We start from the raw sequence: 72,089 nt of genomic DNA, 5'->3' as shown, positions 1-72,089 counted from the left end.
TACATGTGCTTTCTCTAGATTTCAGCTACGGTAGTTGTTCAGTAACTCTATTCATGTATATTAATTTCTATTTCTGCTTTCCCAGATTCTCAAGATTTCTTGTGTCACCATCCTCTCCCTCCATCCAAGTGCTTATGAATCGGTTGGGTGGCTTTACTCACCTTTCACTGTGGATGTCAGGTATCATGCAAGTGCTGCCAGGAGAAAATGGTCCAAACAGTCCCTTCCTGCAAGTCACAGAGAGTCTAGGAGTCATGAAAATAGTTTTATAATTCAAAACGGTATCTGAATGAGTATATATTTAAGAAAAATGTGGAGAAGGAAAACCCAGCCAAACCTCCCAGAGATAATGTGTCCTCTGTTGTTGAGAGCCACGGCCAGGTCAAGATGGTGCCTGGCATTTTGCCAGAAGGGGCGGCTCCTGCTGCCTCGGGTGCCCACTACTGTTGAGTTCTCGCAGAGTTCCCGTTGAGTTCTCGCGGAGTTCGAGTTGAGTTCGCCTGGGTTCTGGAATAAAGTTCGTTCCTGCTTGAATCTACAAGTGGCTTGTGACCTCCTGGTTATTTGTGCCCAGCCAGACTATGGCACTCTGTGGGGGCAGAACTTCAGCAGAGTTGCAAAGCAGGTGACATTGATCTGCTTGCCTCTTTTCCAGGCTTTCTTTCTTTCTTTATTTTAGTTGTAGCTGGAAACAAAATCTTTATTTTATTTATTTATTTATTTACTTACTTTCTTACTTATTTATTTTTATGTGTGCTGAGGATTGAACCCAGTGCCTCCCACGCGCTAGGTGAGTGCTCTACTGCTGAGTCACAACCCCAACCTTTTTCCAGGCTTTTAAAGGGCAGAACAAGACAGGTCCAAGTTGTCATTAGTCTTCCAGGACCAGAACTATAAGGAGAAGGATTCAGTTCTATCACCAATACCAAAAAGAGTTCAGAGAAGAGAGCCCTGTGCTTTCAACTGTGCCGCAGACCAGAACTAAATGCCATGTGACCTCTACTGTTCACAGAGGCGTGGCAGGCTATTCCCAAAGCTACCAGTTTTCTGGTTGGAAGGCTTCCTCCTAATACGGCAAACCATAGAACATCTCTGTTTCCCCTGGACTAGAGGGACTTACCCAGGCATGGATGTCTTCCTCTCATTAACTTCCCACATACTGCCAACCTTACTTTCCTAACCAACCGTCTGTAAATGATGGCTTGCTACTGTACTCTCTTTTGCTGTGTTGCCTTGGAAATAGATTAATATCTAAGTTAGGTAAAAGCTCCATAAAAATTAACTTCTTTTAAACAAAAAAAAATAAATAGGTTGAAAAAATATGCCATATATAGAGGCATTCAAGAATTCTTGAACTTAAATGCCTTTACAGATGACATTTTTAATATATATAATTATATTACATATATTATATATTTACAAATATGATATACAAATGACATAATTATATACTAAATATTAACATTATATATATAAAACATATACATGTTATATATATAAATTATATATATATTATATATATATACACACATACATATAATTTTTAAAACTTTACTCAAAACTTGATGGAATGGGAGACCTGTAGAATGGGTGTCTTTGCTTTGTATATTCCATATCTGAAGCATCTAGATCTAGATCTATAGATATTCAACAATTTTTGTTAAGTGGATTTTCTACACCTTTGAATCTTCAAGAGTCTAGTTTGATCTTCTTCAGGGACATGACAAAATGCAACATGGATTTACAACTGAAATCAATCACACAGTGGAAAGTGATGACACCCTTCATATGTGTCCATCCCCCTGTCAATCCTATACCACTAAAAATGTCTCTGTGGGGAACTCACTGTGATTGCCCTTGCATAAACATGCAATAGGAAGATTTTTTTTCCTTCTATGAGATCCCCTTTTTTTCTCCTTCCTTGTAGAGGAAATATCCTTGTGCCTTCTCCAACCCACAACCCCTCACTTATCCCTGTTTCAGGAAGTTACAGTTCGATCGTGCATATCACAGTGTGAAATCAGGTGGAAAGGGAAAAGAAACAGGAACGTCTAACTACATCTAAAGAAGTATGTGTTCTTTAAGGCAAAATGTCTCCACTTTGGTACTACTGACCAAACTGACAGTTTCCACCAGATAATTCTGTCGTGAGCTGATCACCTCAGGCCTTTACCTACAAGATCCATGCATCTCCCTGTTCTCTCCAGTCCCTCTTATTCCGTTGTTAACAATCAAAAATGTCTCCAGACATTACAAATATGTTCTGAGGAGAGGGACAAAAATATCCTCTTGGTTGGTATTGTGTGGATTCCTCAAGTGTATTTGTCCTCATCAAGATGACTTTCCTGCTAAAGGAATTTCAGGAAATTTCTATAGCTTCAAAAGGTATAGAATTGAAAAGTATTTGTTAGGAAGTCTCTAGAAATGTTTTTAAGATGACAGTTATTTTTCTTTACCTTTTGGAACAGCTGTGGTTCAGAAACTATATGGGAATGGACCTTAACTCCATCTTAACCCCCATAAACCTTGGCCCATTTTTATGTTTGTGAGGTTATATCATGGTCCTACATGGTGTTAGTCAGTTTCATATTGCTGTGATGATACATCTGAGAAAAATCAGCATTTAGGAAGGAAAGACTTATTTTGATTTATGATTTTAGAGATTTCAGTCAATGGTCACTTGGTTTTGTTGCCTCTGGCCCTGTGGTGAGACAGCACATCGTGGTAGGAGAATATGGCAGGGGAGGCTGCTCACCTCATGGCAGCCAGAAAGCAAAAAGAGAAAGAGAAAGAAAAGTGGTCAGGGTCCCAATATCCCTTCCAAGGTCACACCCCCAATGACTTAACTTCCTTCCACTAAGCCCCACTCTTGAAGTTTTTATCACTTCCCATTAATGCCAAAGTCTGGGATCTGAGCCTTTAGCATGTGGCTTTTGGGAGACTGTACAATCCAAACCATAGCACATACTGGATGATAACATCATAATGATGATCTGATTATGGTATTTCATGATAATTATGAGAGCAGCATTAGCAGGTGATTTATATTTACTACCCACTGTGCTAAGTGCTTTATATGAACGAAGTCACTTAATTCTCTCAGCAATACCTTGTGATGGGTAGATGGCAACAACAACTGTACAGAAGATGAAGGACATTGTGTGCCTATTGTCACTATTACTAAAACTTGGCTTCAGAAAAAAATTCTTCCTGAACTGCTCATCTGGGTAGAATACTCTGGGAAATAAAAGGAAATATATCAAACCCTTGCTGTCTTACATCTTAAATATTTGGCTGTATCATTCATTGTTCTGTGTTGTAATTATTTGAGTATGAATCTGTCTTTCTTCACTAGACTCTTAAACCACTTGTGAGTGTCTGGCTGGCTGCTTTTGGTGTATGGAGTGTGTAAAGGAGTGGACAGGGGAAGAAGGAGACACCTCATTGAGGAGTTCAACACAAGGGAAAGAAGTTCTGCTGGCTTGTCATTTCCAGACAATGCATTCTAGACATCAGGACTCTTAAAAAGTACCCTCTTGCACACCTCTTGCAAGGATATGGGTCAGAATCAAAAAGGTGGTCGCCTTTCTGGATTGCCTGTATATGTTAAGCATATCCTTAGATGTTAGCTCATTTTATCTTTGCATGGACCAGATAGGTGAGTCTCATTTCCATCAGTAAGAAGATCAAACAACTAAAGCTCAAAGATGGTATGTAATGTCTTTTCTTTCAGACCAACCAATATTATTGCAGGGGTTTAAGATGCACATTGATCTGAGCTGCACCATTCCCCAGAAAGGTTTGTCCCCTGACCCGACCATGAATGCCCATGAATTGACTGAATATCATTCCTGCCTTTTCTCTGACTGGCTGTGGCATTCTGGTGTCTCATTTCTTCTCATCCTCACCACATGACAATTGCTCATTTGTGCCATGAGGCCCTTTCAGTAAGCATTTAGAAATTCTTAAATAAAAGACCCTACATGAAACAACAAATATGGCAACCCAGCAAACAATTCAAAGAAAGCAACTGGGGCCTCATGTGTCAAGTTTAATCCTTGGAATTCTTTTCTCTCTAGGCAGAGAAAGGGTGGTTACATCTTTCCCCAAACTTCCCAAGAACCACACTCTGAAGAGTTGGGAATTGTATTTAGTTCTACTAAAGGTAAAGGGTTAAGCAAATCACACCAGGACTCTGGCCCAGGGCTCCAAGAAGTCTAGGTACATCAAACCAGATGTTCAGGCCGCTGAGCGATGCCCTCCAGCTGTTCTAGGAAAACATTTTTTAGACGAAGAATGAACATCTTGCTTGTCATCATTGAGCTGCATGCAGCTTCCAACCCAGTGAAGGCTGGCACTACTTTTAATTTGTTTTGCTATTGTTCAACTCTATTCATTCTTGTGGTCGACTTTTATTTGTGTGTGAGGGAGGATTTTAAAAAAAGGGGGGGGGGACATGATTCACCCAGTCTCTCTTTTGGTATTTTCTTGGGGACAGTCTTGATTGAGGACAATTGGGGATTGTCCAATGGCCAGTAGAATCATGAGACTGTTATCTTATTTCCCAATAGGAGGACAAAGCTCATCATTTACTTCCTGTCCCTTTGAAATTGTGAAAGTGAACATTTCTAGCCCTGATTTGGGGGGTATTATCTTCAATTTTGTACAGAATATCATTTTGGTCTTTTATTGTTCCAGAACGCCCTCACCTTCTGCTACTTCATCCTTTATGCTATTTCAGATTTCAGCAGTATTAAGATGCAACAGCTGGAGCACAGTATTAATAAAAAGCAGAAAAAACATCTGAATTCACTTATCCTTTGGACATCTGCCTTTTGCCTTGTGTCTAATCCAGTATGCACGAGTTCTGGGTACCAGGTTGGAGAATAAAATGTCCTAGGACATTGGTGCGTAAAATATTTTCCTTCTTCATGATATCAGAAAAGATGAAATCATTTAACAAGCATCGTTCCCTCTGTCAGCTAGCAACTGTGCAACAGAAATTGGGATAGGCTCCAGACCAGAATGTTTGGTAAAGCCAATGCCCAATCAGATACACGGGGAAGGTGGCCCTCCCACCCTGTCCTCTTTGATGGTTGTTTTGACAATGGAAACATTGTTACCTTAGAAATATGCACCATTGCATAAAAAAGATTTTTTATCTTCGGACCAAAATAAATGCTTTTTGTGGTTATAAATACACTAAAAGAAACCTCAGGAAAACCTGGAGTAAATTAGTCAATTGATGTCAAAATGAGAGTCTGGTATATTTGCCTTCTGTCAGAGTGCGGCTGGGACCTTCTCTCTGCTTAACATGTCCATGTATTTTCATTTCTGGACGTAAGGCATCTTTAGTTTCATCCTTGCACACATGATCTGGTTATTGGTACAGAGAGGATTCTTGTCCCAAGATGATACACGGGGTTGAGGTGTAAGATTGCATTTTAAATCCCACAGTTCTCAGAAAGTGAACCTATGAGTTTCAATAGTGTTACCTTAAAAGAAGTCAGTATCTCTGCTCATAAAAATCTGTTTTATATCAACTTTGGATATTCCCTGTCTCATGTCAGTCCACAAAACCAGACTTGTTCTGGTTTTCAAGACCCAGGAAGCCACCCTTTGTTTAGAAATTGGGTGACATTGAAATTCTTTCCCCATGCCTGAAATTAAGGCTTTGGAAGTTCCTGATGGCCTGACTGGGCCCACGTGGGGCAATTAATAACAGAGGACAAATATATGTAAGGAATGTTTTCTCAAAACAACTTGACTTAAGCCAAAGTTTTCGAGAGACAGGATGGGTACTCGCGTGTCCCTGAGTCCCGCGTCACTTTTTCCTGGTTTGGTGCCCTTTTGCGTGTCTCAATCTGCCTCCCGCTGTTCTTATAGTCTTTATTTAGACCACACTGAAATGTTTGGCCTTTTGGTCAACCTTATGATTTAGACATGCTATAAATGCCCTAAATCTTAAAAGCAATTGATCACGCTATGGGCAATGGTAAATTTCAATAAAAACATAGATTTTTAATATACAAGTGTCCCAGATGAGAACCTGCCTTCTCTTCTTACTTCTTTTAATCTTTTTCTCCTTGAACATTTATGGCTCCACTTTTTCTTTTGTAAGTGGGCTGTCAATGATCACAAGAATCTGAGATATGCCACTCTTTGGCTATGAGTGCTCAGGATAAAAGGATTAAATGTAGTTGTTGGGGTTTCATTGATTGACATTAATATTTGCTAGGGGCTTGACGAAAGTTTACCCCTTTACTAAGCAATACTTTATATCTAGTCCAGTATTTATTATCTTCCCAAACTGGCAATTTACATTGAGGGTGCATTTCTAAAAATAAAAACAAAGATTAGCTCTCAGGGCACAAAAGTGATAAAAATCCCTGTTCTCATAGAGTTTAATCTTCTCATCAGGGAAGACAGGACAGGAAAATCGTCTGCCTGTAGTTTATGGACTAAGATGTACAGAAATGAAATGATTTCCTTGGGTTGTGCATGCTGTGGGGAAAATAGACTAGGCTATGAGGTAAGTTCTTTTATCTTTCTGATCCTCCGTTTTCTCATTTGTAAAAATAAAGGGGTTGATGTCCCCATTCTTTAAGCTCACTCTCAGCTATAGCAGCCCAACCCTGAGAGTCTACTGGAAACATGTGCTCATGGAATACACAAGTGTATACAATCCCAAAGAGATATGCAGTAGGCCCTGGCATACTGGGAGAAGTCAAAGGGGCCAAAGAGAGACGGTCACTAAAAAGTACTGGTGGAGAACTCAGTGCTGGTGATTAGCAGTTCTTCTTCATCCCAGGAAAGGGCTGGTTGGAAGAGAAGCAGGGGACTTGGAGATGGTTAGTACATGGCCAAGCTGACAGTTGGTAGGAGGAGAACAGGCCAAGTTGGTCTGAGAGGCAGGCGCTATGGACTGAGTCTCTGTGTCCTCAATTCAAATGCTGAAGTTCTGACCCACACCGAGAAGGCTCAGGAAACAGGGTCTTTGGGAAATGATTAGGGGGAGATGAGGTCACGAGAAGTAGCTCCCGTGGAAAGGTGGAGCTGTCTCTCCACAGGCACACTGTGAGGAAAAGCTATTTGAGCACACAGGGAGGAGGCAGCTGTGTCCACACCAGGAAGGGAGCCCTCATGAGGAGCTGGATCTGTGGGCATCTTGGCCTTGCACTTCCCAACCTCCAGAAGGGCTAAAGGTACTGTTAAACAGCTGAGCTGACTGATAAGGCAGGTGAAAGGGCTAGGGGCAGCACAGGTACAGAGGGTAAGGGTCAGACTCAGAAGACCTGAACTCAGCCCTGCCTTCCCAGGGCTGTATCTTTAGACTGCCACGGAATGCTCAGTTAACAGACATACTGGGATCTAATTTGGAACGTTGCTGTGGGGATTAGAGATCGTGTATAAATGAACTGAACATGAAATGCACATTTTTTGTTTTGTTTTCTTATGCAAGACATTTTGAAAGGCAAAGGGTTCTGAGAGTGCAACAGAAATCACTGGGACATGACACAGAGTGGTACGAGAGAGAGAAACCAGCCTCTGAATGAAACCTTGGGTAGAATTTATTTTTTCTTTTTCCCTAGCTCTCCATTTACTTGGGAAAAGCACTTCTCTGAAACTCAATTTCTTCTCATGGAAATAGCTCTTCTCCCTTTCTCCACTCTTTCCCCCCCTTCCCTTTTCCCTTCCAATGGCATACAGTGGACACTGCACTGATACCAGTCCCAGTACCACTTGTCCACACAGAAGACTTGATCTGTAAGTGAATAAACCAAACGTCCCCGAGGGGTTCAGCTTCCTGGAAACCAAGTGTAATGGTGTGGAGACGCAGAGTTGGAGTAGCTCATTCCGAAGGAGCATGTGGAGTGGGCAAAGGTGCTGGCCCGGGTGCAGGTCCCATGGAACCTAAGATAGATCCCTACCACCCTGGTGTAGGCTTCAGGGAGCATCAGCATTACTCAGAGGACCTGTGAAGAAAGATTTGCAAGGTGCATTCAGGCAGGATCTGTAGTAGGTCTGGAATGGGATCTGAAAACTGCATTTCTAGAATGTTCCAGTCACATTCATGTGCATCAGATCTGGGGATCTCACTATGCAGTTGATGACCTTAGGAGTCATTGTCATCTAACCCTGCATTTCCCAATTATGTTGAGATAACTGGGGTTGTGTCATGAAGCACTGTAGAGTTTATGAAGCATTAACAACTTTTGATAGGTTGAAACTACTTTGGGGTTTTCTCGACAACAACTTTGCTGCAAATTCTGCTAAGTGTGCTCAAGGGAAGTTATAGCCACATCCCAGGAAGGGTATAACCATAGGCAGAGTTTTAGGCAGGGGAAGGAATGTGCCCACCACATCCCTCAAAATGTCCCAGCCAGTTGTGACAAACAGGTACTGTTGTCTTGTGTTCACCTGATAGAACCAGAAACACAAAATTTATAAGAGATAATGGTTCCTGCCCTCAAGAAGTAAATGAGTCCAACAACAATGGCTGCAGTTTGCTAGAAAATATAAGCAGATGAAGTCACGTGGGTGATTAGAGGGCTCACGGGTGCAAACCCAACTGCAACAGTCAGCAGAGACCTCACAGAAGAAAGTCCACTTAAACTGGGCGTTAAAGACAACAGCTAGCCAATATGCATATTAATAAGACATGTGCAATAGGTTTTATTCTGATGTCAGAGAACTTTACAAAGTTCTGATATGCTTGTGACTATCTTCCAGACACAGTTCTAAGCATCTCACGTGGCCTGGTGGATCAGAGTCCTGCTGTTACCCCCAGGGTAAAGGAGAGACAACTGAAGCAATCAGAGCTTAGAAACATGTCCAGGGTCAGGCCAGCCATAGTGTTGAGCTGACTGGAGTTTCCATGGCCTGGCCCAGAGCCTGTGTGCTCCAACGCTTTAGCATATTGGCCTCTTTGAAAGGGCAAGGAGAGCATGGCTAAGCAGACAGGCTGCATGTGCAGAGTCAAAACTGGGGGGTAATTCTCAGTGTGTTCAGGGAACAGATGGGTAAAACGTGCAAAGGGGGCCTGGGAGGGGCTGGGGCCCGGAAGCTGGCCTGGAGACAGTTGCAGCAGCGTGCAGGTTATGATAAGGGGTTTTAATTTATCTGTAGACAACAAAAAGAAAAGGGAGCAAAGGCAAAGAAGGTGGGGTGGTTAGAGTCTAGAACGTTTTCTCTTCTGCACGGTTTCCGTGAGAGTGTACCCGACTGTGGCTCACAGAGTGAGGGGAAAAATTACAAATGATAGAGGTCAATGATACATTTTCTTTTCAACTTAATCAATTAAGCTTTGATAATATTGATTGTACAGATTAGGTGTAATGCATATGCATGATTTATAAATTAATAGACAGATATTGGTGTGTGCCCTCATTGTTCAGGTTGAGAGTTGTATGAAGATAAAGTCTGGAGACGGGCTGTTTTTAGAGAGGTGGCCTTTGGCTTGTCTGAGGTCACTGACCCATTTTAGAATCTGTTAAAATCTCTGGATCTTTTACCTGGACACTGCACATTTTATGAATTTTTATAAGTTTGAAATACAACAATAAGTTGAAAGAATACACATTTGAAAATAATGTTTGAACTACAGTTTTAGACATGGCACCAAATGCTTGAAGGCAAAATAATGAATGTTTGAATGGTGGTAGAGGAAATTGGGGGTGGTAAAAGAATATAGAAAAAATGAAAGAAATATTTATAAAGCCACCAGAGACGTATTGATAAATCAGGTTTTGTGAGTGGGAGAAGTAGCTATGGTCAACTTTCAAGTTTCTCTGGTTGGCGATGATACTACATCTGATAGGAAAGAGCAGTTGGTGTCTGGGAAGAGGATGACTTAGACTGGGAACATTTTGAGTCTAGGCTTTATTGCCGACCCCGAGAGAGAATGGAGAAAACCAGCAGGGACCCGAGGGTCTGTGATTCTGGGAAGACTGGGTTTGGAGATATGTGTTTGAAGCTATTTGCATGGATGTGATAAAACAATGGTCAGATTACATTATTATGATTATTAAAGCACAGTATTGTCAACAGTATGCACGCCGCAGCACAGCGTCGTTCTGGAATATTTTCGTTTTGCATGATTGTGAGCATACTTATTAAATAGCGGTTTTCCATCCCCCACTGTCCCCAAGCCCTAGCAACCACCATTCTATTTCCGGTTTTGGTGAATTCGACTACATTAGGTAACTCATAGGAGTGGAAATACACAGTGTTTACCTTTCTAACTAGTGTATTTCAGTTAGCATAATGTTCTAAAAGTTCATCCATGGTGTAGTATATAATAGTACACCATTTTCTTTTTCAGAGCTGAATAATATTCTGCCTTTCGGCAACTGTGAATAATGACACAATGAACATGGGAACAGAACTATCTATTTTAAATATTGTCTTGAATTCATTTGGATAAATCCCCAGAACTGAGATTTCTGCATGATAAGGCTAATCTATTTTTAATTTTGTTTGGGGGGTGGGCATCAATAATGTTTTCCATTGTAGCTGCACAATTGTACATTCAATTTTTCTACCACCATTTTTTTATATTGGTCATCCTAACAGGTGTGAGGTGCTATCTCATCATGGTTTTAAATTTGCATTTACCTGATGGTTTGTGATGTTGAGTATCTTTTCAAATACTCATTGGCTATTTTTATGTGGTTTTTTTTTTTTGAGAAGTGTTTATTCAAGTCCTTTGTTCATTTTTACTTGTGTTATTCTAGTTTTTGATCTGAAGTTGTAGGAAGTCTCTTGTATGTTTCAGATACCAAACTGTTATTGGGTATGTGATTGCAAATGTTCTCCTGTTCTGCAGACGGTCTTTTCACTCTGTTGACGGTGTCCTTCTGGGCAGAAGCTTTTCAGTTTGAGGAAGCCCCACTTGTTTGTCTTTGCTGTATTGTCCATGTTTTTGGTGTCATATCTAAGAAGTCGTTGCCAAGACCAATATTATGAACTTACTCCTCCCCATATTTTCTTCTAGAATTTCATAGTTTCTGGTTTCACATTTAAGTCAAGTTCAAGTCGAGTTTTGTGTATGGTGTTGCTTACGAAGTACATTTGCCTCTTTTGTATGTGGCTCTCCTGTTTTCCCAAAACCAGTTGTTGAAGAGACTGTCCTTTCCTCACTGGGCATTCTTAACAGCCTTGTCAGAGGTCTGCTGCCCTATAGCATTTCCAAACTCTGGTCTGGTCTTGTTCCATTGGTCTGCAGTCTCTGTTTACACCGGTGCCACACTGTTCTGATTATCGTAGCAATGCATGTGTTTTACAGTCAGGAAGTGTGTGGTCTCCAGTTTTGTCCTTCTTTTGGGAGATTGTTTGGGCTATTTGGGGTCCTATGTGATTCCATATGAATGTATTAATTTTTTTCTTTTCTTCATTGGTTCTTTTTAGTTATTCATGACAGTAGAATCCATTTGTCATTATTACAAAAGGATGGACTATATCTTGTTCTACTTCAGTCCCAGAACCTCTCCTTCCCCACCACTTCCCAAACCTTGCTCCCTTCCCACTCACTGCTTCCTTTCCTCTATTTTACTAATATCTCTTCCATTTATTCTTCTTTAGAGCTGAGTTATACTCCATTGTGTATATAGACTACATTTATTTATTCATTCACCTATGGAAGGGCACCTAGGTTGGTTCCATAGCTTAGCTATTGTGAATCAAGCTGTTGTAATAATTGATTCAATTGTGTCACTGTAGTATGCTTATTTTAAGTCCTTTAGATATATACCGGGGAGTGGGATAACTGGGTCAAAAGATGGCTCCATTCCTAGTATTTTGAGGAATCTCCATACTGCTTTCCAGAGTGGTTGCACCAATTTGCAGTCCCACCAGAGTGGTTGCACCAATATGAGTGCAACCTTTCCCCCATATTCTTGTCAGGAATGTTAGTCTTATGTTTTTTCTGTTTATGTAAAAAATGCCTCTGGGATTATAATGGACATTGCATTGAATCTGCATTGTGTTTTGGATGAAATCCACATTTTTATAATATTATGTCTTTTAACCAATGAACACAGCATGTCTTTCTACTTGTGTCTTTTTAAAAGTATCTTAACAATATTTTATACTTTTCAGTGTACAAGTCTCTCACCTCCTTAGTTAAGTTTATTCCTAAGGATTTTATTCTTTGTAATACTGTTATCAATGGGTTCATTTTCTTAATTTCCTTCCTAGATCATTCACTATTTGTGCATAGAGACACAAGTGATTATGTATGCTGGTTTTGTATTCTGCAAATTTGCTGAATTTATTTACTTCAGTTTTTTTTCTTTTTGTATATCATCTTTAGTATTTAGTATTTTTTCCAATGGGAAAAAAATCTCCATTTTCACACGACATAACTTTCTGTGTAGGAAATACTAAAGATGATAGACACACAGAAAGTTATGTCGTGTGAAAATGGAGATTTATTTTCCCACTGGAGCATGCTAGGGTAGGTTTTACTGTGGCATAATTGTATAGACATAGAAATGTAATCGGACTGATTTTACTTTCCAACACCCCAACCTTCCCTCTACCCTCCTGGCCCCCTTCCTTTGCCCCAATGGTCTCCCTTCTCCTTTCATGAAATCCCCCTTCCCTTTTCCCCCCTGTTTTTCTGTTTGTTTGTTGGTTTTTCCCCCTCTAGCTTTCACATAAGAAAGAAAACATATGACACTTTTATTTCTGAATCTGAGTATTTTACTCAAAATTTATGGTATTCAGTTCCATCCGTCTTCCTGAAAATGGCATGATTTCATTCTTGATGACTGGATGCTCCATGGTGTATATAGAGCACATTTTCTGTATTCACTCATCTGTTGATGAACACCTAGGATGATTCCATGATTTGACTTTCGTGAATTGTGCTAATAATAAACATGGATATGTATGTATCTAAAGTACACTGACTTCAATTCTTTCGGATAAACTCTAAGAAGTAGTATAGCTCAATCTTATGGTAGCTCTATTTTTAGCTTTTTAAGCATCCTGCATACTGCTTTCCATAGTGGTTGTATCAGTTTACATTCCCATGAACAGACGATAAGAGTTCCTTTTTCTCTGCATTCGAGCTAGCATTTGTTGTTAATTCTTGATTATTGCCATTCTAACTGGAATGAGGTGGAATCTTAGTTTTGATATGATTTGCATTTTGCTGATGGCTCATGATGTTTTACCTGTTTTCCATATGATTTTTGGTCATTCGTGTATCTTCTTTTGAGAAGCGTCTGCTCAGTTCATTTATCCACTTGTTGATTAGGTTATTTTTGTCTCAGTGTTGAGTGGGAAGTTTAGCTGAGGTGTCAGAAGAGTAGCTGATAAAGACTTTCTCTCATTCTCTCAATGGTCTTTCCGCTGTGTTGTTTCCTTTGCTGGGCAGAAGCTTTTTAATTTAGAAAAGACTGCCCATATTCATATGCAGAATAGCTAAAGGAATCCTAAACAAAAAGTGCAATTCTAGAAGTGCCATGATACCTGTTCTTAGGTTATTCTACAAAGCCACAGCAACAAAAACAGCATGGTTCTGACATAAAAATGACATACAGACCAATGGAACATGATGGAAGACACGAGACAAACCCACACAGCTACCGTCATCTGATTCTTGACAACGGTGCCAAAAAAAGAAAAAAAATAAATAACCTTGGAGAAGATAGCCTCTTTATAAATGGTGCTGGGAAAACTGGATATCCATATGGAAAAAGAATGAAACTGCAACCCTGTTTGTACTCTGTAAAAAGTGGACTCAAACAGATCAAAGGTCTATGTATGGGATCAGAAACTGCAACCCTTAGAAGAGGAAGTAAGAGAGATTGGTGCATGCAAAGACTTCCCGAATAGGACCTCCATAACTTGGGTAAAAAGAGCAAGAATCAATACATGGGATACCACATGCAGAGATCATTGTATCTCTTCCTTCCAGATTGGGGTGCCTGTTCTTCTCTTTCCTAAATTCTCTAGCTATGATGCTCAGGACCATGTCAAATGGCAGAGGCCAGAGTGATCTTTATTTTGTTTCTCATCTTTGATGGAAAATTCTGAGTTTGTTCCTCGTTGTGCATGTCATCTGTGAACTTTTCAAATTTGGCCTTTATTATGTTAATTTACTTCTATTTCTTCTTTTTTTTTGAGGTTTTAAAAGTGAAGGGTGTTAAATGTTTTACATGGCCTTTCTGCATCTATTGGGAGGATCATCCTTCGTTTTGCTAATATGGTTTATCATGTTGATTGTTTTCTGTTTGTTGAACCATCCTTGACCTCAAGGATGAATCCCACTTGGCCATGGTGTATGATTTCTTAGTATCCTGCTGAATTCAGTTTGCAGGTGTTTTGTTGGGAATTTTTCCATCTGTTTTCATGAAGGAAGATTGGCCTGTCATTTTCTTTTCTTGAAATATTTTGGAGTTGTTGTCTATCTTTCTTATCTAATCTCATAAATGAGCTTGAAAAGATGTTCCCTCCTCTTCAAATTTTTGGAAGAGCTTGAGAAATATTGGGATTAATTCTTCTTAAATGTTTGGTAGAATTCACCAGGTAATCTACATGGTCACAAAATTTTCTTTTGGGGAGGTTTTGAAATTTGGATTCATTTTCCTTACAAGTTTGTTCTAATTCTTTGATTCAGTCTTGGTGCCTTGTATGTTTCTAGGAATTTACCCATTTCTTCTCAGTTACACAATTTGTTGGTGTGTATTCTTCACAATACTTTCTAATGATCCTTTATGCTCCTGTGTCATCAGTTGTAACATCCCTCTTTCATTTGTAATTTTATCTATTTGAATATTTGCTATTTAGTCCCATATTAGTCTTAATATAGTTAAGGGGTTGTCAATTTTTTTCTTCAAAAAAAATAATTCTTAGTATTGATGATTACTTTTTCTATTATTTTCCATTCTCTGTTTCATTTATTTCTATTCCAATCTTTATTATTTCCTTCTTTGTTGACTTGATTGTAGTTCCTTCAGAGAAAATTTAGGATGTTTATTTGAAATTCTTTCTTCTTTTGTAATTTGTTTATCACTATAAGCACTGTTATTAATACTGTTTTTGCTGCATCCCATAAGCTTGGTGTATTGTGTTTTTATTTTCGTTTGTCTCAAGATATTTTCTAATTTCCTTTTTTGATTTCTCCTCTGATCTACTGGTTGTTCAAGTGTGTTGTTTAGTTTCCACATAGTTGAGACCTTTCCATTTTCCCCCTCTGCTATTGATTTCTAGCTTCATTCCATTGTGGCTGGAAAGATACTTGGTATTATTTCAATCCTAAATTTGTTAGGACTTGTTCTGTGGACTATTTTGTGACTTATCATGGAGAATATTCTGGGTGCCTTAAGAAGAGTTTGCCATTTTTCTGCTCTTCTATGGGATGTCCTGCATACATCTATTAAGATCAATTAGTCTTCAATGTTTCCTTATTGATCTTCTGTCTGGATGTTCCTTCTATTGTCAAAAGTAGAATATTGATATACACTCTTACTGCAGTGCTATTTCTATTAATGTTTTTTTTATATATTTAAGTTCTCTGATGTTGGGTGAATACACATTTATAAGTGCTGCATTTTAGTGAACCCTTATATGTTTAGTTGTCGCTTGTAACAGTTTTTGATTTTTCAGTGTGTTTTGTCTGATAAATGTGTCTATGGCTACTTCTACCCTCTTTTGGTAACTATTTGCATGGAACACTTTTTTCCCCATCTTTTAAACTAAGTCTATATGTGTCCTTAACTCTACAGGAGTTTCTTATAGACAGCACATAGTTGTGTCTCGTGTTTAATCTATTCAGCTACTCTATAACTTTTAACTGGAAATTGAATTCATTTGAATTTAAAATAATTACTGATACAAACAGACTTACTATTGATATTTTGTTAATTGCTTTATGTTGGTCTTGTAGCATTGTTGATGAATTCCTTTTTATTTCATTGATTTGTTGTAATGAGATGCTTTGATTGCTTTCTCCTTTACTTTTTTTGTATCTCCTATAGGTACTATCTTTACAGTTATTATGAGGCTTGCATAAAACATAACTATAATTATGCCATTTATTTCAAGCTGATAAATGTCAATTGCATATAAAACTCTTATGCTTTTACTTTTCCCCATCTGCCACATCCTATATTATTCAAGTCACAAGTCACATTTTTATATTGTATATCCATTTAACATATTGATAGTTATAGAATTTAAAAAATAAAAGTATAAAATACATTTATCAAAATTAAAACTAATTTATGTGTTATTACCACTATGCATTATTTTATTCTGTATTTATCTCTTTATTTACCAGCTAGCTTTATACTTTTATCCTGTGCATCCTTTTGTTTCAGCTTGAAAACCCCCTTTAAATATTTCCTGAAGGGTAGTTTTAGCAGTGTTAAATTTTCTTAGGTTTTTTTCCTCTGTCTTTTTATTTCCCCTTACTTTTGATGAATAGTATTGCGGGGTATAGCAATAACATTCTATTGAAAGAATACACTTTTTTTCAGCATTTTGTATTTATGACCTCAGTTCACTCTGGCCTGCATGTTTATTGATGATCAATATACTGATGTTTTTGTACAGGTCTCTTTTGTACATGATAAGTGATGTCATTTTGCTTCTTTCCCATTTCTCTTGGTTTGTCAATTTGATTAGAATATGTATTGTTGTGAACTCTTGCTTCCTCTTTGTTGGAGTCCTTTGAGCTTCTTGAATGTGGATGCCCATTTCCTTTCCCAGATTTGAGAAGTTTGGGACCATTATTTCTTTAAAAAAAAAAAATTTTGCCACTTTCTCTCTTTTCCAAGACCACCATGGTACATATATTTGTCCCCTTGATAGAGCCCTTTAATTCCCTTAGGCTTTCTTTACTTTTTAATTATTTTTTTTCTGATAGATAGATTTTAATGTGTTTTCAAGTTCACTGATCCTTCTGCTTAATTAAGTGTGCTGTTGAACTTGTGAATTTTTCATTTTGGTCACTGTGCTCTTTGGCTTCAAAATTTGCTTGCTTCTTTTTCATGTTCTCTACTCATGGTTTATATTCTCCTTTTGTTCATAGCATTATTTTTCTGAGCTTGTTAACCATCTTTACAGTGGTTAATTTGAATTCTTTTTCAAATAATTCAGACACCTGTTTTTTAAACATAATTTTATTAGTTCATAATAGTTACACATAATATCAGGATTTCTTTTGACATTTTGGAGATTTATTTTATTCATTTGAATGGGCTACGCTTCTTGTATCTTCACTTGCCTTGAAACTTCGAGTTGAGATCCACACAATTTGAAACCCAGCCACCTTTTTTGAGTCTTTATGAACTGTTGTTTATAGGAAAGGCTCTTCAGCAGTTAGCCTGGCATGAGAATATGGGTCTCTCTCTGTGAACCTCTTCTGTGAACATGAATATTCAGCATGAGAGATTTGCTAGTTCCTTCGTATAGGACCTCATATTCTCTGTTTTCCTCTTGTGTCTGTCTATAGAGGTGGGTAATCTAGGCTTCTACGAAGGAGCCCATCTCCCTTTGCTCCTAGTGACCCATGGGCTTGTGGAGTACACTGGTCTCATCAGTTCTCTAAGTTGGGTGAGACAGAAGTTAAGTCCTTTGGGTGGTGGCCATAAAATCTGGGTTGTTGAATATATATGTTCCATGCTCCCCCCCAAGAAAAAGGCTATCAACTTGTATCAATTTCTACCTGCTTTACCATGTCTCCTCTGGAACAGCAGCAAACCTCCCAGATCTCATTTATTCGTTGTAACCTTGGGCTATCTAGGATAGGATACATCGCTAGCACTCTTCAGACAGAAAAGACAATTTCTTAGTCCCCTTAAAAGTCTGGAACGTTAATACACAACTCCTGCCTATTTTATACTAACCTGGTAAGAGAAACCATGGATAGTGGTTGTGTATCAGCCTAGACTATTGCCTTTGCTCTTACCCTCCCCCAAACTGATACCCTTTGTTGTCATCACCTAGATTCAGGCAAGACAGAAGCTAAGCCCTTGGACAGTCTCCTCAAAAGTTTGAACACTGGATTATGGAGTCATGGGTAGGGACTATCACAAGTGAATGCCATGCATTTTTCTGTCAGTGCATATACCTGCCTGTGGTTCAGGAGTCTCTTCACTGGCTTCTGTAATTTTCCCAAGGAGAATTGATCCGTGTATTGTTCAATCTTTTTCTCTCTGACAGGAAGGAGGGGCCAGGGCTTCCTGTCTACCATCTTGCTGGTGTGTATCAGATGGTAATATAATATTGCTATTTATATTTAGCAAATTTTAGCAGTTATTTCTTAGTACGTATTTAATTAATATTTGATACCACTTATAAACCTAGTTGAAGGTTTTTAAGGTATTTTAAACTGTATTTTTTGTTTTACTGTATTTCACTTCTTAAAGTACTTTAGTTATCTAACAAATATTCTTAAGTGCTTAAGTAGGTCTTGTAACCTAATAAAAGAAACTAACTAAATATCTCCAAAACTTTTAATTTTTATATTAACTTCATGAGATTTTTAGAGCTTGAATCAATATTCAATTATACACTGAAAGTGTGGAATGATAAGACTGATCACCAAATTCTCTTTATATTACATCTAAATATTAAATACTCATCTTTAATATATTAAAGATGATGATAAACCATAAATCAGCCGGGCACAGTGGTGCATGCCTGTAATCCCAGCTGCTTGGGAGGCTGAGGCAGGAGGATCACAAATTCAAAGCCAGCCTCAACAACTTATTGAGACTGTGTCTCTAAATATAAAATTAAAAAGTCTGGACATGTGGATCAGTGATTTAGTGTCCCCGGGTTCAATCCCTGGTATCAAAAAAAAAATTTTTTTTTTTAACTATAAATCCATAGCTCGACTAACAATTGAAAACTGAAACCTACTGTCCCTTCAAGAATTTGAGAGCAGAGATTTATTTTAAATATCTTTCCCTTCCCTCACCAACAAATCTGTAGAATTCCGAGCTGAGCTCAACCTTGGTTAAGTGGGCAGAAGTCAAATATGCTCTTTCCTAGTGATCCGAAATTTGTTTCTGGAATCGTTAGATTGGGCTTTCCTTGAGCTGTGTTTTTCCACCTTTGGGGCTCTAAAAGCAAGCTCCTGTCATGCCAGATTCTCAGACTTCTCTTTTCAGCCCACCAGGGTGGCAGGGGTGGATCGTGTTCTTGTACCTGGCAGTGTGTGCGTGGTGGGAAGGTTCACTCACCTCTTCCACCCACTGTCAGTGGAATGCTTAGATGGTTTCATGTTTTCAAGGTCAGTATTCATCTGCCTGGCTTTTTTTTTTTTTTTTTTTTTTTGGCACTAAATGATGACAGAAGAGTGACCCAGCCTCCCTCTCCTGCCCCCAGTGACATGTGGACGTCTACTCCTCCACCAGATTGAGACAGGAAGAAAAATGCCTCCAGCACCCTTTCCGTCTTCCTCCCACATCCTTTAGATAATCTCACCTTACAGCAAAGCCCCCACTTCATTGTTTTTCTTATTATTTCCCTTTGTATTCCTTCTTCTCTTTAGATTTTTTCCTTCCCTGGTCACAAAGTCTTGGTTGACAGAATCACTATTCCTCAAAACTCAGTTCATCCTCAAATCATTAACCTCATATTCTTTGTTGATAGGAATTATGACAAGAGGAATATTTTAGTTTCATTTCCTTTTCCTTCTGATAGTTTGAACAGACTTTAAGGCAACTGGAAGTCTATCTGATAGACCTAACTTCAGCAGATTCAGACCTGGATCCCTCCTTCTCCTCATATTAATTTTTGTTTCTCCAGGAATTCCTATGGCATCATATATACAGCCTCCATATTTACAAAACTGGAGTCAAATATCCATTTTTATAACCTGTCTATATATCTTATCACATATGAGATTCTCTAAGTGCAGTCAATTTTAATCTCATTTTAAATGAACTTAATCTATCATTTTTCTTTTTAGGATACAAAATTCTAGCAACTAGTTATGGAAGCAATACAATATTTTAAACATGATTTAATTCAGGTTTAACTAATTTTCTAATATTTGTAAGATTGCAATAAAAAAAGATGTTACCAAGGAGTGTAGAAATCAGGTCCTACCTTACTAGAATAAGCACGAGGGGCAGTTAAAGGAGAAGGGGTGCTACCAGACTGTGGCTGACCTATATAGACTCAGGGAGAAAGTCAGAGGGAGGGGAGTGACATTCAGAAAAGCAGAATTACATGGTGTGGCACAGAGTAAGAACTTGAAGATTTAAAAGCGTAAGGAGAGATCTGGAGAAAACTGGCATGCTTGGCTAAATTGGAGTGTTTGAAAAGGATTGATGTAAGATATAGATCTGTATGAGTCTAAGTGGAAGAGGAACAGAATACCAGAGTCGTTGAGGGGCCGACGCCTGGAACACTGAGAGTGAACGTGACTGATGTCTGTGGAAGAGAGGTGTGGCGTGTTGGGGGAACACATGGGTAAAGTACAGCCTGGATTCTGGAGTGGAATATCACCTTGTGCTAAGCCTCCCTGTTTGAAATAGCTCACAAATTGGAGACAAGACTGATGGATGAAAGAGTCTGTTCGGGTTATCTGTGGATGTACTGCCCATAGGCATTTTTATAAACTCACTGTTGTCTTGCAAGCCTCCCCTTTGAAAAATCTGTTGATCTTTTTTTCTCATCCTCATTCTGCTTTCTTGCTGCTCACCTGGAATCTTATGGTGCTTGTACAAAAAAGCTTCTGTCCTGCTGGGCATCTCAAGAGCCAAAGATTAATCTCGCATTAAATCTGGGTTTGGCTTGCATGTAGAGATGAAGAGATGTTCTTGTCCAAGTTTGGCAGTCTCTTAGATGTTAAAGTCCCAATGTTTCAAACTCAGCTCAAAACCCTTTAGTGTGTTTTGAGTTTGACTTTTGGCAAGGCCTGATTTCCTGTTTCTAAGAAAAAAGACTCATGAGAGAGCCTTAGTAAAGCTTCTTGGACATCAAAATAACATTTTGATGAATTAATTATAAATGAATCAGAAACATATGGATTCATTCTCTTGAGACACACATGTTTAAAAAATGGTGTGTGTGTGTGTGTGTGTGTGTGTGTGTGTGTGTGTATGTGTGTGTTGCGGGGGCGGTGGTGCTTCTCAGGGCCAAATGTGTTTTAGGTTTTATCCAATGCAGAATGCTTAGGGGGAAAGAGTGAGAAGGAAGCACTGGGACTTCTGCTTTCTCTGTAAAGAGACCAGGTCATTGATAGCCTTATTTGCTGCCACCTATGGTTGGTCAAGAAGTAGTTCAGCAGGGATGCCTAACCACAATCAGCCAGGTTTTGCAGTTTACCTCCCTGAGTCAACTGTTAGGCTTAGTGGACTGACATTCTAGGCAAAGCAGGGAGATGGAGGGAAGAATTGGTGTTGCTTTCACGTTATTAACAGAGTTCAAATCAGACTAGATGATGAGGGGTGTCTTGTCTTAGGTATCACTTGTGAATCTTCCCATCTTTTATTAAGAATTCCTTTCTCCTCATCTTCTGAAATGCAAAAGAGCTTTCTGGAGATTCTATTTCTTAAAAAAAGTCACCTCACACTCATTAGGATGGCTGTTATCAAAACAAAGCAAAATCCAGAAAATAACAAGGAATTGGAGAGGATGTGGAAAAATTGGAAACCTCATGCACTGTTAATGGGAAGGAAAAATGGTGCAAACACTATGGAAAACAGGACCACATGACCCAGCAATTCCATTCTTTATATATACACAAAATAATTGAAAACAGGGCTTGAAGAGACATTTTTATGCTCTTGTTCATAGCTGTCTTATCCATAGTAGCCAAAAGGTAGAAGCCACCCACATGTACACTAACAGATGGATGGATAAATAAAATGTTTTATGCATACAATGGAATATTAATTAACCTTAAAGGGAAGGAAATTCTGACACATGCTATAACATGGATGAACTTTGAGGACTAACATTACGCTAAGTGAAATAAGCCAGTCACAAAAAGACCAATACCTGATACTACCATTTATACAAGGCATCTAGAGTTGTCAAAAGCATAGAAACAACTATTAAAATGGAAGTTACTCCGGGCTGGGCAAGAGGGAAATGAAGTAATTGTTTGATGGGTATAGTTTCAATTTCACACAATGAAAAGTGTTTTGGAGATTTAACTCACAATATGAATGTGCTTAATGCTACTGAACTATATACTAAAAATTGTTAAGATGGTAAAGTTTATTTAGTGATATTTAACTAGTGGACCTTTATCTGAATTCTGTTGGTAAGAGCTCTCCCAAGAATATATGACTTCTCTAATCCCAGGAATTTTTGTTCGACGTCTCTATGGAACCTAATACCCACACTGGAAGGATCTGGTTTTACCAACGAGTGGATGAATATGTGCACACACCCATGTGTATCTCCTGCCCCAACCCCTCATACTACTAGCTCTGTGACTTTTCCCAACACATTCTCCTGACTTCAAAGGCTGTGCTTGGCATTCATCTTAATGAGCTATCACCAGGAAATTAATTTTGTGCTACAAGGAAGGATCACATTTTGATTTGCCAAGTTCTGCTCGCTGGACAGTGGTTGCATTTATTTCTGCTTATTATCATTCAACTTATGTAAAGTTCTAATGGAATCATCTACATCTGGAGATTAAAGCAGAACAGTGTTTGTGGGTAAGTTTATGAATCACATTCTCACCATCACACAGTATAATTTCAACCTTGGCCTTTCTTTTCACCATGTGTCCAGAAACATGTTCTCTTTATTCAAGAAAAATGGCAAAGCATAGGGTTTATGGATGTGATTGATTTATTCTATACTTCATTCCCAAAAGGATTTGCAGTTGCAAAGAAGGAAGAATGAAAAGAGAAAAATATAAGTTGATATTAGGTTAAGATTAGTATTAAAAAGATATGTAATAGGCACTGTATTATTGCTACAGAGAGACTATAAATTTGGCTCTAAACTTAACTATTAAAGCAGGGAGGAAAATACACATTTAAAACATAAGTTTAAATAAACATACATAAAACATAACTTTTAAAGAAATGGAGTTTTCTCCACTTCACAAAATGGCCTCTTACAATAAGTAACACCTTACAATAGGTAACCTCAGGAAACACCAGAGGTCTTAGACTTTTTTTATTTTATCCTTCATTTTTATTCAACACACTTCTTAAAGAAAAACTCATTTGGTATTACAGAGTGGCTGGGAGGCTTCTGGTCCACCAAGTTGATGACAATGGAGTTGATCCAGTCTAGGCATTATTTAACTTTTTAAGTCACCTGTATCTTTGATTCTCTTTTTCCTCCTTTGTACTCTTTTGGCCCTCCATTTTTCATTCTTTTTCACCCAGAAAGGAAATCAAGGGGACATAAGAGGAAACAATTCAAGTTTTCTTTCTTTCTGTCTTTTTTTTTTTTTTTTAATGTTTGCTTCTCTGATTCATGGTGATTTAACCAGTATTTGATTCTTGCTGTTAACATGTTTCTCTTAAGGCCCCGAGAGCCAAGAGGCTTTGGGCATCTTTTCTCATCCTGATTCAGTGCTGGGTCAGTAGCTTGATAGGGTACAAAAGGCGTCAAATTAGGAGTCCGCTAGGGCCAGCTCTCAGGTGGGACAAGTGAGGGGCCTAGCTGTGCCTCTTTTACACAGGAAGGGTGAGCTAAGACAGACTGTTAGGCCCGTCTCTGTTCTACATTAGCTTGTCTAATCTTTCTGCTCCAAGATGACTCAAGTACATGGAAATATTATCTCTCAATAATCTCTATTTAGTTATCTCTAGTTAGAAAGTACTCGAAGTGAAAGAAGCTCTCTGTGCTTCTGAGTTCCTTGGGGCAGGAGTCCAAGAAGAAATGCCTTGTGCCATGAAGAGGACAGAGGCATTAGCAAGGCCCCAGGGGGAGAGGCTGGGATGTCATCCCAGGCTGAAAATGACTATTATATACACAATAGCATTTGGCAGTCTAGATTGTTTTAGCTTTATTTCCATTCGCTTAAAACAAGTGTGTGTGGGAAGGAGTTTGTGGGAAATGGGGATGGAGGAGATATGATTTATTTTGGGCATTGTGCATTAGTCATTTTTCAACTACGAAGTCACCACCTGAAACAAACATCAGACAGCCATCGACGTCATTCATAAGTAATACATTTTGTTTTAAGGGAGACTTTTATGGATGTGATTAAGCCCTGTTCAACATTCTTTGCCACTGGGGCCGGAAGCATTCTCATTGTGTATTCTCACTTGTGAAATGCCGCAACTCAGGAAACACATGAACTTCAAAAACGCTTCGGACTGGATCCATATATGCTTTGGGAACCGAGGAAGGGAAAGAGAATAATCTGATCACTGGAGCCCTGATTACATGAACATTGACTCATAATTGCCCTGATGATTTCCTTAATTTGCTGTGTCCTTTTTTTTTTTTTTTTTGGAAAGTAGACACTGTTGCTTTTGCATTCGAAAACAACTTATTTTTTTCATTTAACTCTAATATTTCAAATTCTGTCTATGGTAATTTGCTGGTACACTTGGAGCAATCATTATACACACATTTACAGTAATTCTCCACAATGTTGCCTTTGATGGTCTTAATCTAAAACTGGTGGGCAGGATTATTTTTAGTGCGACCTCAGTATTTTGCTCAAAGGAAAGCAGAAGTCTTCATGAAAAGAGCGGACAAATAGTTTTTTCTTAAAGTAAAGCCCTGGGTTAATATAGGCAGCCTTCCTGATCCGTGGGTTCTGTCTCCATGGGTCAACTGACCACAGATTGAAAATATTAAAAAAAAAAAACTTTTGGAGTGTATAGGCCACATATGCAGAGGCTTCCCTTGATCATTATTCCCTAAATGACACAGTATAGCAACTATGTGAACATTCTGTTAGGTATTATAAGTACTCTAGAGATGATCTGAAGTATACAGGAGGCTATGCACAGGTTCTACGCAAATGCTATTCCATTTTATAAAAGAGGCCCATAGATTTTGGTATCTAGGGGGCGGGGCTGGGGTGGGAGTGGGGGTTTCTAGACCCAATTTCCCAGAGACACTGAGGGATGGCTATGTGTACCCAGATCACTCCCTAAATAAGCAGATATCCCTGAGGACAATCTGATAGAATGTAAGCCCTGAGATGGGCTTTTCCTTTCCCCAAGATGGCCATATTGGTTAAATATACCGGACTACATTGACATCCCAAATAATCAAGCCCACATTTCATGTGAATTTGCAAACTAAAGAAAAAAAAAGGAAAGAAAGAAAGAAAAGAAAAAACACTTTAAAATATTTTGAGAAAGACACGGTGGTAAATATGCCATTTTTTTTCTTTTTAAATAAAGAATTAGGGTTGAATTGCCGTTTCATTTAGGCATAAACATTTCTCCTGTGTTCTGAAAGTATCTTTGAATCTGGACTCCACTAACATCTATGTGATGAATTCCCAATATCGCATTTTTGAGACTTTAAAACTGATTCCATTCACAACTTGTTTAATTAAGTCGAAAATACAAAACTTTTCAACATGACTCACCACTCTTGAGTCTGACAGTGCCTGTCATGCAACAAAAATACCAGACCAGAAATGATAGCAAAAACAGTCCTACGAGGTGACATGTATCTAAAAATCAAAAGAAGCCACTTAATATATTTTGTAAGTTTGATACTTTATAAATTTCTTACTGATTTGAAGAACAGCTCCGATTCATATGGAGGACCTGATGTCTTCAAGGTAGTCTTTGACACAGGAAAGGGATAAAATTGGCACCGAACTTTGAGAAGCTTCAGGATTCCTGGTGTTCGTCCTAGGCTTAGTTTTTCCAAGCTTTGTGCATTTACGAAATTAATTAGCTTCTGAATTTTAGAGTTTCAGGCTTTCTGACTGGTTCCTGATGGCAATTTCTCATTGCAGTTGAAGATATAAAAAATCTTGGACTGGTTCATACTTTGAGAATCATTCAAAGATCTTCTAAAAAAATAGTCTTTGACTCTCAACAATCTACTTTTGGGAGACTTTTATTTAATTAAAGTATATCTCATTTTTAAAAAAACTTAGTTTTGGTAAAATATATATACCATAAAATGTACCTTCTTAATCCTTTTTAAGTCTACGCTTCAGAAGCATTAAACATAGTCATTATGCAATCAATCTCCAAAATGCTTTTCATTTTGCAAAACTAAAACTCTGTACCATAAAGAATAACTCTCCATTCTCTCTCCCTCAAGCCCTTGGCAGTCACCAATCTTTCTATTTCTAGGAAGCTGACTACCCTAGTACCTTACATAAAAGGAATCATACAGCATGTGTCTTTTTGTGACTGGTTTATCCATGCTCTATCACATGTCAGAATGCCCTTCTTTGTAAGGTGGAATACTATTCCACATTGCATATGTACCACAATTGCCTATCCATTCATCGGTCAGTAGGCACTTACATTGTTTTCTTTCACCTTTAGGTTATTGTGAATTATCCTGCTGTGAAGATGTGTCATTTTCTAAATAGAAGTTTTATTCTCTACAAATTGGAGAAGAGACAGCTTCTGGGACAGTCAATCTCAAGTATATACGTATTTTTTCCTCATTAGATTATAATTCATAGATAAGCTATTCCTTTGAATGATCAGTATGCCTTCTATTACCTGGTAATAGTATTACTGTGTGACTCACATAAACTATATTGACTTGATACTGACCTTAATATAGTACTTACTTTCAAAGAATAATAATTATGGATAAAATAGATAAGATCCATTTAGATTCCTGATTTTTAAAGTTAAATCAAAACCTATACTTGATTCCCCTTTGGAGTCATGGCCCATTGGAATGATATCCTCCCCCACCTCCACTCATTATCATCTCAATAACTTAGCCATTCATTGTATGAATCTTTATGGAGTCCCTACTGTGTCAGGCAGTTTTCTAGGTGTTCAGCACGTAGTTATGAGCAATACACAATAACCTACATAATACTTATGTTAGACACAAACATACTAGTTTATTGCTATTTACAAAAAACAAGTAAATGATTCCTTCACCCTTAAATAATTTTCCAGTTACAAATAACTCTTACCAAAGAAATAGGTCTAGACAATATGATAGATTATATTTGCTTTGAAGGTACAATATGAAATTCCTGGATAGTTCTGAAAAGAAGAACAAGATGCTCTGGATTTCATGGGTATTGGAACGGAGGGCCAACTGAAGAGTAGACATTTAGGATATATTTTGGAGAAAGTTTTCACATGACTTATTACCACCTTACTCTGTTTCTGCTACCCCATAAGCACCCAGTCACACCACATATTACAAAAGTTTATCAATTAGGATACTTTCAAGTCATAAGGAACACATAGACCAAATCTTACAGGCGCAAACTACTATTTAATCATTCAAACCAGTGAGTATGAATATAATTAAATATGTTTTTTTTGGTCATTTGAATGTTGCTTTAATTTTTCAAATTAATCCCATGTCAGCAGTTTGTTCTCTTTCTTGGTTGTCTTTTTCCATTATCAATTCACAAAAACATTAATCTTTAGGATATTAAGCATTTTGAGTAATATATGATGAGAATGATTTATTTTTCACATTTTTGTGAATGCTTTTAGCTTTCAGATATCTCAAATTTTTACATGGTATAAAATATCATTTTGAATTGTTTCAATTCTTTCATAGAAAAAATAAGAAATATACAATAAACATATATAGGAGAGATTAAATATATGCATACATGCTTTTCTGTTAAAATGGACCATTTGTTTTATTATGATATTATAAAATATACATATAGATAAAAAGTAAACAAAATTATCTTTAATCAAATTATCCTTACTTTGGTATTTGCCATTCTAGGTTTTTAACAATGATATGCTCTACACTGTTTTTCAAATTGTTTGCACCAAGCCATACATGTTAAGCATTTTTATGTTATTTTACAATTTTTGTAAAATTATTTTATTTACTCCATGATTTACCTTTATCTGACTTAGTTTATCCAGACATTCTCTTTTTGATGGACCTCAATATTCTGCTATTGCAAACAATGCTGCTGGGAGGCATTTTTAATGGTATCTTTGTGGACATTCATGGTTATTTCTTTAGCATTCTATTTCTAGCAGAAGTTTGTATCGGGGTATATTTATTTTAGAACCTTCTGGCATGCTGTAGGAAAGTAATTTTGAACTTGGACTGTGGAGTCAGACTGCCTCAGAATTCTGATTCTGCCCTTGTCTAGCTATGAGACTCAAGTGTGCCACAGATTCTCAGTTTGCCATTTTTACTTGTATACCATGTAATGGAATCTGTCTCAAACCTGTTGTGAAGATTTAAATGAACTACTGTGTATACAACAATTTAAAATCATGGCACATAGTGAGAAATTAATCGTTTCTTTCTATTATAAACTGCAAATTGCCCTTCTAAATATTGTGCCTGTTTATGTTAAAATAGACAAAAATTCCTGTTTGCGGAGTTATTGTTTTATTTTTTAAAATCCCATTTGATAATTTAAAATGTATTATGGTTTTAATTTGGATATATTTAGCTTACTATTAAGAATGACTATTTTAAATTCATATATTAAGTGCTTATTTTTTATTCATTTCTTAATTGCTTGCTTAGACATTTTCCAAAGTTTTTCTTGGGGTGTTTGTCTCTTGTTTATGAGTAAGATTTTTTAAAAAGTCATTGAGATTAGCCCGTATACCTTATAGATTGCAAATGCTTTCACCTGTCAACAGTATTCCTTTGATTTTTATGTATTTTGACCGGATTTTTAGATAGTCAAATACAATACAAAAATTTGTGGGGAATGAAATCGTGGTCTAATACTCTTTTATAATAAGGCTTTATTCTATCACCAGTGTGTTCTCGAAATGATCTGAAACTTGTAGGCCTTATAGGAATTAATGTAAAGTCAAAAATAAGATAAAATCTTGAATTTAGAATTTAGTGTTGTTTTTAAAATTAAGGAATATCAATATACTTTAAATATGGCATGAGTGTGTGTGTGTGTGTGTGTGTGTGTGTGAGAGAGAGAGAGAGAGAGAGAGAGAGAGAGAGAGAGAGAGAGAATGTGAATTAGTTGAATCTCCTTGTCGATCTTGGTGAGATTTAGGGCCATACAGTTGGCCTCTGATAGAGCCTTCCAGATGGCAAACTCTGGAGCAGTTCATGAAACAAGATAGACACGTCACCAAAACCAGGGTTGTTTTCCTGTTAAGACCTGCAAGGAGAGTCCATTTCCTTCCCTAGGAAACCAAGACCCAGTTTCCCCAGGGACATACAGGCAGACAGAACAAAGTCCCACCTCTTCTCCACTATTGTGCAGAAGCTCAGCCTGGCAGTGTGAACAAGTCGATTGCTCTGACTCTCCTTGGCTACCGTTTCCTGCCATTTCATCACCCACAGCAAACGCTGGAGGGGAGGGGGGAGAAATTCAAACTTCCTTGTTTTCTATCTGGGTGAGTCTGTTTCCAGCAAAAAAATCTCACTCGTTTAGAGGGAAAAAAAATATGTCCTAGTTCCACCTTTGGAACTTAAAAAAAAGTTCTCTTTATTATACAATAAGGCAAAGGTTCTCCTTAAAGTTAAGGTTATAGAAAGTTTGACAAACTTCATTCATTTTATTTTATTTTTTGTTTGGGTACAGGGATTTAACTCAGGGGCACTTTACCACTGAGCCACATCCCCAAATCTTTTTATTTTTTATTTTGAGACAGGGCCTCTCTTGATTGCTTAGGGCCTCGCTCAGTTGCTGAGGATGACCTAAAACTGACAGTCATTCTGCCTCCGGAAGGAAGTGGAGTTGCTGGGATTGCAGACATGTGCCACCATACCTGGCTCCTTTCATTTTATTTTCAAAATAGTAGCTCCACTATTTACATGTTTGTCTTCAGCTCAAAGCAAAATAATATTCTTGCTTAAATTACTTGCAAACGATTGGTTCATTTTTCCAATTCTATTAATTTAAAATTCACCATTTTGGCATGTCTTTAAAGTATGATATTTATAATATTTAAATTCATACATAAAATTATCTGATTTTGTGTAATTGTGGATGGGAAGTTTTTATCTTCTCTTTCTGAGTCTTGTCCTTTAACATTTTATTGGCTTACTTTTCAATTTGTCTCAAAGAAATATTAAACTTCTTGAAGAAAAGGGAAAAAAAACCTTTTAGGCTTTTCAGAGGGACTTTTCCCCCTAATATTTAAAAATTATGAATAAATTTGATAGGGAACATTGTGTTTATGGTGTTTCCCATCTAGGAATATTATATATATAAAATTAAGGTTTTGTTTTATGTCTGTAAAAGGAAAATCACAAAACTTGTATACTTTTGTGTATTTAGATAATATATTGGTATAAAATTGCTATATATTCTTGGATATATAATATTTTAAAATTTGAATAATCATTGAGGTGTTGCTCCTCTCACACACTTACCCTATCAGGTGGCAGCTGATAAATCGTGACGCTACTGGTTGCTGTACATTTGCTTTTCATCTGGATATATTAACACATTATCCTGGCTAAGATAGCACAGCAGTCTCTAAATTTCAAAACAGGTGATCATATGATCTACAAGTAAGTGGTGCTCTTCTTTCCTTTTCCAATAGAAATTACTGGGTTTTCTAACTTAGCTTGCACTTAAGAAATAGTGTTAAATAACTGGAGTGAAGAGTACTTCATCTCAAAGTTTGCTGATTTATCTAGCTTAAGACATTTTTTCAATGTAAAAAGAAAAATATTTATTGAAGTCAAGAATGAGAATTCATTCTAATTATGAATAAAATGATTATTTAATAAATACTATGAACTTTACACTAAGTACTTAACATGTATAATCCCATGGAATTCAAAAAACCCTACAAATCAGGTACTAGTATAATCCCAGTTTTACCGGCTAGGATATAGTATTTCAGATGTAAAACAAAACTTTAAAAAAAAAAAGTGAGTTTAAAATCCTGTTATTACATAATATTCTATACTCTTTCCTTTGGGGGCATTTATAAACATGATTGTCTCCTTTGACTTGTAATGAATTATAGTAAATAAAATTTATTTAATAATTACCTTTGAATTTCTCCTATTGGTCTTGCTTACTGCTATCTATACAGCATTGGATTTAAGGGAGTTACATTTATTTATGATATATAAAAATTATATACTCATGTGCTAACCCTATATTTGTTTTTGGTTTGATTTTAGAAACAAGAGTTAAAGTACACTTATATTGTGTTCATTTTCCTACTTCCATTTTCTCTGTCTACACTCCAATCTGCACTTTCTACCACATCATTCAAATTTAACTCTACTCATTCTTATTATCAGCCATCTCCATGCTACCTGTCAAATTTGATGGCCAAGATGCTATTTTTCATCATTAATTTCTAGCACCCTTTCAGACAGTAATCAATGCTACTATTTTGATCTTCTGTTTCCATTTGGCTTCTGAATAAGTCTCAGGGTTTCTTTTTACCTTATAGGTTTTCAGTTACCTCTTCTGCCTTGTTTTCTTCTTCTCTTTGTCTGGATGTTAAACATTTCTAAGACTCAATTCTTGGACCTTTGTCATTTGACATTTGTCATTTGTCATTGTCACTTACCTCCTAAAGAATTTTCTTTAACATTTTGTGTAGCTCAGATGTTCTGGCAAAGAACTGTCTTAAGATTTTGCTTGTCTGAAAAGGTTTTGTTCCTTACCTTCATTTCCAAAGTATATTTTTGTTGGGTAGAGAATTTTGGATTGCTTTTAAATTTTTGTTGTAAAAATGTCACTCCTTCATCTTCTGAATTGTACAATTCTCTACTGTTGTATTTATTGTTGTTCCTCTAATATAATGTTTTTTTCACCTTCTGTTTTGCAAAGTTTGTACTTAACATTTGTTTTTTAGCACCTCAGCTATTTGATATCTATCTTGCTTGGGTTTTTCTGAGCTTCATGGATTTATTTTGATATCTTTTATTATTTTTGAAAAATTCTTGGTTATTCTATCTACAAATATATCTTCTGCCCTATTTTTTCCTCTCCTAGGATTTCAATGATATATTAGATCATCATATATTATCCAAGAGGTCTTGGTGGTTTCTTTTGTTCTATGAATCTTTTTCTCCTGTTATTTGAGTTTACATATTTTAAAAAATAGTTTATACTGGCTTACTTTCTAGGTCATAGGTACATTTATTGCTTGTGGCAAATTAAAAGAATTTTTATCTCTGATATTGTAAATATGTGTATTTGTAACATTTCCATTTGAGTCTTTCTCATTTCTTCACTAAAATTTCCCATATTTATATTTTCCATCTTTTATGTTAAAAATGTTGGCATAACAATCATAGTTTTGAAAAACCCCCTCAGTTGATAACCCCAGCGTTTGATTCATGTCTGAGTCTAGTTGTATAGTCCGCTTTAGCTCTTGACAATCAGTTGCTTCTTCCTTGCTCTGTTTGGAGTCTCATGATTTTTGAGTGGTGACTGAGGTAAACTGTGTCTGTGGCTGGAAATGGAAAAGCCTCTCTGGTGTGAAGCATGGACTGGAGCCAGGAGCTGAGCTATCGTGGTGCATTGTTGTTGCTATTATTACTTCTACTCTATCACAGTTCTCAAAATGATCTGCTTTGTCTATTGGTTAAAGTAGGGGCCGAAACACCAGGGTATTGGCAGGTGTTTCTTCTCTACCTCTCATTCCATTTTTAAACATCCCTGCATATCTCAACCACAGAGACGACGCCTCTTGTGCTCTTGCCCTCTCCCAGGAGTAGACTGCTCTTGCTTGTTACTTGGTATTAGGTTCATGGTAGGTGCAGGGGGTCTTCTGTTGTTCTTGTCCAGTCTCAATCTTAACCTTGTTCTCTGTGTTCAAGTCTCAGGTTCAGGGCTTTCTTGGTGCTCCTGTCCACTGTCCATGGCAGAAAGTTTCTGTTTGTATCTGTGGTCAGTTTCTGGAGAGAGATTTCACTGTCCTTTCCCTGTTGGCAGCAGACCTCTATTTAGCATGATGTAGGATCCTCAGCCAGGTCTGGTGTCCTGCCTTTCCTTCACAGGTGGACCACTTTTCCTATGTCTTTCTCCAAGCAGCAATGCCCGCTGCAAGCATCTTTATCTAAGGATGTCAACATGTTTTAGGTTTGGAAAGGTTTCCTGTTTCTTCCCCAAGAGCTACAGATATTTTTTCTTCTACCCATACCCTAAAATCATCCATTCATTCCCTGTCCCTGGAGTAAAAAAAAAAAAAAAAAAAAAAAAAAAAAAAAAAAAAAAAGTTGCTTTCCTCCTCCAGAAGCCCAGGGGTTTGCTTCTGATGAGAGTGTTAAATAAATCAAAGATGACTCCTTTATCTTGGCTCTGTGTCGTTTATTTCTTCACAGCACCATTAATAGCACCATTAGCACAGAGCCAAATTAAATTTTTTGCACACTCAATGGACCAAAAATGTAGTCCATATAAGCATATTTTTAGTTATTTAGAAACTGTTTTGCATACTCCACAACATTATACCCAACATCCATGAGCCCCAGATAAAAACAAGCCCTGGTAAAAGACTCCAGGACGCGGCTGCCCTTTGCAAATCTTTTCCCCCAAGACTGCATCTTGCTGCTTCCTGGCACTGTGTGGACAACTGACAACTGTGACCCTCGCCAATTCTTCTCTCTTGGCCTTGTCTTCTCCATCTAGGTGAGGGTTTTGTGCCATTGTTTCCAGCTAATTTTACGCTGTGCTGGATACCCTCCTACCACATACACATATTCAAACCTATCAAAGTGCCACTCAAATCTCCTTTTTCTGTGATCACCTTTTGCTTAGGTGATCATAGGGTCATGCTTTTCCTTGATCAACTCTGAAATTCCTAAACTCAGTACAAGTGACAATAAGAACTAGGTGATTTGGGTGATGATTACGGAGTTCATATGGAGTTCATTGTACCCAGTCAATAAAACAACCAGCCTTAAATGATTGGAATTCAAAACTTGGAATGCTGATATTTAGATTTAGCATGGCGTTGCTCTGCTATCTCACACTCTATGGTTTCTCCCTGAGCCTCAGCATCCTGACCATGGAGTCCCATGTAGTAGTACCTGACCATGTAGCATTAGTGCAAACTCTCACCATTAGAACTGACTTTGGGGGTCATAGGAACTGAACTGTTCAGCAAGAGGGGTCAGTGCGTTGGTCTGGTGCTCCCTGAGGAGGGTGCTGTATGTGGTATGGCATGTGATCCTGAACAGGAAGATCACTTATGGACCAATTATGGGCCACTTGTGATGACTCTGTAACAGGAGCTCCCTGCAGTCAGGCTAGTGATTTGGGTATTCCAAGAGAAGAGTCTTCACCCCTGGGGACTGCCATAACAGGTACATGAGCCACTGAGGCAGACATCAGATGGAGGCCAGTCTCCTAAGCCTCATTTCTCTTTGAAATACACTCTGGGCTTGACCACTTCTCACCACTTCCTCTGCCATTGCAAGTGGCCAGCACTCCTCCAGAGTAGTCAGTTACACTGTTATGATGCTGTCGTTATAGCCTCTCCCTGGAAGGAGAGCAAGACTCCAACCCTTGGCTGAGCTAGCCAAAGTATTCCTGAAAGTGAAGGAAAACAAGACAATTTATAACCCTGTCTCTTCCAGGGTTATAAACCCTGTCCCTTCTCTGAGGGAGCAGCTGTCCTGCGGAACCAATGCTCCAATCACAGGTCATGTGCTAGGCCCCCTTTATGGCAGTTTCCTACCAGAAGTCCCCTTGCAGAGGAGCTAGAGGCCCAAAGTCCTGGGGGGAGATGACCCAGGGAGAGGACCCTGGGGAGGAGGACTGGCACTCTCCAGATGAAAAGACAGCACCATCTCCCTAGGACAGTGACTGGGATAACTTATCCCTTGCTTAGCAGTAACCACCCACAGAATAATGAAGACAGAAAAGATAGAAGAGAGCCAAGAAGGAGGGAAGCTGATTGCTGGGATAGGAAACGTGCTCTCTCTACCCTGAGAGTCAGCCTAGGAAACAAATGAGAAGGGACTAGCCTGCCTGTCTAGAATGTACCTGGTGGAGGAACACTGACCGCCATGGTGGTGGGAGCAAAAATGACATTCCCAGCAGAGGATCCTACAGAATTTGTGCAGAGGGAGCCTGGGCCCTCTCACACAGACCTTGCTGATGTGAACTTTTATGGCTTGGGGAGCTGTTCAACCTACATTAAGCCACATAACAGCCTGGCAGACTGTCAATGGAAAATGTTAGCTGAGGCCAAGGATCTCCTCCACCAGTTGGGATGTTGGAGTGAGCTTATCAGGCAACAGATGGTGTGTAGTGTGATAACCTGGCAAGTCTCGAGGAATTTGAAATGAGTCCCGAGTCTATCCAGTTGTTTCTCTGGGGCTCTCCTGAAAAATAAAAGTTCTCTTTACTGGCAACGATGGCGAATTCTAAAATGATTCAAGAATCATAAATGCCCTGGATTTAAAAGCTCAGATAACTGTGTCCCATGAATTATCCACAAACATTTAGGAAATGGCCCAAGGACTGGGACTCACATCTGAACCTCACGCCTGGGATTGGCTGAAGGACCCAGGGCCTATGCACTCGCCCACACATCTTGCTGTAGAGGATGCTCCTCAGTTCTCCTTTGTCCTGAGTTTCCTTCCCCTCCTCCTTGCTCTGTCTCTGGCGGTTCCCAGGCTCTGGGGAATTCACCACCTTAGGCAAACTCATCCAAGTGCTGCCCAATGGAGCTGGTCATGAGCTACTACCCGGTGGTGGTCATAACTCTCCTCTATCAGCCCCTAAATCCCCAAACTCACTGCAGGAGAGACAGTATAGGGAGCAAAGCTTTCTGCCCTGCCTGCCCTGCCCAGCAGTCAGCTAGCAACTTCTTCATGCCCAGGTGCCAAGGCCCTAAAGTGGTAGAGGTCACAAAGGTGAATCGTGAGGCAGACCCTGGGAAAATCTCAGGAATGCCAAGGCTTCGTCTGTTTTAAATGATAGCAGGAGATAGAATGAAGTTGCTTTTATTACACACCATGCATTCAGCTTGTTTGATGGCCAGGTTCTCCTTGAAATACACTCTGGGTTTGACCACTTCTCATCATTTCCTCTGCTATTTCTCTAGATGTAAGCACCATGACCTTTTTATTTTTTAAATTACAATCTTAAAAATCTTTATTATTGATCTTGGAACTGGAATCTCCTTGGAATCTAAGGAGTTTGCAGTTGTTGACATCTTAATATTTTCTTTTTTTAATTTTTTTTTCAGTTATACATGACAGTAGAGTATATTTTGGCTTATTTATAAGAACATGGAGTACATTTATTCTAATTAGGATACCAGTCTTGTGGTTGTACATGATGTGGAGTTTAACTGTGTTATTTATATATGTACATAGGAAAATTAGGTTAGATTCATTCCACTGTCTTTCCTAATCCTGTCTCCCTTCCCTTCCCTTCATTCCCTTTTGTTTAATCCAATGAACTTCTATTCTTTAGCAAATGTCACAAGTAATTCTTTTTTGTGGCTAATATTCCATTGTGTATATATATCACATTTTATTGATCTGTACATCTGTTGAGGGCACCTGAGTTGATTCCATAGCTTAGCTATTGTGAATTGAGCTGCTATAATCTAAATGTGACTGCATTGCTGAAGTATGCTGATTTTAAGTCCTTTGGGTATATATTGAGGAATGCAATAACTGGGCCATATTGTGGTTCCATTCCTAGTTTTCTGAGAAATCATCATACTGCTTTCCAAAGTGGTTGCACCATTTTTCAGTCCCACCAAAAAAATATATATTAGTCTATCCCTTTCCCCACATCCTCAACAATATTTATTGTTACTCGAGTGAGATGAAATCTCCATGTATTTTTAATCTGCATTCTCTAATTGCTGGAGATATATATTGACCATTCATATTTCTTCTTCTTTAAAAGTGTCTGTTCAGTTCTTTTGCCCATTTATTTCTTGGGTTATTTGTTTTTTGGCATTGTGTTTTTTTAGTTCTTTATATGTCCTGGAGATCAATGCTGTATTTGAGGTACAGGTGGCAAAGATTTTCTCCCATTCTATAGGCTCTTTTAACTTTTTTTTCTTTCTTTTTTTTTTGGGGGGGGTAGGGTATACCAGGGATTGAACTCAGGGTCACTTGGCTACTGAGTCACATCCCCAGCCCTATTTTGTATTTTATTTAGAGACAGGGTCTCACTGAGCTGTTAGTGCCTTGCTAAGTTGCTGATCAAGAGTACAAACTCTTGATCCTCCTGCCTCAGCCTCCTGAGCTGCTGGGATTTCAGGCATGTGCCTCTGGGCCCAGCCTCTCTTCACGTTTTGATTGTTTCCTTTGCTGTGAAGAAGCTTTTTAATTTGATACAATCCTATTTAATGACTCTCTATTTACTTCTTGCCCTTTGAGAGTCTTGTTGAGGAAGTCAGTGCCTAAGTCTACATGCTGGAGATTTGGGCCTACATTTTCTTCTAGTAGGTATCATGATCTAGAACTAGATCACTAAGCCTTTATTATACTTGAGATGTTTTCTTAACCTGGGGCTATAATCTCATCTCCTTCAAATATCTACATACATACCTGATGAGGAAGTCCCCAAATCTCCTATGTCATACAGTTTATCTTTGGGTGAAAAAAATAAAAAAGTAAATGCCCCTGACATATTCTAAGGAAATAGATTTCTTCTCTGTTATGCTGTGCTATAATTTACTTCTGAATATTCAACTCCTGATGTTAGCTAAGCCATGTATGCTTGTGACTTAATTAATTAAAGCTTAAACCACATTTGTGTCCCTGTCAATGTCAACTGCATGACAGTGACAGTGGTTTAATACTTATTTTCATCCTATAAATATTTCTTCTATGAAATTCCCTCTACTGTTGGTTTTGTGGAATCCATCAATCACTCAGCAGCAAGCAAAACAGAGACATTGTGGAAATCTCCACTACTCCAGTGAGCTGTCAAAAGTTTGAAAATGCTTGAGTAGCTCCAACAGTCTTGTTGATAACTTTTTGTTAATTTTTCCTTTCCTAGAAGCAGACATGGAAAATCTTATTAAAACACTTCTGTAATATTTATTTCCTTGAAAATTGATTAAAGGAAATAATGGTGTTTGGGGTACTCCTTTTCTTCAAAGTTGTCTCTTCCTCATGCTATTTATATCGTATATTGCTCTGCATGAAAGTAATTTACATTGATTTTTATATATGTTTGAAAAACTTCCTTCTCATGAGATTTTAGATTGTAATCCATCCTCATAGAGGAGACATTCAATAAATAGGATATTTTAAAAGAATCTTGAGAGCCTAAGTGGAATTAAATAACTAAAAATATAATTATTATTTTACATAATATTAGGTGTGCTAGTTCTTTAAATTATTAGAATTAGGATAACAATTTGTCTCCATTTTTCAACCAATTACTATTATTTAGATTTTTAACTAAATATTTTTGCCCTCTGTTAACACCATAGTGTTTTCCATGAAGTTAGATACTTCTAGATAATCTACCTAGCATTCTCAAATTGACTATAAATACATTACTCTATTTATTCAACTACTTGAGGGTTTTAATAGTTGTTTTTATAATATAATTAACAGCTTTCACAGTTATTACAAAAGAATTTTCCTCCTACTTTAATATGTACACATATTTACATTTCTTCCAGATGACTGAATTTTTAAACATAAAGCATAATAAATGTTTCACTCTAAGTTATTTCTAGAATGTGACCTTCATCTGATTATGAATATTTTGTTACTAACTAAAAACCTGAATGGCATGCCCATTCATATTATTAAAGTTGTTACTCTGATTAAAAATAATGGTACTAATGCACCATGATCTTGTACAAATTCAGAGGTAATAATTCTTGAATAGAATTTCAACCTTCTACAGAGAAAGTCCTAAGTTATGTCCAGAGTTTGGCAGGATTCCATGGCCAAAGCTTGACTCCAATGCATCCCAACGACCAGATACAGAACTAAGAATGAGAAAACATGCACAACTTTCTTTTACATTAAATTCATAAAAATAGAAAAATTATGTGACATAATTTCAGTCTACACATTGGAAGAGAAGATGTTAGAAGAAGCATCTGGTCATTCTGCAAAGCTTTACTGAGCATCTTCCCTGTCTCAAGCATATTCTACTAAGCAAAGGACATAGAGTCCTGCAGAAAAGACACCAAGACCCCCATTCCAGTAGGACAGACAGTATACAAATAAACAATGTTTTCCATAATGTGTTAGTCATCTTTTTGTGGCCATGACCAAAACACCTGACAAGAACAACTAAGAATAGGAGAAGTTTAATTTGGGTTCATGGTTTCAGAGGTCTCAATCCATGGTTGGCCAACTCCATCACTGTGGGCCTGAGGTGAGGCAGGACATCATGGCGGAAGGGTGTGGTGGAGGAAAGCTGCTTGGTTCATGGCAGCTGAAAAGCAGAGAGGAAGAGCAAGGCTTGAGGGATAAAATATCACTTCCAATGGCATGAACCCAGTGACCCCTTCCTCCATCCATGCCCATCCGCCTACAGGTACCACCCAGAAATCCATTAATCAAATGGATTAATCCACTGATTATGTTATAACTGTCATGATCTGATCATTTCTTCTCTGAACCTTTATACATTGCCTAACAAGAGCTTTTGGGGGAGATACCTCATAGGCAAACCATAACACATCACATAATCAGTTTCTATGACAACAAATAGTGCAATATAAAGAAATAAAAAGTGATTTCAACTTCTATATTAGGTAGTTTTGTTAGAGAAGGTTTCTCAAAGGATCTTTGACAGTTGGTTGAGTCCTAAATAAAATGAGGACATAAATTTTGTGAATGTCGGAAGGAAAAATGTTCTAAGTGGCAAGAACTGAATAATGCCCAAAGTCCTGAGGCGTGAATGTGCTTGACATATTGAACAACTGGAGGGAGACATCTATTTGAATAACTGACGTTTTACAGGTTTCAGTTACAAGGCCTTTTAAAATGTACTGAGTCCCAGAAACCTGTTTTTAACCACCGCTAGGTCAACAAAACAAAGTGTATAAATAACTACCATTAAAAAAAAAAAAAAAGCTACAGCAGATATTTTTCCCATTTTACAGAGGAAGTTAACTCTGTGGGGATGCCAGAGGCAGAGTCATGTTTTGACAGCAAACCAACTGTGCTGGTAGAAGAGAGCAAATGAGTGACACCTTGACGTAAAACTCAGAGGTGGGGGTGAGGTGGGGGGAGGTTATGGCATTTACAGGGTAATTAGAAAATGGCCAAACTGCACCTAAGCGTTTTTGGGGTTTTGAACAAATATATTACTTTGTTGTAGTTTGTAAATTTCAGTAGAATTATAATTCAGTTAGTATATTGCAGTAAATTTCATATTTAATCATATTGTAATAATTTTGTATTTAATCAGCCATTACTTAGGTATGGCTTTCAGGGCCTTGTGAGCAAAGTACTTCCTATCAATGACAGCATATGTTCAAGTGCAAGATCGAACTAAACAAATGGAGTTTAAAAAAAAAAGCAAAAAGGCAACTGTCAGTCTGTCAACTAAAGCAGGGATCTAAGATCACAGGTAGGAGAGGACAGTGCCTCTCCCACCTGACCTTTTACTTCTGTCCATAAAGCTGCTGCTCTTGCTGTTCTTAATCCAGGTCAGGTTAATCAATACTACATCATCATTCTTTCGCCTTTTTCTAGTTTAAATATCTTTTTTCTAGATTTTTTTTTAAAACTGCTTGAAAGGAAAAAGAAGGTTTAAAATACCCTTGAGGTACTTCTCATTTCCTGGCCAGCACCTAAGGGAGCTCAGATGACACCAGTATATCCTAACAGCAAGTAAAAGGCAAAATAAGTTGAAAACTCAACGACTCCTCATAGATCTAGGAGACAACTCAGGACAGGGCAACCTGCAGCCTCTGGAATTGTAGACAAGCAGACAGACAGACACAGGGAATCACAGCTTACAGATGTAGAAACCCACAGCACACAGCACCTTGCAAACAATGCCAGGGTAGGAAAATGCAAATGGTAACTGACAAAGTGCCAAAGGCATAGTGTGGACAAACCTGGGAGTTAAAGACTCCAGGGAACCAGGACACAGAAAGGCACCCAGACTTGCGTGAGCTTCGCTGCAGGACCTCTACCAGCTTCTCATGGCGCACTGTGGGGAGAATTCCCTAGGGTTTCCAACAGGGGATGGGAAAGGGATCCTTCTGAAATGCCCCAGAGCTGTGCTTCACAAAGCCTGCCCTTAGGAGAAGTGAAGGGCACAACGTCTTCCTCAGCGTCTAACTGACCCACAGGAAGGGAAATGCCCCACTCCAGCCCTCTCTTCTCTCCCTGGACCACCCAACAGGGTGGAAAAACCATATTGAAAAGCACCGTGAAGCGCATAGTCCAGTGCCCTGGCTCACAAAAACCTAATCATCAATTTACAGGACACCCCTCACCCCACACTGCACCCCCTCCTAGAAGCCTGCTGACTACATTTCCTTTACCTACAACATTAGGCTCACCTGTTGGCCGAAAATCACAGGACACTCTAAAACTCAGAAACGCAGTTTAAACCACACAAGCATCAGAACCAGCATGGCAGGAGGATGGGGATCAGGAGCTTAAGGCAGGGCTGATTCATATGTGAAAGCGTTGAGGAAACAGGCAGCCAGAGTGGAAGGAGAGACAGGCAAAGTGAGAAGCAGATATCCTGAGAGAGTCAAAAAGAAGTAAAGTTCAACAATGGAAATGAAGAATGCTCATTAATGGATTAGGCATGGCTGAGAAGAGAACCTCCTAGCTTGAGGAGATGGCCATGGAAATCTCCATATTTGAAAAGTAAAGGGGGCAGGGCAGGGAACCAGGACAAAGTGGCACAGAATATCCAAGAACTGGGGATAACTACAAAAGGAGTGATATACACATGATGAATACTACCAGAAGAAAAATAGAGAAAGAACAGAAAGTAATATTTGAGTCAGGCAGAGAGGCACACACCTGTAACCCCGGCAACACGGGAGGCTGAGGCAGAAGGATCACAAGTTCAAAGCCAGCCTGGGCAACTTCAGGAGGCCCTCAAAAACTTAGTGAGACCCTTTCTCAAAATGAAAATAAAACAAAAACGGCTGGGAATGTAACTCAGGGGTAAAATGTCCCTGATCCCATCCCTAGTATTTCCCACAAAGTAACATTTGAAACAATGACTCTGAATATCCTCAAATTAATGTCAGACAAGGAGCCACAGATTCAGAAAGTTCAGAGAACATCTACCAAGATAAATATAAAATAAAACAGACAAAACCCCCAAAAACTCCTCACCTAAATACATCACATTCAAATTGTAGAAATTCAATGATATAGAAAAAGGTCTGAATGAAGCCAGATGAATAAAAAACACTTATAAAGGAGAAAAAATAATAATTACATCTAACTTTTCAAAAACCATGCCAAGTAAGAAGAGAATGACATACTTAAAACATTAAGACCCCCAAACCCCTCAAAGCTTAGAATTCTGTGTTCTGCAACATTATCCCTCAAAACTGAAGAAGTATCTTCTCAGACAAATAGTAAAAGTTCATTGCCAGAAGAATTACCTTTCAAAAAATGTTAAATATAGTTCTTCAGAAAGAAGGAAGATGGTATAGGTAGGAAACCTGGATCTATATAAAGAAAGGAAGGGTATCAGAAGATAAATAAATGAAGAATATGGCAAAGCTTTCTTTAATATACCAGAAAACAGTTATTCAAAATAATAATAGCAATAATGTATTTGATTATATGTTCTTCTCTGTGTCTCTCTGTGTGTTTATGCATGCTTATGTATAGGTGGAATGAATGGCAGCAAGATTTAAGGGATGGGAGAGAAGAGTTAGAAATTTTGTTATGTGCAAGTACTTGTAAAGTACATAAAGCATTATGGTATATTTGAAAGTGGATTTAAATTAGCTAAATGTGTATTGCAATTTCTAAGGCAACTAGTAAATGATGTTTTTAAAAAGGCATATAATTGATATGCTAAGAAATAAAACAAAGTGAAATCCTATAAAATGTTCAAAGTCATAAATGGTAGAAAAAAAAGTCAAAGACAAAAATAAAAAACGGCAACAAATTGAAAACATTAACAAATATGATAAACATGAATCCTACTTTATTGATAATTACATTGAGTGTCAATGGTCTAAATGTACCAATTAAAAGAAGAAATTGAATGAAAAAAAGAAGACCCAATTATATATCGTCTACAAGAAATCCACTTTTCAAAGGACAAATATAGATGAAAAGTAAAATAATAAAGTTGTACTGTGCTAATCAAAAGAAAATTAAAATAAACATGACATTTTTAGAACCAGATTCAGAGCAAGGAAGGATATCAAGGATAAAGAGGGTCACTACCAAAGAACAAAGCTGTCAGTTCTCCAGAAGACATATCAGCTCCTAAAGTGTCTAACAACAGAATGTCAAAATGATGAGCCCAAAACTAATAAAACTGAAGGGAAAAATGGATGAATCCACTTTTATATTTGGAGATGTCATCATTTTTCTATAAGAAATAGATAAGATTCATCAAGCAGAAAATCAGTAAGACACAGTGAAATTTAACAATACTATCAATCACCGGTCTATAATTGACATGAATAATCCACTGCATTCGACAACAGTAGAATTTACTTTCTTCTCAAGGTCACATGGAACATTCAGCAAGACAGACCACATTCTGGGCCCCAAAATATACTTTATAAAGTAATAGAAAGATAACTGGGAAAAATCTCAAAATACTTAGAGGTTAAATACACTTCTAAATAACACATTCCAGTTAATAAATCTCAAGAAAATTTTAAAAATATTTTGAACAAAATGAAAATTAAAAACATCAAAATTTGTATGATGTAGCCAAAACAGTTCCTAAGGGCAAATTTGTAGAATGAAATATACAGAAAAGAAGGTCTAAAATCAATAATGTAAGCTTCCATTTTAGGAGATGAAAAAAAAAAAGAGGAGCAATTAAATTCAAAGGAAGGAGAAGAAAAAATAATAAATATTAGAAGAGAAATCTATGCAATTAAAATAGGATACTAACAGAAAAAAAATCAATAAAACCAAAATCTGTCTCTCCAGAAATAAATTAGATCATACACCTCTAAACAACAAATAAAAAAGAGATGGTGCATTAACTAATGATATCAGATGTGTAAAAGAGGACATCTTTATAGATCTCATAGACATCAAAGAATAATCAACTCTATACCCACAAATTTGATAATCATATGAAATGGACCAATTCTTTGAGAGATAATATTCTAAAACTCACACAGGAAGAAATAAAAAATATCAATAGCCCTATATCTGTCAAAGACATTGAACCAATGATGAGTAACCTTCCAAAACAGAAAGTACTAGACCCAGGTGGTTTTAACCGGTTAATTCTACCAAAACAGTTAATGTAAAATTATCTCGATACTCTACAATCTCTTTGAGAAGATAGAAAGAACACTTCCTAAATTATTCTGTAGGCCCAGGGTTATCTTAATACCAAAATGCAAGAAAAGAAAACAGCAGACTATTCTCGTTCATGGGAATAGTATAAAAATCACCACAAAGTATCAGTGAATCAAATCCAGCAATGTGTTAAAAAAAAAAATCATGCGCCATGATGAAGCGGAATTTATCTGAGGTATGCAGACCTGGATCAATAAATGTAAATCATCATATTAATGAGCGAAAGAATAAAAAAATCACAATTATATCAAAGGCATATAGAAGTATTTGAAAAGATCCAACACCCATTTATAATAATGACTCTCACCAAACTAAAAATAATGGGGAACTTCTACAACTTGATAAAGACCATATACAAAAAAACCCTACATTTAACATCACACTTGTGAGGAATGTGCAGCTTTCCAGTAACATCAACAGCCAGGCAAGGATGTCTCTTTTCACCTTGTAATTGCTTTTCATCATTGAACTGGAAGTCCTCATCAATACAATAAGCCAAGAATAAAAGGCATAGAAATCAGAGAAGAAGAAATAAAATTCTTTGCTTCCTGATGATTTGATTCTATATAAAAGTCCAAAGAACCACAGCTACCACCCCAAAACAATGAAAAGTCATCTCCTGAACTTAATAAGTGATTGAATCCAGATTGCAGGTTACAAGGTTAACATATAAAGGTCAGTTACTTTCCTATATGCCAACAACCAACAACTAGAACTTTAAATTAAAAACACATTATCCAGGCTGGGGTGGTAGCTCAGTGGTACACATGCATGAGGCCCTGGGTTCGGTCCTCAGCACCACATAAAAAAAAAATAAATAAATAAAATTAAGATATTTTAAAAGCACATTATCCTTTAAATTACCATCTAAAAAATAAATACTTAGGTATAAAACTAAAAAATATAGATTAAAACCATATACGAAGAAAACTACAAAAGTATAATGAAAGACATCAAAGAGCTAAGTAAAGAGCCTATCATGTTATTGGCTAGGAAGATTCAATATTGTAAAAGAAGTTCATTGTTCCCAACTTGATCTGTAGATTAAGGGAAATCTAAATCAAAATCTTAGCAAGTTATTTTGTGGACATTAGCAAACTGATTCTAAAGTTTATATGAAGAGGCAAAAGACTGAGAATGACCAGCTCCATATTAAAAGAGGAGAACAAAGTTGGCAACTCATACTATACAACTGTGAGTCTTAGTGTAAAGTGACAGTGGTGAAGACAGTGTAGTGGTGAAATAACAAACCAGTCCAATGGAACAGAAGACTCAGAAAGAGACTAAGATAGAGATTATCAGGTCATCTTTGACAGAAAAGCAAAAGCAATACAATAGAGATAAGACAGTCTTTTCGGTTAATGGTGCTAAAACAACTAGACATACTCATGCAAACAAGTGTATCTAGACAGAGAACTCACACCTGTCACAGAAATTAACTACAATGAATCATAGATGTAAATGTAAAAAGCACAGCTATAAAAGTCCTAGGAGATAGGGTTAGGGAAAATATAGATTCCATCGGGTACTCAGTGACAAAATTTTAAGATATAACACCAAAGGTACAATCTGTGGAAAACTATAAGTGATAATTTGGATTTCATTGAAATTAAAAACCTTTATGCCTTGCAGAAGTTTGAAAATAAAAGTTATAGACTGGAAGAAAATATTTGGGAAAGATACATATAATAAAGGAACTCTATCCAAAATATACATGGAACTCTTAAAATTAAACAATAAGAATTAAAAAAATAATTAAACAAGAATTTAAAAAAAACTTATTTTAAAATGGGCAAAAGACCTGAACAGAAACCTTATTAAAGAATTTATACAAATGGCAAAAGTACATATGAAAAGATGTGCAACATTATATTAAATTAAGGAATTAAATCAAAATAAACAATGTGAAACCTCTACACACCTATCAGAATGGCCCAAGTCCCAGATACTCCAACTGCCAATAAGCAGATGGCATCAAAGGAACTCTCATTCATTGGTAGTTGGAATGTGAAATGATTGGTCACTTTAAATGACATTTTGACAATTTATTAGAAAAGTGAACATACTGTTATCATATGATCCAGTAATCTCCCTCCTTAGTATTTACCCAAAGGAATGGAAACATTATGTCCATATATAAACTGCATACACATATTTATAGTGGCTTTATTTATAATCGCAAAATGTGGATGCAAGCAGAATGTCCTTCGCTTGGTAAATGGATAAACAAACTGTGGGGCTTCTCCCAAATGGAATATTATTCAGTACTAAGTTGAAAAGGGCTACCATCTATGAAACGACATAGGGGAAGCTGAAGGTGTATTGCCAGGTGGAAGAAGCCAAACTGAAAAGGCTATGTAATGTATAATTCCAACGATGTGACATTCTAGAAAAGGCAAAGCGATGACGATAATAGAGATATCAGTGGTTGCCAGTGGGCAGTGAGGAGGAAGAGCTGAACAGGCAGGGCACAGAAGATCTGCAGGGCAAAGAGACTCTTTCTTCTGTGTGATGCCACCATGGTAGACCCATGTCCTCATGCACTTATCAGGATCCAGAGAAGGTATACCACTCAGAGAGGGTAAACTCTGCACTTTGGGGTGATTGATGTTCCAGTGTAGGTTTGACAATGGTGACAAAGGTGCCACTGTGACCAGGAAGTTGTAAGAACGTATTCAGGGGCTACATGAAGACTCTTCCTCTCTTCCTACTTTCTGCTCAGTTTTGCTATGAATCTAAAATTGCTCTTAGAAATGAAGTTTATTTAAAAATAATTGAACAGTAAATTCTCAAAATACTTTTTCAAAACACTTTCTGATGTTTTTGTTGTTGTTGCTGCTGTGATTAATTGCTTTCTATGTCAGCTGCAGACCATACAGGCTGTGTACACTGGGGAAGACCACTGAGTTTTCAGTGAAGGCTCTATGGCTTTCATCTTACTTCCTCCTCTCCACTCCTATCCCAATTCTTAGTGGACTAGAGGTTTTTGTGTATTTGTTTGTTTTGTTTTGTTTTACTGGTAGGCTATCGAATCTAGTCCCAGCCCTTTTGGAGTGTCCAGGTGACTGGCTGCTCAAACCCAAGCTCCACTGCTTGTTTATTGCGTGGCTTTTGTAAATTTACTTACCTACTCTAAGGCTCATTCTTTCCAGATAGAGGATTTCAGGAAAAAGTACATAACATTTTTTTTTTTTTTTTTTTGCTGTTGTGAAACACCAAGCTAATTTTCAGTTCATATTTTAATACGGGCATTGCCACTGAAGGGTAAATTGGTCTTGTTCTGAAAAGTCTATGTAAATCCCTGATCCACGTTCATTGCTTGAACATATTTATATAATATATTATAAAATATATTTTATATATATAATGCATGTTTTATTTTTTAGTTAGATTCATTTACTGATTGCTAAATATTTACTTATTGCACAAAAATTATACTTCTTTTGTGACCCCATAAGATAGAACAAGAAAAAATTTTGCACTTCACAATAGGAAACTCTTTTGTGAGAGTAAGGGTACCCTCTGTGTTCTGAACTTCAGCTTCTTCATTTATCAAACCAGAAAGATGAGACCAATATCAAAGCATGGTGGCAAAGATTAAATGTGATTCAGAATGCCCAGCACTAACTAGAAATCCCTGCTCTTCTCTTTCCTTTCTCTTATCCCAGTGTATTTAGAGAAGAAAGGTCCTATTTTCCTATTTTCACCTTCTGCTTTAATGGATATCTATTCTGGAAAAGCTAAGGCCAATACAAAAATAAAGCACGTAATTGAGAACAGAATTTTGTCAGAAAATTATAAATATTCCACCACCATCCTAATACCTTTCTGTGGGTGGGGGGAGATGGAAGGTGAAAGAGAAAGAGTTAGGAGAGTGGAAAGAAATATAGAGAGACACAACCCTCCCCATCGAGGAAGGAGCAACATTACCTCCTTCAAGTAGGCGTGCATGGGGGTGAATGGCTAAGCAGTCAGAAACAGTGAATGGAGATGTGAAATGGAAAATAGAATTCCCGTGCCAGCTTCCCGAGTCTGCCCCAGAATGAGAGTATTTCCTCCTGTCGAGGGTGAACATGAGTATGTGAAACAACTATCAGGAAGGAATCAGCCTGCCTTGCAGCCAATAAGCCTGAGTTGGAATTATTACATTGTCACTTACCAGATATGTGGCTATCAGCAATCCTACACTTGTGAATCTCAATTTCTTTATCAGTGAAATCAAGAGTCATAGCTGCTTCACAGTGTTACTGAGAGGGGTGAGACAGCGGACATGCATGAAAAGATAAATGCTGACTGCCAATCAGGAGGCTCATGCAAGCCTGTCAGAACACACCAGGGTCTCAGCGGGAGAACATTTCCTTTCCTTGCTACTCTATGCTGCTGCAATGGAAAACCCAATTTTTAGATCAGCACCAATTAGAATAGGATAAATTCACTTATACGAATAGTTGATTGCAAAATATCTATTGTTTTTTGTTTATAATTTCCATGTTAAGAAAAACCTTTTTTTTTTTTTAAGTACAGGAAATTGACCTAGGAGAGCTTTATTACTGGGCCACATCCTCAGCCCTTTTTATTTTTTGAGGCAGGATCTTAAACTTGCAGTGTTCCTGCCTCAGCCTCCTGAGTAAGCTGGGATTACAGGTGTGTGTTACCATGCCTGTCAATAGAAGGTTTATAAGTGCAAACTGATTTGCACGTTTAATCAGGTTTCTAAAGACGAAGTGAATATTAGAAAAGTGCATTCGATCCTAAATTTCCAGGGAATATTATAAAGGCTTAGTTCTATATTCTGTTTCCAATCAGGGATGTTAGGAAGAGCATGTGGTTATCTTCTTGATGTCTATTCTATAGAGTTCCTTGCTCTTAATTTTGTCATTTTAGTATGGCTCTAAAATTGATTTATTTATCATATCCCTTTAAAATATTATTTTCCTTAAAGAGAAGCAGAACAGTTCAAAGTGAAGTGGCATGTTTGTGGTGTACATAACACAGTGTCCCCCTTCTCTGTCTTGGAAGACATGACTAATCAACAAACGGAATCTTGGCCCCAGAATCCTTCACAACCCAGTATTTCAAGCAGACATTACCAATCTACCTCCATTTGGCAAGTAAAATGAAACCTAAATGTCGCCCTGTTTGTAGGGAGATAAATGCATGGGGGAGTTAATAGGATTATTTTACTCTCAACTGTTTAATAAGAGTTCCTAGACAGATCCCACAACCTGTCCAAGATTTACTTTTCACATCTGAAAAGTAGTTAATAGTGGTGGCTTTGTGGTATTCTTTCCCAGAATTTCCTTTCCTGTATGTTCCTAGTTGGCATTGGCCAGAAGAGAGGCTCCTGTGGGAGGTGAGGAGGGAGCAGTGAGGCAGCAGCCACTGTGTAGGTCACACAAGTTGTCACTGTTCTGCTGCTTCACCTGGCTGGCAGGAGGCAGTGGAGGGCCTGCAGTAGCTGACCTTGTCACAGATGCTCTCTCGGCTTCCCCACACCCTGGACCAGGTAGGAGTGTTTAGTTCTGTGACAAGAGCCTGGCTCCTGTGAGATATCCTCATCAACAAGACCAGAGGCAACAAAAATTGATGTGGGTTTCAAGCTGTCCTTCAGCTTCTGTGTCTGGGCTCCCATTCCATCTTCCTCTCACCCGCCCCACATCCACCTTGCCTTCCCAACTGCCCAGCATCAGATGCAAAAGCAAAAACCTGACAGAGACTAGGCCCCGGTCACATAAGATAAAGTCCCTTTACAAAATGCACATCTACCTAGTGATTCTGCTTCTGTGAATGAAAAATCACCTGTCCTAAAATCGTTTCATTTCTCCTTACGTATGGGAGGCCCAATTTAGAATGGCTGGTTGCCCAGATTTTGTAGTTTAGGCAAACCTAGGTTCAGATTTTAGCTCTGAGAGTTGCTATTCATGTGTCTATAGATAAGTCTCAAGCCCCTTTGAGCTGCAGATTTCTTATCTGTAACACAAAGACAATAATATTTACCCCTATTTAAGGTAACTATGAGGCTAAATGAAATTATAGAACACAGCATAATGCCTAAAGCTTAACAGTTTTAACAAAACACTGAATACAGTATTTTAGTCTTATTTCATTTTTAATTAGCAGAGGATGCTAAAATAACAAATCTAAACATCTCTTTGATTAGGTTTGCTGTAAATAAACCACCTGAGGAAAAAATCTAAGTAATGTCATTTACAAAATGTATGTTGCTTTCATATCCATTTTGATTTTTTTCCTTTAAGCTATAATTTAATATTCTGATTTATAGTTTATTATTTAAAACAAATTAGCTGCTTTGCAGTTGGAAGCACAATACTTACTTCTTGATGCCTCTTCCTTCTTATGCTGCCCTAAGTCTGTGTCTGTGTTGTACAATAGAAAGTGCACCCAGAGAACTGCAAGGTCCTGAATTTGCTGTTCCTGCCAGGTGACTTGCAAACAATGTAGCATTACCAGAAACGGCTTCCTTCTCTGTGAAATGAGGATGATACTTCCTGTGGCCACCTGTCTTGAAGGTATACTGCAGGGGTGAAGTGTGAAGAAACACTGGGAACTTCAAATGCTATGCAAATATAATGAGGTCACTATTATGAGAAGTGTTCTCATTAAAGTTCAATCTGAACTGTCCTCGTGCCTCTGTTCAGTTGGGTGATAGCACTATTTATTTTCCATGTCATGACAATGGCTAGGGAAGCCTAAGGTCCAGAGGAAGTCAAGGCTTGCTCCTACTACCCAAAATGATAGCAACAGAGCATAGTATGTACATTGATTCGTCCACCTCTTGGAACATGCAGAGAGAAAGACAGAATCCCCATACGTCCCACCATATTTATTTTATATTGTAGGTGTTCATTTTGCATGAATGTGTAATTGAATGTTAGCACTAAAAACTGTTAACGCACATTTATTTGATACCTGGAATGATCAAAGTACTTGACGAGGTGTGGTAAGATTTCCAAAGATGAATTCAACAACATCTCTGTCCTGAAAGAGTAGTAGACATGGGAGGGGGAGCAGGAATGGATCATGCTGCCCATTCAAAAGCTTTATAATTCACAATGGAGAGCAAATGTCAGCATCCACAGGAAACCCCAGTTTAGATAATCTCTATCTCCTTCTCGCAAAAAGAGTTTTTATATGACTTTTAATTTCCACTACCACATTTATTGAAATTGAAGTAGGTCATTTTTTAACTCAACCCCAACTTAGGCAGTTAAGCCAAGGTTGGATATTTGATCAAAATGACTACAAACAGAACATGAAGGACAAGATGGCTCAGAGGAGGGAGGCTGCTCAGAGGCTGACGAGAGAGGGTAAGTCCTAACACATCTGTTTCTTGATCATATTTGTGTAGAGAAAAATGGCATTCTTGATCAACCTAGGCCATTTAGACAACGACACAAGATAATGTGAGGAAAAGTGACTTTCTTAGAGGAGTTAGCAATATTTTAGAGAGGAAGTCTAGTCTCAGTATTGGGAAATGCCAAGTTTTAGTGGGGACTGTTTCAGATAATTTCTGATTATTCTCAGTTCAAACAACATTTTTGAAGACTTGTCTTCCAGCTTTCAGATCAATATGTGCTTTGCTTCAACTAAACCTAGAGGGCATACAAGTCTCCAGCCGACTGTCTTGCTACGTAGGAAGATCCATTCCAGATCTCTCCAATGTCCCCTTCCCAATCCCTGGGACAGTTTCTTATAAGTGAAGATTCACTTTATCTTCTTTAATTATGGCTTCCGATTTGTTATTGCTCTCTAGAGGAACATTATTGATTGCAGTTTATTGATTTTTTGAAATATTTTATTTCTAATAGTTCACATTCAAAAAGTGAATAAAGAATAAGTGCCCCGTACAGTGGATAACTAAAGTAACTATGTAATCAACCCCCATTTAAAAAAAAAAAGAAACAAAAGAATAAAATATTGTATCACAGAAACTCTTCATACATGATTCTCTTGGATTTTCTATGTAGAAAATCAAATTTCTCACTAGAAAAAATTCATTTCTTGCTATCTTATTATTTGTCATTCTAATTTTGTCAAACTCTATAGGACCTAGATTATTACATGGACTAAAGATTTGGATGTATGTATTTATTTATTTTAATATTTTAAATTTAATAGATAAGAAGCCTAAGTAGGAATTTTGACATACTAGATCTCTCCAGATAGAAACTGGCAGGTGGCATCTCTCCTATGATTACAAAATCCCTTTTAGTACTGTGGATTAGTAGTGACCTGCTTCTAATTTATTTTGGCGTCATTACTCTTCATTAACAATGATAACATTTCTATTCTTTTATACAATAAACATCAATTCAGCAATTAAAAAACAGACTCCCTTATCAAAAATGATAGAACTGGAAAAATAAAACATACACACATGGCTTAAAAATTTACTAATTTTTTTGATAATGGTATAGTAATTAAATAATGATAAGGGCAATAAATGCTTGCAGTTTTCTTGTTAGATGGTATGTAGAGAGAAAGATGATTTATAGCTGGACTGCAAATGCTAGATCTTTATCCGTGGAGCTCCTGGATATCTGGTTTTAGTTTTGGCAAAGATAATGGCAGTGGTATTTATGATGTGCTGCTTAGGATCCAGAACCTCTCTGGTGACTCCAGGGTCAGTTGCTTGCTGATGGTTTGCAACTGGCCTAACCAGTTCCATAACCTGCATTGATTATCTAAAGAGCCACAGAGAGCTTTGGGGGGAATTTCTCCCTGAGTTTCCCTGACCAGATCTTCTGGTTTAAACCAGAGGCTCAGTCAGTCCCTGGTACAGAGATAAGGCCCTGGGAGTTTGTGCTGGGGTTTATGCTGGGGGAATGTGTCTCCAATATACAATGCCTGTGAGGATTTTCTTTCTCCTCCTATCCTATATCCTTTGCCTTTTAATAAAACCTCACAGGAGGAAAATCTATTGGGCCTAGTAAATACTTTTCAAAATACCCTAACCTTTGCTGGGGATGTCGTTTGTTGGTAGAGCACTTGCCCCGCATACATGAAGCTCTAGGTTCAATCCCCAGTACTGCAGGAAAAAAGACCAAAAATAACAACAAAATGCCCCCACTGAGGAGTACCATAGTTAGTGGCCCTGACAGGAGATTTGATAAGACCCTGTTCCCTGTGTAATTTAGATAATGGCAGCTAAGGTACTGTTTAGGAGAAAGGAAGGGGGTGGGGGAAGGAAGTGCTGTTTTCAACTGGCTTCTGACCATCCACTGCTAGGCTGAGGTCACAAAATCATTCCCTTGGCTGATGGGCAGAAAATCAGAGGAGGTAACTGAATAGGCAACAAAAGAAGTCTAAACTGAAGGGAAGACAGCTGGGAGCAGGTGCTTTGGCTGTTCCCTTCTATTCTAGGCTGAGTGAAGATCACAGAGAAGCAGAGTGAAGCTCCTAGAGCCAATATGTTGGGGCCTGTGTCCTCCCCAAGAGGAGGAGGGAGTGACCACAGGGAACTGGGCAGGTGTTTTCCTGGGCTTGAATCTGGCTCTTTACTACTTTTTGAATCCATTTTTTTTTTTAAAGAGAGAGTGAGAGAGAGAGAGGGGGACAGAGAGAGAGAGAATTTTAACATTTATTTATTTTTTCCTTAGTTCTCGGCGGACACAACATCTTTGTTGGTATGTGGTGCTGAGGATCGAACCTGGGCCGCACGCATGCCAGGCGAGCGCGCTACCGCTTGAGCCACATCCCCAGCCCATTTTTGAATCCATTTTGCAGCTCCATTTGCAATTGCTCTTGAAATGGCAACTGAGTTTTGGGGGGTTAAGGGTGACTTCATATTGGTCTTATTCAGAATCCTAAACTGGTTTGCCGCTTTCCCAGAATTGTGGTTGGAGAGTGAACTTCCACTCTTGATGAGTTGTATAAAAATCAAAACTACATGGTTCATGAACTGAAAGAGGGTATTACTCCACTCTCTGAGATTTAAGTGGGAGAGTTCTAGGGCTCCTGAAATGCTGAGTAGCTGGTACTGTCACATGGGTTTGAGCACGATGGACACCCAATATGTCAGGTGATGACTGCCCTTGTGACTTGTAAGGGAGGGATTTCCAAGTCTGTGGGCTCCTGAGTCACCTTCCTACTCGGAGGACAACCTGTTGTAAGAGAAGCCATCTCCTTGCACAGCTCCTCCAAGTGGGGTTTAATGATAGGAAAGGGATTCGAGTTTTCAAAAGAAATGAGACAATCAGCATACAAGGGATGAAATAAACCTGTGGCAATTGAACCAGGCAAAATTTTTATATTTCATGGTTGATTAAGAATGGTATGAAAAAGGAGTAAGTACATGGAGTGGGTACTAAAATGTTAATGAACCGCTATAAAAGATTATGAAAACTCCAACATCGACTCCTCAGAGTATGAAATGACCAAGATGGATTCACTCAATTTGTCCTAGATGTGATGGATTAAAAATGTAAGTACTACACAAGAAAAGTGTCTCAAATGTCTTCAGAGCCTACTCCAGTGGAATAAGTGTAAAGACAGGATTATGATGGAGGAATGGGAAAACTGAATCCCTTGGAAACCCTTCCCAACCTTCCCCAGCCAAAATGGGAAGCCATTTGCATTGGTGTGGATCAAGTGATCTGCAAGTGGTAGAGACACTCTAAACCTGCTAATGAAGTGTTAATGGGCAACACAATTAAATTAGAGGACTCAAGGTGTTGTGAATTGTAAGTATGCTTCAAAGTGGAGATTTGTGAAAGCAAATTGTGCATGGTTGTAGGCCATTTTCTTACTTTTATTGAAACCTACCATTGTAAAGACTGTGAAGTCTGAATGGGGACGGGTCCCTTATCCAAATCACTGGGAAAGGGATTTTCTGGTCTCCTCCTCCTCCTGTTTGAATTAGGCATGCTGGATAGGAAACCTTTAGAATTTCCTGAGCCTATCCAAATTGGTTAATTTAAAACAATATAGGATATCCTAGAAAGCATACAGAAATTGTGGCCTTAATTACAGATCAAATGTGCATTCATATTAGTGTTCACACACTCCTTGTATCATAGGCCAGTATGACCTACAAGCAAAGCCCACAGATCCTGGAGGTCACTGTGGATGGTAGGAACTAAATGATATGATGATGGTCTGGGAAGTTTTTGTGCTGACTGGAGCGCCTGGTGTAAAGGTCTGCTACTGCCACCCAGCGGCAACAGCTAGGATTTTGAACTCAGAGCCATTGGGCTGTCAATGTGATTTGGAGAATGGTCCTTCAATGACCAAAAGACAAAAGGAACATTGGGTTGGGTACCTTGTTATGAAAAATCTTAAGGACCTGAAGGGAGAATTTAAGTGGGAAACGTTGATGTCCATGAAAAACTCTCCTGGTTTCTGAGTGGACTTAGACAAAAGAGTAAAAGTCCTCATCTATACTTGAAGGTCTACAAAACAGCAATCAGCAGCCACAGAGGCATTCAATCAGTGCAGCAAGGGGAAAGATAGATATCCAACTATCTCCCTCAGAGGCTTGAACAGTGAGTGAAAATTTCTGTTTGTCAACAGGAACGTTAGAGATTAAGTACGGCCATGAACCCACTTTAAAGCGATCTGGGCCCACCTATTGCTGGCAGGTTTTGCTGCTTTGTGGGGGACACCAGTGGGTCTTCATGGGGCTAGGTACTCATTTTGAATTCGGACTTGCTTATCTAACAGCAAAGAAAACTCTTCTAATACCACATAAGCCTAAAGAAGAAAATACTACTTGGGAGTTCCTGCTTATCTATTATCTAATAGGCAAAATTTTTATATTTATAATCAAAGAATCAATTTTGTACTCTTCAACCTGTGCTAAAAAGCATCCTGTACTAGGAAGTTTAGTACCTACCCAGAATGGACGAACAACTGGAATGGGCAATCATTTAAGCAGTTGCTTACTAAATTAGAGATGATAATAGACTGAAAGGATATCTCCCAGGATGGACCAAAGGTGTGTGAAAATGTGTGGAAGGAAAGCAGTTTGCCTCTGAGTAGACTGTTTAGATATTGTGGAGAAGATAGAGAAGGGGGCATCTAGCAACTTCTGTCACCTTTTCCTTTTCTAGAATTTTTTTCTCTGCCTGATCCTGCCATGCTAGGGCTTGGGTTGCACTTAAGTGTTTCAGAATATGAATCAATTTCAAAATGACAGTGTCCCTAGATGTCATTAGAGGACGTACCACTTCCTAAGGGAATGAGGAGTTGTTGTTTCTCCTCCCTTGTCTAAGATGGGAGAATTTAAGTGGGAAATGTTGATGCTTTCCTATCGAGTGGAAAAGACTGTCCTAGGAGCTTGCATCTGACCAGTCCTGTTCCATCTGACTGAAATGGACAAAGGGGAAGGCATTGGAAAGACTCACGTTGTTACCACCTCTCTGGGCCAAGTCCTCTGCTGAAATTTGTTGTCCTCCAGGCGTAAAAGGAGAATGTGGGTGAAAATCAATAATGGCTTCAAGGAGAGGAAATTGCCTGGTAACCTAACAGGAGTTAGTAAGTGGATAGTGCTCTGGAGGAAAATCTAGACAAAAAAGGATTCTTCCTTAGATGCACATAAGGGTCCTTGAATCTGAAGGTTTAGGACGGGCTCCAGAAAACTGAAGAGTCATCAACCTGGGTTCATCTGTATGAAGTGTCTCAATGGCATTAGCACCACCCTGTGGAGACATGTTTTGGGTTGTAATATGCAGGGAAGAGTCACAGATCACTGTAATTATTAAACCAGCCTGTTGGGGAAGATGCATAGACATGATGAATAAATGTGTGGCATGTCAATTTATCATAGTATCCAGTGCATATAATCCATGTTTTTGTAACAGAAATCATCAAAATAAAGAATATTTGTCAAACATATACCAATGTCAGATACCAATGTCAGCTAGGAGTGACTTGGTGGACTTATATACCAACTTATGACAGTCTCAGTATCTACAAAGGGAATCTTGGGGAATCTCTTTGGCATATTCAAACTAAAATAAATTAGGAGATGACTATTTTTTTTTTTTTTTCTTTTTTTTTTTTTTATTGGTCGTTCATAACATTACATAGTTCTTAATACATCATATTACACGGTTTGATTCAAGTGGATTATGAACTCCCGCTTTTACCCCGTATACAAATTGCTGTATCACATCAGTTAGGAGATGACTATTGATCATTTGCTATTATCCTCAGGAATCTATCATTTTGCATCCAAAGTATGTACTTAAATTGTTCTCAATAAGTACTTTACAGCAAGAGCCTATTTGGTGGCTAATTTAACATTGGCCAAAACACTTTAAAAGAGACCTGAGTGAAACTTGCAAAGGACAAGGACTCTTAGGACAAGTCAAATTTGTTTTTACTACTGTGTGTGTGTGTGTGTGTGTGTGTGTGTGTGTGTGTGTCTGATAGTGAAGTCAGTTGAACTGAGAGCCTATTACACTCAACCAAATTTTTACCACTGGGAGAAAGACGGACATTACTAAAAATTAGATTCATTGGTAAACCTTGTAGTGTCAAACGCAGTAGACAGCTAGGTTTACAAAGAATCTAGAACAATGGAGATTGGCCTTTATGCACCAGTCCCTGCAACTAAGGGTATGTGGACAAGGTCACTTTATCTGGGAAGGCTGGGGAAGTACTATTGTAATTTTAACTGACTTGTTTTGTAATATTAATATAACTCATAATTGAATTGCTATTTGGTATATTACTTGTATAATTTGTAAAGTTAATTCAATGATTTTTACTAAACCAATGATAATATTGGTATTAATGATCAAACATATTGAGAGACTGAATCTGAAACTCTACAAATGTTCTTCCAGTGGAAGCTGACTGGGCAGAGGAGGAGCCAGGATTTAGTTAATAATGGATTAATAAGTGGTCTGGTTGAATCAATCCATTAATGACTTTCACGAAATTCACATTTCAGTGGCATAAAGAGGTAAATGATTGTTAGGCTTGTGCATGCTTATGAAAAAGTTTGTGCTGGAGTCTTCTGAGATCATTGGTTAACTCAAAAGTTCCTTTATAATGATGGATGCCTACCCCTCTTTGATGATACAGGTAATTAATATGTTGGCAGTTGTTCTCTCCTTTATTCTGAAGGGACATGAAAGACATAAGAGAAGGAACATTCAGAAGCAATTTATACCTACCATGCCTTGACCAAGAGAGAGGGCGGGCTGTGGGGAGAGAGCTACTTGACAGCTGATCTGTAAGTTCTCTTTGTATTTACCTTTGCATATAGATGGATGTCTGGATAGTTTTGACTCTTAACCAAGATAAGATAATGACATCTGTCTGCACTGTTTAGAATCTGAAACATCCCTGGCCAACCCCAAGGTTAGCCTCTTTACTAATGGGTAGGCAACTGGCCTAATAGGTTTGATAAGCCTGGTCTGACTGAAAGAGCCTCTGGGATTTTTACCAGTATTCATCTGAAACCAAGATGCCTAGTACAGATTTTAGTGATTCAAATCGTGGCCTCAGCCTGGTCCTGCTGGGCAGAGAGACTGGTGGGGAGTTTGAGCTACATGATCTCCCTCTGACCTCTGATGCTTACTTACTTGAGTTCTCTTTCTTTGGCTGTGACGTATCATTTGTCTTAATAGTAAAAGCTTCAATTGAGTACACTCTGTGGACTGTGCAAGGAATTACAAATATCCAAATTATATATATATATATAGACACATTTACATGTTTTGTTTGGAAAAGGGTGGATTTATCAAAGCAGTTCTTGTAAAACACATATGATTTGGGTTAATTACTTTTAACAGTAGGTGGACACTAGGGTCACCAGTCAGAGCCAGTAATGCACAGCACCATATGGGTTTGAGATAGGATGAACTCTAGCAACCCCATAAAGCAGGGAAGTAGACTGGCCAAGCAAGGAAAATAAAAATCAACCCCAGGGAAAGCCAAATTATCCTTTAAGTCCTGAGGTCTTTTTTGACTTTTTAAAAATCCACTTTTGAGCCTTCTAATAGTTGCTTTTAAATTTTGTTCAAGGTTTTACGTTTTTAATTAACAGAAGAAAAAAGGCAGATGGTGTCTAATCCATCCTGTGAATCACGGGAAGGCCCACTGAGATCTTTAAAGCATAATTCCAAATGTGTGACTCTACTTACCCCCCAGTGGGTTGCTGTCACCAACCTCCTCATGAGGTCAAGCCTCTCTTCCTGCTCTTGACTGCTCTCTCCTTTGCTCTGTCCTCCTGGACCACAGTGAATTATTCCTGTTCCTGGAAGAGGCCGAGTCCGGCTCCACTGAAGGCTTTTCTCCTTCCAGTCCTTCTCCCTGAAGCACTGTTTGTCCAGGTAGAGTACCACACACCTGGCTTATTCTGACTACTGTAGAGGAACAGAGCTGATGAGATCTTGCCCAACCATGTATAGGATCAAGAAGCCGATGACCAAAGAAACCAAAAGAGGTATTGGGAGATAATCTACAATATATTTCTTATTGGAACTTGTACGCAACCTCTTGAATAAGAATCACAAGTACAAAAAGAATAAAACCAAAACAACACATTTTATTCCATAAAAGTAAGGATTTATGTTAAGTAGATAGAAGATTATAGAAAATATAGACCAAGGGAAGGTGTTTACAATATCTAAAACTGACAAGGGCATCCTATGTAGAAGTCATGAGAAACACTTGTAAATAACAAGAAGAAAGACATGGGCTTTGAAGGAAAACAGGGTAACAGTATGAATAATAGGAAATCTCAAAGAGATGCTCAGCTCATTATAAAAGAAGCACCAATTAAAGCATGCCTGTCCTGTCACCAGGGTTGTGGATCATGATGCTTCAGGCTCAAGATGGGTTAGGAGGGACATCGGTTTGGTTTCCCTTTTCTGTACATCAGGAGAAAATCGTGTTGCTACTCTGCTTCTGACTAGATTCTCAGTGCCTGGCCATGGCTGTTGGCTCTAGCTAGGACTCATTCCTTTCCCATTCATTGTTACATAGTCCAGGTGTGGCCAGTCAGGTTCTTTTAAAGGAAGTCCTAAGAGGACCATCACACACCTCTTCCCTGGCACATTCTTGAATTAATCTCTTGACCCATATAAGGAAGCCAAGATTCTGCCAGAGAATCATTTTTTACCCTCTGTGATGACTCATATGAAAATGGTAGTTAACTTTCTTTCATATGATTTCATGTAAATTATGCCCGGAAGTCATATCTTTTCTCTTTCTCCTTCAGCATTCAGACTGCATGTTCTTTGAGGCTCTGTTGTTTGGTACATACATGTTTAAAATTGTTATATCTTCTTGGAGAATTGATCCCTTTATTGGTAGGTAATACTCCTGTCTATCCATGAAAACTTTTCTTGGTTTGAGGTTTGTTTTGCCTGAAATTAATGTAGTTACTCTAACTTTCTTTTGATTACATTTGCGATTCAACTTATCTGAATCCTTTATACTTAAAACCAACTCACTGTAGTCAACAGATAGTTAACTAAAAAGAAATACCAAACTAACAACCTTTTGTCTTCAATCACTGTGTTTAGAGCATTCATATTTAAAGTAGTTGTTAATATAGCTGAATTAATATCTATGTTTCTTCTTTGCTATACCTCTTTTTTTAAATCCCTTATTTTTTCTGCCTTTGCTAGTTTTAATCAAGCATTTTATATCATTCCATTTTATCCTATTTTAGTATATCAGTTATACTTAAAAGTCTGTAGTATTTTTTTTTCTAGAGTTTGATCCTTATACAGTGGCAAAGAACTGAGCAAAAATGTGTTCTTTGGGTAGCAAGTTGCATGTGTAAATGATGAGTTTCAATATTTAGCTGAGGATGTATATTGAAGTCATGCTCTGGCCTCTCCTTGCTACTAATTGTAAAATGCAAGAGGGCAGCCATAAATTGAAGAATAGAATGTTAATCAGAATTTGAAGATTTTTTTTGAAGAGCATCAGTCTATCCATATTGCACAAAATAGAAAGTGTGCTCTGGAGTGAACACAGAGGGTGTGGCTGAATAACCACTTGCTAAACAGACTAGGCATTTTATGGATCCAATCAATCATCTCAGCAGAAACACTGCCAGTTTGGACTGAAGTGGAGATGGGATGGAATGAAGGAAGACCTCTAGAGATAGAAAACAGGCCTCCAAAGCTGCTCAGCCATGAACACATGTTATTCTCCAAGGAAAGGAAAAAGTGACTCCAAGGGTGATTCAGAAACCATTGGGAACCTCACTGACACCAGGGCCTTAGGTCAACGGTGGAGGGAGCAGGGCCAGTACTTCAGTACTTCCTGAATTCCAAAAGTAACAGCACTATCCTTAATTGTATGGGTGCAAATGTTTATTTCACTTTCATTTCATTTATTTCACTTCATCTCTCTTGCACTGCTAGCTAGGGTGGAACTGCTGGATCATATGATAGGAGGAACTGTCACACTGTTTTCCCTGGAAGCTGTACCATATGGCTCCACACATCTTCGTGCTACCTGCTGTCCATCTTTTCAATCATAGCCACCTCAGTGGTGGCGAAGTGGTAACTTCATTGTGGTTTTGCTCCACATTCCCCACGTGTTGTTAACCGATATAATATCTTTTGTGGGTTTTCTGGTGAAATGTCGATTTAGTTATTTAGTACCCTTTTAATTGGATCATTTGTCCTTTTATCATTGAGTTTTACATTTAAAAAAAATCTATTTTAGATGTGAAGTGCTCAGGTGAGTTGGAATGCAGACCTTGGCTTCCAGGTGTTGGAGAAGCCAATTAAAGCAACAAGTCCAAATTGAAAGAGTTAAGCCTTTAATTACTGACTGAGATGGTAGGATAAACAGGCTAAAACTCGAGAAAGTACCAGCACCCCATGGTTCATTCTTCCTCAAGGAATGATGAACCAGTCAAGGGTCAGATGAATCAGCACAGATGTGGGAGTTGTCTCACTGGTGAAGAAGCTGCAAACAAAAATCTCTTAGTTTTATGGACCCAAGAATGGGGGAAAGAAACATTAGGATATAAAAATAGTGGGTACTGAATCAGAGTGGAAAAAAGCCACTTCAAAGTTTTTCTCTCTTCTTCTGGCCACAAGATCTTAGCCAAAGTGTTGGGAAGAGCCTCTGACCTAACAATGAAAGCTGGGGTTCTGGGAATGCAAATATGCCAAGAGCCTGATTCAGACTAGCCAGAGGGGCCCCACTCTGTCAGAAGCTGTTGTGCGTCGATCATATACCAAATCTAATACTGGGACAAGCACTTTCCCAAGTGAGGCCTGCCAGGGAAGGCTTCGTAACTGTCAATCATATCTGAAATAACACATTCAGGGTTTATATGGAAGCCACACTTCCTAACATGATAGAAGTCCCTTTTCAGGTATATGATTTTGGAAAACTTTTCTCCCATTCTTCACTTTCTTAATTGTGTCCTTTGAAGTACAATTTTTTTTCATTTTTTTTAATATTTATTTTTTAGGTGTAGATGGACACAACACAATGCCTGTTGTTTTTTTTTGTTTGTTTGTTTTGTTTGTTTGTTTTGTTTTTTTAATGTGGTGCTGAGCATGGAACCCGGGTCCTACCCATGCTAGGCGAGCACAATCCCACAATCCCACAATCCCAGCCCTGTTTTTTCATTTTGAGCATAGTCAGTTTATTTTTTTTTCCTGTTTCAGTGTCATATCTAAGAAATCATTGTTTAAGCCAAGGTCACCAAGATTTCCACCTGTGTTTTCTCCTAAACGTTGTATAGTTTTAGTTCCTCCCATTGGTTCTTTGATCCCTTTGGAGTTATTTTTTGTATGTAACGTAAAGCAGGGGTCATCTGTTTTCATTTGGGTATCTGTTTACACCAGCATCCATTTTTTGAGAACAGTATTCTTTCTTCATTCAGTAGTCTTGGTGCTGTTATTGAAAATCGATTGACCTTAAATTTAAGAGCTTGCTTTTGAGCCCTCAATTCTGTATCATTGATCTACAGACGTATCCTGAGTGTATTTTGTGGCACACCAGTTTGCTGGATGAAAAATTTTTAGTCGACGGGTCTTTTTTTTCTTTGAGCACTTTCAGTACATCTTCTCACTGCCCTCTAACTCCGTTGTTCCTAATAAGAAGTCAGCTGTTCATCTTCATGGGACTCCCTCCTTATTTACAGTATTTCCTCCATGTCTTTCAGCATTTTTTCTGTTTGTGTATGGGTTTCTGCATCTTTCCTACTTGGATGTACAGATTTAAGTTTTGTTTTTTTCTTGCATATTTCATGTGTTTCCATCTATTATTTCTTCAAATATCTTTTCTGCTTCTTTCTCATTTTATTAGTGTCAGAATGTGTGTATTGGTACGCTTAAAGATGTCCACATTTCTCTAAGACTGTTAATTTTTTGAAATTTATTTTCCTCTATTTTCTTCAGATTACATATATTGTTGATTTATCTTCACGTCTGCTGATTATTTCCTCTGCTAGTCCAAATCTACCATTGAGATCTTTTAATGAATTTTCTTAGTCTGATGATTGCACATCAACCCCAATATTCTGTCTTGTTCATTTTATAACTCCCCTCTCTTTACCAAATCATCAAAAGTTTATTTTCTGTTGCTATAAGTAAACACCACAGATAGGGTAGTTTATTTTTTAAAAGGTTAGTTTAGTTCATCATTTCAGAAGTTCAAGATTCATAACATCTGCTTGTTGACTGGTAAAGGCCTTCCTGAAGGACCATTGCACTGTGGAGTCACATGGCAAGAGAGTAAGTTTGCTAACTTGGGCATCTCTTCTTCTTCTTCTTCTTCTTCTTCTTCTTCTTCTTCTTCTTCTTCTTCTTCTTCTTCTTCTTCTTCTTCTTCTTCTTCTTCCTCCTCCTCCTCCTCCTCCTCCTCCTCCTCCTCCTCCTTCTTCTTCTTCCTTCTTCTTCTTCTTCTTCTTCTTCTTCTTCTTCTTCTTCTTCTTCTTCTTCTTCTTCTTCTTCTTCTTCTTCTTCTTCTTCTACTAATGCAAATATAAGGATCCCAACATCAAGGCTTCATCTAATTCTAATTATTTTCCAAATGTTCTACCTTGAAACACCATTAACATGAGACTCTTGGAATTGGATTTCAACTTGACTTTTGGAAGGGACAGACACCAAGACCACAGCATCATCTATTTGATGAAACATAGCACTTGTACCCTCTTTTACTTCTTATTAAGTATGGCTCCCTTCAGTTCTTGGATTATATTTATTGTGTCTATTTGGAAGTCTTTTTCTGATAAATCTGGTTCCTCTCTGAGGCTGACTCTTCTGCCTACTTCTGTTCTTATGTATGTGTCATTACTTTTTGTTGAAGACTGAACATTTTAGGTGATAAGGCAATTCTGGGTTCTGACTTACCTTCCCATTTTCTAGTTTGTTTTTGTTGTGTGCTTTTCTACCTGTTTTATGATGTGGGGGGGGTCTGTTTTCTCCCCCCATGTAAACCTTTGGTGTTGCCCATCCAAAAGCAGAGCCTTGGTCTGTACACAGTCACTCTGCAACATAATGGTTTTACTGAGGGCTCTCTTTGTCCTTTTCCCCAATCTCTCTGTTACACTGTCTTCTTTATTTGGTATTGTGCCCTACCTGTTAATCTCCACTAACACCAGTTGATTTTTTTTAATAATTCCCTAGGCATAAATTGCTCAGTGGTCTGGTTCAAATACATTTACTTAGGAGTAGATTTTGAGACTTGTCCTTGAAGTTGGTTCTGGTTCCAGTAAAGCTGTTCTTGACTTTATCTTTCTTTAGATGTCTCCAGTAAACTTGCATGCCTATGGTTTACCTTGTTCTTGATCAGGAGAACCCATCATTGTTAAGAACGGCCTTAAACTTGAACTTCCCCATAATGTTTCAGTCACAGATAGGACCTTTTGAGGTAACTTCAGAACTCTTTTCCTTATAGTCTGTCTCTCTAACTGCTCAGTCTGCAACTGCTCTTTGTGTATTCAGTTGATAGCCTCTGGCCTTCTTGATTTGTCTCTCCTATAACAAAACCTCTGCCCTACTCATAAGCAGTACAGAGTGAGCCAGGCCTCATCTCCATCTCTAGTGCCCGAAGTAGCACCTCTGCTTTGTGAGTGGAGTGTAGGCAGATGAAGGATACTCTAAAATTGACCAAAAATGTAGCCTTTGCAACTTGGTGGTGGAAAGGAGGAGACTTGCAGGAGACCTGCCTGCCCACATAAGAGGAGGTCAACTTTGACCAAGAAATGTAAAGAGGGTCCCCTATCTACTTGACCACACCACCTGGAGTGGAGTGTTTGTTAAACTGAAGTTAGGAGAGAGCTAAGGAACAGGCTGTGTCTCAAATAACACAGACACTTGCTGTTTATAAAGTGTTCTTCATTTGATGCATATCCTCAAAACAATTTCCAGAGATTTTTAAATGGTTATCTAAAAATAGTTTTCTTCAGATTTTTTTTTCTTTTGACCAGAGAGTAGGTTCATTGAGTGCTTTATGAGGTCATTTGAGAAGTCCAGGTTACACCTTTTAAAGTTGGTCCACATTTCTCAGATATTCTGTCCCCCCACCCCATTTTCTCTGTATTTCAGCTTGGAAAGTCATTTTTTTAATTGACCTATTTTTAAACTCACTGATTCTTCCATCGGCATGTCCCATCTACGGGGGAGCCCATCAAAAGCATTCTTCACTTCTTTTACAGTGTTTGAGATTTCTAGCATTTCCTCTTGTTTTTTTCCTTAGAATTTCCATCCCTCTGATTATATTACTCATTTGTTCTTACATGCTATCCACTCTTTTTCCATTAAAGTCTTTAGCACATTAATCATGGTTATTTTTAAATCACAGTCTGATAATTTCAAAATCTCTGCCATATCTGAGTCTAGTCCTGAGACTTACTGTGTCTCTTCAGAGTGTATTTTCTGATACTCTTGACCTGTCCTGCACTTTTATTTGTATCGAAAAATAAGAACTAAGTAGATTTATTGAGAAGTCTATATGGATCTGAGTAGAATTTGGGTTGTGATGAATGTTTGTTGTGTTTAATGTGCTAAAGTCTTCAAATTTCTCTGGTGTCCTTCTTTTGGTCTCCACAGTTGACTTAGACTTTCCTGAGTACTGTTCTTTGGTCATATTTTGAGTCTTTCAGATCAGCTCTAAACAATTGCTACTATCTGAAGCCTTGTTGGTATGATTATAATGCAGAATGGGAGAGGGAAAAAATTCTATAATCATGTAAAGATTTATTTTTTCCCTGGAGAATGGGACTTTCTTATAGAGAACATTTTAGGCATATTTAACAATTGTCGGTCTGGTCTTTCTTTACCAGAGATAAGAGGCAATCTTTCTCAAGTCTTTACCATTGGAACCTGTGGCTGTACTATAGGTAAAGCCCAGGAGAAAGACTAAAAGATGGATGCCATCAGGAGTCTCCCTCCTACAGTCTATCCAAAGCAGTCTTCAGCAGTTTATCAAAAGTTCCATTTAAGCCTACTACAGCTTATAGCTCCAGGGGCTTCTGCTCTGTAGGTCAGCAGATCTCATTGTGATATTTTGGAGTCACTTATCTGATTAGAGTTAGAGGTAGTAATCTTTCCTACAAACCCAGTGTATAAATTTTCCATCAGTATAATGAAATACCTGAGGCAATTAACGTTTAACAATCAGAGGTTTATTTTTACTTCAGTTTCAGAGATTTTAGACCAGGACTAAATGCCTCATTGGTCTGGGCCTCTGTCAAGGCAGCACATCATGGTGACAGTTCATAGTTAGGCAAACCACTGACCTCATGAGTTAGGAAGCACAGCCAGGAAGACATCTGAACCCCACAATTGTCTTCAAGGGCACACCTTCCATGACCGAAGGACTTTCCCCTAGACCCCTCCTCCTACAGGTTCTACCATCTTCTAGCTGCACCACCTGGGGACCGGTCCTTCAACGCGTGGACCTTTAGGGGTAACATTCTTAAACCATAGCTCTCCGTGTTTCTATTGTTCCAAGAAAAGTTGTTGACTTTTACTTTGACTCTTTCTTGTTGTAAAGATGGTGTGTTAGTTGCCCTCTCATCACTGTGACCAGAATACCTGACAAGGACAACTGAAAGGAAGAAAGAATTATTTCAGATCTGGGCTTCAGAGGATGGAGTCCATGGTCAGCTGGTTTCCTTTCCTGAGCCTGAGATGAGGCAGAACATCATGGCCAAAGGGTGTGGTGGAAGAAAGATGCTCAGCTCATGGCAGCTGGGAAAGGGAGAAGGAGAGAGAGAGGAAGAGAGAGAGGACTAGGGACAGATAGAGTCCCAAGGCCATGCCCCAGTGACTTACTTCCTCCAGCCACAACCCCTGCCTGTAGTTTTCACCATCTCTCAGTAAGTGCATCCAGATGATTAACTCATCAGGTGGGTCAATTCAGAGCCCTCCTGACCCAGCTTTCCACCTCTGAACACTGCTGCATTGCCTAACACATAGCTTTGAGGGACATTCTGGATCCAAACCAGAATGGATGCTGAAACACATATCTCAAAGTATAGACTATGAGGATATTCCTAACTGTTTATTCTCTAATTTCCAGGGTAGATGTATTATTCTGTTTAAAGATATCCCCCCATTCAGGTTTGCTTTTCCTTTGGTTTGAGGTGGCTGGTGGTGGAATTTCATGTCACCTCAGGCAATATGGCTGCAATTCAGAACTTGATTCTGAAGTCAAAATAGGGGCTTTTGAATTCTGGCTCTACTTTTTCAGATGTCTTTTAGAAAGGCATTTCACCTTGCTGTTTTAAAATTTCTTCCGTTGTAAAATAAGGTCATAATAGTAACTTTCTCTCAAAGAGAAGATTAGTTACATTACTACATACAAACATCTTAAAACAATGCTTGGTACAAAATAAGTACTTACTAAATATTAATTACTGTGTTACTTATTTTTTCATTGGTGTGACCAAAATAGTTGACAAATAAAGAAGGAAAGATTTATTCTGGCTCACCGTTTCAGCCCCGGATCACCTGGCTCCATTGCTTTGGGGCCAGGTATGGCAGAACAACATGGAGGAAGGGTGTGGCAGAGAAAAGCACCTCAGCTCATGGCAGCCAGAAAGCAGAGAGAAAGAGAGGAAGAGAGAAGGATGGAAGTGGGGGGCAAAAAATACCCTTCCAGGGCAAGTCCCCCTGTGACCTGTTACTTCCAGCTCTGCCTCACTACCTACAGCTTAGACCAACTTCCATTATTTCATTCAGCTATCAATGTATTAATCCTCTGAAGAGGTCAGAACCCTCAAGAACCAGTGACTTCCCCCAAAGCCTCCCCTCTGAACATGGCTGCACTGGGGACCAGTGCATACACATGAGACACTGGGGTGCACTTCAGATCCTAAACCATAACAGCGACTGCTAAGTTTCCCCGAGGTTTGCACATTTCTCTCTTGGTATGAGAGAATTCGTACACTTTTTAAGGTGTCTCATGGCCTCTTGAGAGTTTTGAGACCAAGCTCAGATTGGCATAAGAACTGATATAAGTCACCAAACAATTTCAAGTCATGAGTCCGGGCTATAGCGAAGGGTTTTCTAATTGAGAGACACTCCTTTGTCCCTGACCACATAGGGCAAAAATCCAACAGCTTTGTTTTATTTTGTTGAAATGATTGTGTGTTTGAAGAATTATCTTCATGGATAGTTTATGGATTCTGGAAAACTCCCCCACAAAAACAAGACTCTTTGATCCTCAATTGTTTGTTATTCATTTTAAAAACAAAACAAAATAAAAAAAAAATCACCATCACCACCAACAGGAAACTCCAAAGTAAAAGGTTTAATGAGCTTTGAAGGTCCATCTCTCTCCCTAGAAAACATCTCACTGTTGTGATAAACACAACTGCATTTCCACGGCCAAGAATGTGATCCGGGTCCGTCAACAGAAATGGGATGTCATGTAAAGATTGGTAGGGAGACTCTGTTCTGAGCTAATTGTTTGGTTCCATGTTGACTTTTATTTGTCAGTGCCAAGACTGTCTAAGATCAAATGTGAGGTTTAAAAAAAAAAAGTTCATCTTCAATGGATCCAACTGTCCCTAATGCTTTCCTCACCAGTTTCATCCAACTTTTAAGTCTAGAGCTTTCATTGTCATCATTACCAAAAATGAGTTAGGTGCTCATAAGTTAAATGGAAAAGTATGAGAAATTTATGTTTCATTTAGGAAATGCGACTTTTTACTTATGAACTTCCAGAATGAATGGAGGTTATCCACTCTGAATACAATGGAATTCTAGACCACAGAATGTGAGCAAAAATGAAAAAAATCATTCCTAGACGTAGTTCCTAAGTCATCCTATAACATCTTCCATGTTCTTCCTCCTCCTATGTGTGAAACCAGAGCTGAAGGACTCTAGTAAGATAAAACCCATGATGTGGAGGACACTGGTCTCTGAATCACTTCTTGGCAGAGTGCCACCCAAGAGCAGCCCAAGAAGCACTTGATAAACAAAATCCTCAGAGGACTTGTGTGATCAGGAAATATATTTTATTATGCTACTCTGAATGTTTTATAGTATTTTTGGTCATGTTTTAGAGTTATTATTAACTATTATACAGAGAGAATGAAATCTCAGAGTTGAAATACTTTATTCTAGGTGTCATGTAACTTGGTCTCAACCCTGGAACTAGAAGTGTCTGACCCTTAGCTTGGTATCCTTTTTATTTTTACTATATTTCTTCCCCTATTTAATGTAACTTAGTTATAAAAATGTACATCTGAACATGAGAAGCACTGGGCAGTTAAATATACAGTAATTCCCCTCAATTACTACCTTCTCCAATCAACAACCACGGTTTCTGAATTACAAAATGCTCACTCTTTGGGGTATTTGTTATTACTTATCCCATTATAATTCCTGAAATTTTGAATTTCATGAGGTGTGGCCAAACATTGTGTTCATATATATCTGGACATTAAACAATAATTCAAAGACAATCCATGAGTTACCACTAACTCAGTTTATAAACTAAGTCCATTTTCAGTTCCCAGAGGTCCAATCTCCATTTAGAATAAAACGTATTCACATGAGCTTGTGAATATTTTTAATTCCATTTAATACCCGCTCCATGCCAGTGAGATGAGTTGGACCGTTAAAGGTATCTGATTAACGGAAATGACTTAGGGCCAAAGTAAACTGTCAAAATGAGGCTAAATTTAGCTTTGCAACAAAGCAGATGTAAATCTCAGTGGGTTTCTCACCATCAGCTAAGAAAACAACAAAACATCTGTGTCCCACAGAAGCATTTTGAAAGGTTGACGACAGGGCAAGGTTTGTAACCTGCTTCCTCTAAGCTGCAAGTCTGAGATCAGTTCCAGTAAAAGTTAAAGGTTCCTTGAAGAAGCCTGACCTCTTCAACACTGGGTGCAAAGAGTGTGCCCAAGCAAAACTCTCCAGCTCAAAGGCTCTGGAAATGCAGAGTTATGTGTAAATCACAGCACATGACAGATTGCGGAGAATGTGCTATCACCTCAGATGCTCCAGGGAGTCTATGAAGAATGTCACGGGGAGGGAAAGAAATCTTCTTTCCCAATTCTCTGCACAGTGAAACATTTGCATAAAGTGACTCAATCCACAGCAAGCTGATTGTCTGTTATGAAATCTTACATTCTTCCACAGTGAGGGAGAAGAGAAAATAAAGCCACAGGGAAGGTATTTTTATTTTACAAACAAAAAAAATTACCTCTTTTTTTTTCCCCCCTACAAACTTCTCCTTAGAAGTTGCTGGGACCATGCAGCTGTTAGGAACTATACTTCCGTTGTGACTGTGAGTCTTGGGTGTTGTGTTTTGAGAAACTATTCTTGTTCTGGTTCCTTATTTTTCAATTTAACATTTGTAAAATAATTGCATAAATAGCTTTTAAAAAAATCTTTCCAGAGCTCTCTGCCAAAAGTCTCTGAGCAACCTTTCCCACTGTGGCTCTGTTACAGGTCTTTCTTCAGAGTTGATGAGCCACCCAGTTGCCCTTTGACAGGACCCTGTCCTGCTAAACATTCAGTGGCTTTTGAGATACATTCATTTCACATTATTTTGGCATTTATATAAAAACAAGTATAGCATCTACCACATTGTTTCTATATGGTAATTTTATAACAGAAATATCTATATAGTATCAGGATATTAAATACAAAAAATCTTGCATTGGGCATATTTTAATGTGAGCCTGGGGGCAAGAAATTAGAAAGACTAAATATATAAAGTATTATATATACGTATATGTGTGTGCATAGAGAGAAACATGGTATGTATATATTCATATTTGCATATATGCACAATACATGTGTAGCTTTGCAGCAGGGCAGATGTAAATTTCATATTTATATGTTTTTATATACCCACAACTATTTATATATAGTGTTAATTTCAGCTTTGATACAAGGTACGATAAACATTGAGTTAGGAACATGATAAAAACCTATACTTTTATACTCTATTAAATAAAGTAGACAATATCCTCCTTCGGTTCTCAGAAGATGGGGCAGGCTGTGCTGGCCATCAGGCTGACCGTGGGCTTTGACCTAAAGGGCAGGGGCTCTGGGCTATCAGCTAAGGAAGCGAGCTCAGTTGGGGCAACCAGAAACCCAAAGGAAAGCCACGCCTGTTCTTCCAGGGAAAACAAATGATGAGTGACATGAGGGACTTTCTCCCACGGCCATTGTCTTTTCTTCTTTCCCCTTGTGTGATTATTCAGA

Source organism: Urocitellus parryii, chromosome 14 (genome assembly GCF_045843805.1).
Source record: "Urocitellus parryii isolate mUroPar1 chromosome 14, mUroPar1.hap1, whole genome shotgun sequence".
Classification (NCBI taxonomy): domain Eukaryota; kingdom Metazoa; phylum Chordata; class Mammalia; order Rodentia; family Sciuridae; genus Urocitellus; species Urocitellus parryii.
The sequence above is the reverse complement of the archived record's forward strand: the minus strand, read 5'-3'. Positions refer to the sequence as shown.